Source organism: Microtus oregoni, unplaced genomic scaffold (genome assembly GCF_018167655.1).
Source record: "Microtus oregoni isolate MIOR12 unplaced genomic scaffold, Mior012 000011F_ref0000422, whole genome shotgun sequence".
NCBI lineage: Eukaryota > Metazoa > Chordata > Mammalia > Rodentia > Cricetidae > Microtus > Microtus oregoni.
This window is the reverse complement of record NW_024543070.1, coordinates 49,674,044-49,744,887: the sequence shown is the minus strand read 5'-3', so window position 1 is coordinate 49,744,887 and position 70,844 is coordinate 49,674,044. Positions and strand designations below refer to the sequence as shown.

Sequence of the window (70,844 nt, the reverse complement as noted above, 5' to 3'; positions counted from 1 at the left end):
TTAGAGTCTGCTAGACTCTCACTGAGGAAGTAGAGACAGAGGCGTGAACACCAACAAGGCCAGGTAGTGTGTCAAGGCTCACAGAGAGCAAGGAGCACCAGGAATTAGAAGCTTTGCTTCTGGGTCCTGACTCTTAGACAGACTGTCCTGTGACCTTGGACAAGGCAGGGCTCTCGCTTTGTTTACAAATGGGGGGATTGGACTAGAAAGCTCCCAGCAAACCTCCAGTCCCAACATTAGTCATTCCTTCTGGCCGTGGAGGGGAATTCTTTGGAAAAAGGGATCGGCTGACCTTGATCTGACTGAGCAGCTCTGACAGCCAAAAGAAAGGAAGGAAGGAACGCACACCTCCCCTGCCTGGCCTCAGTGCCAGGGTGCGTTGCTTCGGCCTTGTTCCAACTTCTGCAGCTCATCGCTTTGTCTCTTGGAATCACCCAGAACCAGGCAGCCTGCGCGCTGTGTGACCACCCAGTTTACCAAGCTGTCTGTCACCCAGTTGTCATTTCGTCTCACTGTGTGTCTGTGTGCAGCCGACGGATCAGAAAGTGGGTCTCGGGCTCCCTCGGAAGTGAAGTATGTTCTTCCTTTTGGGACTGATTCATGGCTTCGCCACAGGAGTCGGACATTGTCTCATGCTGGTGGTAGACATGGGCCTTCTGTGAGGCCAAGTTTAGACCAGAGCTCCAAGGCACAAGTGAGTAACTGCTGATGCACTGGGGTGTGCTGTGGCTGCTTCTCCAGCTCACAGCCCTGGGGGCCTGCCCCCCCCCCCCCCCCCCCCCGCCGCCTCTGCTCTCCAGGTGGAGTTGTTTTGTTTTGTTTTTTCTTTTTCTTATATTCAGATTCTAAATCTACTGTCTGGCAGGCAGAGGTGACTCAGTGGCCCTGGAAAACAGCAGACTGGCACCCTGCTGTCTTTTGGGTGTGAACTTAGACTTGAACCCACTTGGTGGGATGAGATGAAGAGGCAAGATCTGAGCCCTGTCCCCTCTGGCAGGCGTAGGGGGCAGGTCATTCTCATGACCACATTGTAGGCAGAAGACTAGCCTGTACGATCTTCAGACATCGTTTTACTCCCAACCATGATAGGAAGGACAGTGAGCATACTTAGCAGATTATGAGACACCTCTGAAACCAGATATTCAGGTTAATACATAATCCCCCACCCAGGGGCGTAAATAATCGAATTAGCCATTAATACACAAAGAGAACAATGACAACCTCTCAGAAGTACTTGGTATGCTATATCACACCCCTTTCTAGACAACCCCTCCCGTTCCTCTCTGTAATAAGCTTTAGAAAAAGGTGAGCCTGTGACCAAACTCTTTTATCGTTCATATCATGAAAGAGGGAAAAGGACCACGTCTGGAAGGATCCTTGTTTGTGGCTTCCCCCAACCTCACTGTGAGAACCTCTCGCCACTCTCCACCCTAAAAAAGGATGGACATACAATCCTGTGTTTCCTGTACAAATGCATAGGCTGGCCAGACCGTTTTCCACATTGCCATGGAAATTGCCTCTCTCTACCGTAGCCTCAGTCCAAACCCCCAGTGATTAAGAAGCATGTGGACTAGCCACCTCCGACAGATCTGTACAGAGCAGGTGTTCCATGGTCAGTTTGGTTCCGGGGAAGTGTGTTGGGTTAACCTTGCTAACGTTCTAAAGGGTGATGCCCCTAAGACAGGTCAGAGCTGTCAGGACAAACGGCCTGTGAGTGTCTACGCAGCTGGTAAATGTTTATTGAACAGCCCTGTGTACCAGGGATTCTGCTATACACTGGGGTGTAGAAGTAATATGTCTGCCACAGGAGTTTACATGTAGTGGGGAGACATATAATAAACAGGTAACCAAACAAGTCGAGCAGAACAGCTGTTCAGATGAAACAGGATGTCGGGCTACAGACATGGGGTTGGGACAATTTCTCTGTCTTCTTTAAAGTAAGTTCTGAAGAGCAAAAGGTGTGGTGGGGAGGAGAGAGAGAGAGAGAGAGAGAGAGAGAGAGAGAGAGAGAGAGAGAACACGAACCAGTGCACTGTCCCCAAGCAGAAATAAACTTGGCACATTAAAGAAACAGTGACTGGAGAACACAGCAGCGGGGTGGGGGTGGGGGACTTGGGATTGAAGAGCAGGCTGGGCCGGATCCCACAGGTTCCTGTGAGCACACTGGCTGGTCACTGTGGTGCTCTGGGAAGGGGCCAGGTGAAACCCATCTTGGAGGCATCTGGAGAAGAGTGCTTGATAACCAGGCTCTGTTCTTCCTATGTGGAGATGCTCCCATGCCCCTGCCCCCACCTCCAGCATTCCAGGGAAGAGGGGTGGCTTCCTCAGGCACCTGGCCTGCTCAGCTGTCTGGTGTTTGTTTGGACCTTTAGGAGAGAGAGATGTTCTTGACACAGAGTGGCTTCCTGGAGGAAAAAAACCACAAGCGTGACCTTGACCAACTTCTCATTAGCCAAGGCTCTTTCAGTTGGGAGTAGCAAACATAGGCCAGTTAGGCGAAGTTGAAAGGCCATTTGTTGTGATGTGGGATTTATGGTGAATATGTTTTATTACCAATGGTTAATAAATAAGTTGCTTCGGGCCTATGGCAGGACAGAATATAGCAAGGCAGAAAATCCAAACAGAGATAGAGGAGGAAAGAAGGCGGAGACAGAGAGATGCCACATAGCTGCTGAAGGAGAAAGATGCTGGAAATTCACCCGTAGGCCATAGCATTGTGATGACACATCGATTAATAGAAATGGGTAAACTTAAAGTGCAAGAGTTAGTTAATAAGAAGCCTGAGCTAATAGGCCAAGCAGTGCTGTAATTAATATAGTTTCTGTGTGATTATTCGGGTCTGAGCTGCTGGGAAATGAACGAGTAGTCTCTGCTTACATTGTTCGATGCCAAAGTCAATGCAGGGGTAGATCCTATCTCAAGGAATTGGTGTCAAGACGCTCTCTGACACTGGACGCTCTCCCGTTCTGTATTTGTATTGATTTTTTCTCTCTAGTCCTAGGAGACTCCCCTCCCACATGGAGTCTCTGCCTATTCCTTTGGAAGCCCTGCACTTTGGAATAGTTCCTTGAAATGTTCTCAGTTACCTCCCAAGAGTGCCAGCTGGTCAGGGTACTCCACAAGCCCAGGCCTCAAATGAGCCCTCTCGTCTCTTCACCGCAGAGTGTCTTGGTGTCGTCACTGCTCTGTGTGCTAAGCTCTACCCAGGGTCACCCAGGGGTCCCCAGGAACTTCAGAGCTCTACTCTGTGATTATCCTGAGACCCTGGGATTTAACCTCAGTTCCTCACCAGGAAGATAACCTCCTATAGGCCAGTGCAGTATTTCTTTCATGGGCCTCATGAGCTCAGAGTGGTATTGGCATGTAACTCAGTGTGTTTTTCTTTGCTTGTTTGTTTGTTTCTCGAGACAGGGCCTCACTGTGTAGCTCTGGCTGTCCTGGAAGTCTCTTTGTAGGCCAGGCTGGCCTCAAACTCAAGATCCCCCTGCCTCTGCCTACCAAGTGCTGGGATTAAGGGCTTGTGCTGCCACTGCCCAGCACACAGGATATTCTTAACTCCCACCTGTTAGGAAGAGCTTTGAACTGCATTAGCCCCAGGCTGCACTGTCTGGACACCACACCCAGACACCCAGGCATCTCTTTGCTGCCTGAGTTCTGACTATGGTGTGGCCTGCTCATTGCTGGGCTCTGTTCCAAACTGTGCCTGGTCCTCCAAGGGTTCCAGAGCCTTGTTGCATAAGGATCGCAAGCTAGTCCAACTTATAATTGATGTCCTCTCTGGCTCGTTATTGATGTGCTGGCTTTGGGTCCACATTCCAGATGAGTAACACTCCAAATGACTGTGCTCTGGCCCCTGCCCATCTCCCGCACGTGGATGGGCAACAACCATTGGCATCTTTCTTTGTGTTTTCATTCGTCTCTCTGCCTTCCTCCATCCTCAGGGTAGACAAGCCTTATAGAGGTGGACCAGTTAGTTCATTTTTAAGGAGGTGCCATTGAAAAAGAAACCGTCTATCTGCCCAGATTGACTTTGAAATAGCTTGGATATTTCATGATTGCTCCTTGATAGTTAGAAGAGGGTTCTTTTGTTTGCTTGTTTGTTTGTTTGTTTGTTTTTCGAGACAGGGTTTCTCTGTAGCTTTGGGGCCTTCCCCAGAACTAGTTCTTGTAGACCAGGCTGGCCTTGAGCTCACAGAGATCCAACTGTGTCTGTCTCCCGGGTGCTGGGATTAAAAGCGTGCACCACCACTGCTTGGCTTTAAAAGAAGGGTTTTTGCACACACACCTGACATCTACAGCTGCCCCTCTGAACTCTTAACCTTGCCAAGTGGTCCAGGCATAAGGTTTTTCTTCACTTCTACTCCTCCCTCCTAGCACCTCCTTGTCTCTGAGATGCCCAACAGGAAATCTTCCAGAAAGGCATGGTTGGTAGTGCCTGGCATATACCTTGTCTTGTTTGGTATAATTTCAAATACTTGACATGAAAAAAAAAAAGGACTGAAGACTATCTGTAGAATATTTAAAATTTTAAATTTATATTGAAGTAATATTTTAAGTGCATTGGCTTCAGTTAAATATATAGTTAGGACTAAATTTCACCCTTTTTTATTTTGTTATCTGAGTGCTGAGGGTGCTAGGGTGGAGGTGGGGCTCAGCAGGAGTAATGCCCAGGTTCCGTCCCCAACACCAGAGAGGAGGGGAGGTGAGGGGAGGAAAAAAAAGGGAGAGGAGAGGAGGAGGAAGATGAAAGTAAGAGGGGAGAAGAAGGGGGGGAGAGAAGAGGAGGGAAGTATAAGATAGGGGAAGAGGGAGAGAAGGGAAGAGTAATAGGGGAAAGGAGGGGCAGAGAGAGAAAAGAGGAGAGGGGACAGGGTGTAGGAGAGGAGGGGAGGGAGGGAAGAGAAAGAATGGAAGAGGAAAGGAGGAGAGGGAGGGAAGGAGGGAAGGAAAGAGGAGAGGAGAGAGAGGAAGGGAAGAGAGTGGGAGGAGAACCTGCCCTCACACACAGAACTCACTGTGTGGTTCTAGGACACAATGCCGGTCAGATCATCTCTGAGAACGTTTTCTCCTTCATTCTCTCCTCTGTGGTTTTCCTGGCTCCAGTCACTGGCCTGGCAGGGTGTGGACATCAATGGCAAAGGCTCCATCCGGGCAGTCTCACCGCTTTCCTCTCCTGTGTTGAGTAGCACTTGGTTTAAAGCTGATTTTCTTCAACACATTCTCAGCTCGTGTTTTATTGCTAAAAACACACACATACAGGTTCAGTTCCAAACTCTCACGTCAGTTCCTTTATCAAGGAGTCAAATTTCTTCAAAACTCCCAAAGACAAATAGATTAGAACATTGCCTTTTGTAGCGCTTCAAGCATTCAGGGAAGCTCCTTTAATGTCACCTCATACGTATTAGGAAGGGGGTGTTGGAACAAAGAACTCAGACCTTACAGTTTTGCTGACTGGTGGATGTATCCATAAGTGAGAAAAGAACAGTTCTATTGTTCTATTTGGGACACACCATGTTCCTCAGTTCCTGTATTACCGTGGAAAGCCAACATCACCCTGATAACTCTAATTCAGTTCTGAACGATGAAAACTGATATTCTAGGTGACAACCATAGCAATAAGATAGATTATTTAATAACTGACTTTGTCTCCATTTAAACCACCATCATATAGTTTTCCTGCACAGACAACTGTATGGAATGGGTGAGAAAGACGGAATCATTTTCTTCCCTCTGAAACCCTGGCAAGCCCACATTTCACTCCACAGTTGATTTCGTTGACGAGGAAGCCCAGCTCACACCTCAGTTAGCACAGCCCGCACAAGACCTTGGCTCTTTTACTTAAAGTTAGCAAGATTTTTCTCTTGTGCTTTCTTTACTTTGATAAAATATTTTCTAATCCATCACCAACAACTTAGATCACTCCATTTCCTCCCCCTCCCCACTGCCAGGAAACTCTCCTGAGCCATCAAAGTGAAGCCACCAGGACTTCACGCTCCCCACAAACATGACTGGGAGTTTGGGAGCACAGCCCACACTTTGACAAGTCCCTCTGATAAGGGAGTTCGGAATACAGAAAGAGGGCTTGTTCTAAACTTGGAAAGTTTTCTTATCTGATAATCTTTTAAATCAGTTTTGTGTGGGATTGAAAAGCAATGCCCATGGATAGCTGAGGAAGGCTTATCTGAGTGTCTAAGGGTTCACATGTGTGATCTGAATGTGTGCGTTACAAACATTCTACAGTTAATGGAGGAAAGAGGATCCCGGGATCAGTGGTCATCTTCCAAGACCTACGGGGGAGTGATTTACTCTGGATGTTTTCTAGTCAGAGGTTTAAAAGCAAACTCCTCGTTGTTATCAGTCTGTGGGCTTGAGTGCCGACAGGAACTTCAGAAGGGGCTTCCTCCAATCTCTGATTAATTGAGGGACAGGAGCCCTCCCTCAGCTCTGTCTGTACTGCCATACGCCTGTCTCTGCTCGTGAAACACACACACACACATCTTAGGGGATGTTCGTCTTTGCTGTAGTTTTACACAGTCTGATTTCAGACATTTGCTTGCTCACGTTCCTTGAGGAAGAGGAAGTAGAATGTTGTGTAATCGGATGGAATCTCAGGAATTAATGCTGATATTTGGTAAGCTGCTTCCTCTTCTTTGTGTGCCTAATTCATGCTTGTCTGGACAAATGTCAAAACTGCAACTCTCATCAGAAATGCATGTGTACGTGTTCATTTGTATGCACACCTATGTGCTTGTAGCTACCAAAGGTCATTGCCAAATTCTTTCTCTGTTTCTCTCCATTTTATATTTGATGTAGGCTCTCTCACTGGATAGACTAGCAGGCCACTAAGTTACAGGGGTCCTCCTTTCTCTGCTTCCCTGACCACTACCAGAGTTAGGGTTATAGGTGTGTTTGACCACACTCAGCATTTCATCTGGATGCTGGGGATTTGAACTCAGGTCCTCATGCTTGCACACTGAACACCATACTAACCGAGCCATTCCCTCAGCCTTCCTCACCAGAAATTTTGAACTCAAAACAAAAACTTCTGGGTTCTCAGTCAACTTTCAGGTGTACTTCTCTTAGAGATTTATTTTTGAATGAGTAGATACTTCACTACTGCCTTGTCTCTGAAGAGGTGAATGTATAGGCATGCTCAGATAGGTTTCTCTGTTTGGCTCAGAAAGTCCCACTTTCTCTTTTCCTTTGGACTGAAGTTCCTGTGGGAGATTTAGGTTTGAATGGAGAGGGAGCTGCTCAGACCACTGAAGCTTGTGTTGAGATACAGACACTTAAGCCAAAACAAAATTAGACACAGTCTATAAGGCCACCTGGCCCAACCTGAGGCCAGTTGCACTTGCTACAGAGATCCCAGGAGCAGCCTTCAGAGTGTTAGTCCTCAGCCAAGTGTGACACATGACTGTGTGTTCCTCACGGTCCTCTCGGGATGCCTTCCAGCAGCTTCTTAAAGGCTGTTCCAAGCCTAACACTTGAGGGGGAGTATCTAATCACTTCAGATAAACTGACCTGGGCCTGTGGAGTTCTGGCAGCACACTGCTCCCAGGAGGGGACCAGAGAGGCCGGCCACTTCTATGAGTTAGAAATCTGCTCTCATTGGCTACTGTGCTCCAGAGGAAAGAACTTTCTAGCGTTCCCCTGTGCCCAAGGTTTGGGGCTGAGAAGCTAATTAATGATTGAATCCTATCATTTGCCTACAACCCCAAAGTCCCAAGTCTAATCTTGGAGAATTACGTCTTGAACGTGATTCGTGCAGATCCATATCCTGAGCCTGTCTTCCATATACCCTGGAACAGCACTGTTAGCAGTGAGAATTGTGAGGAACATGGATGCCAACGACGTTCTGGTGAGGTCCCCTCCCTGTGCGCTACTTCTGCATGCTTAAATGTCTGCATGCTGCCTGGTTTGGGGTTTTGTGTTTTTTATTTTGTTTTAGTTTTTGATTTTTTTTGTTTGTTTGTTTTTCAAGCAATCTGTCTAGTACTTCTTCCATACTGTGAAGGAAAGCAGGGCAGACGCCAAGCCACGATGCAAGTCTCTACACTGAAAGAACGTCTGTCGTGAGTTTATTTTGAAGCCAGAAACAGGCTGCCTCAAACTGCAGGCGCTGACTGGAGGCCTGGAGGATGTGCAGCTGAAGTCTGGTGGTCAGTTTCTACCACTGTGGTAACGAACCCATCTTGTCCCACCAATGAGGAAAGCTGTTATTTAGAAGGGAGGGGCCCATTTTAGGATTCTGTGTTAGCTGATATATATAATAGAAACTTTTATGTTGCAGGAGCGAGAGCAGTTTGCTTAACATCAGGTTTGCCTACTCCCTGTACAACAGAGACTTTAAAAGAGCTGCTCCCCATTAATGCTGTGACTCGAGCCCAGGGCCTGGACCATGTAGACAAGCAGTCTACTTTGACAGCTTTTAGTGAAATAAGTTAGCCTGCTGCCCAGCCAGCTGGCCCCTCCCGCGTGGTTGTGATGTACCCCGCGAGTTGTGGGGTCTGTCGGACCCTCCGCGTTTCCCCAGCTTCCCAATCTGCCTGTCTTCTACCCGCATGAGTTACAAAGCAAGGGGTGTCCGTGGCAGCTGCTGGGTGCACAGCCAAGTGTGAAGCCTTGCCTCTGCCCTCACAGCCACTGTCTAGTGGGGAAATGGTGTGGAGGGAAAGAAGGGAAAAAAGCTTAAGGGCCGTGGAAAAAACAGTCAGATGGCGTGCTGCAAAGTCCCATGGAGGATAGTCAAAAGTGAGCAGAAGAGGGAGGGTGGAGATCGAGGGTGGGGTTGTGGGAAATAGAGGCATATTTGAGAAGCATGAGTCATTCAGCATTGAGAGAAAAGTCTAGGGAGGTGAGCGAAGCCACGCTGGGGGAGTCTGGCTATGGCTGAGAAAAGGCTAGAGGCTCGGGGGCCATCAAGATACGGCAGATGCAGGGGGTGTGGCTGCCTAGGTGAGGACGCGGTGCTCGGCTATGGCTGTGCATTAGAACCACCCGAGAAATTCAAAATGAAACAAAACTGGACAGTTCCCACACAAGAGCAATACTGTCTGTTGTCAGTTTTATATCAGAGCTATACTATGTATGGGTCTAATAGGAATAAAGATCCACACTGTAGCTACCAGAAGCCGGGAGGACAGTGGGGAGAAAGGATTGAGAGGTCCGGAGATGGAGGTGGGTAGGAGAAGTGACTCCTAACACTCGATGGCACAGCAGAGTAGCAGGCTATCAGTCATTTCCTTTTGTGTCACCACCTGTACCAGTCAGATGGGAGCACGTGGCAGGGATGGGAGCACGTGGCAGTGATGGGAGCACGTGGCAGTGTTGGGAGCATGTGGCAGAGATAGGAGCACGTGGCAGTGATGATGGGAGCACGTGGCAGTGATGATGGGAGCACGTGGCAGTGATGGGAGCACGTGGCAGTGATGGGAGCATGTGGCAGTGATGGGAGCACGTGGCAGTGATGGGAGCACGTAGAGGTGATGGAAATACATGGCAGATGCCACTCGCCAAGGTAGACAAGATGAGAGAGAGAGGAAGGAGCTGGAGACCAGGTGTAACTTTAAAAGCATGTTTCTAGGGACCTACATCCTCCAGCTTGACCGCACTTCCTAAATTCCCACCAGCAGCTGGGGACCAGCTGTTCCACACGTGAGCCTTGTGGGGAGGAGGTTCCTATTCAGCCCACACCAACACCAAGAAATGATTCACATCCCAGGTTATAGATGAACTGGCCAGCCTCATCCCTCATGCAATACCACACTGTGTGGTCTGAACTAAACATACTCTATTCAGTGAGTATGCACAGGTACAACTGTGTGTGTGTCAGCTTGGTTCTTTTTGTTTGTTTGTTTTTGTTTACTTGATTTTTTTCATTTTTTTTTTGAGACAGAGTTTCTCTGTAGCTTTGGAGCTTGTCCTGGAACTAGCTCTTGTAGACCAGGCTGGCCTCAAACTCACAGAGATCTGCCTATCTCTGCCTCCCCAGTGCTGGAATTAAAGGTGTGTACCACCACCGCCCGACTGTCAGCTTTGATCTTAAGGATTCTAGTTTAGTCCATCTGGGATGTGGCCCAGGTATCTAAGAGTCCTCCATGATCAGGGACTCCAAAATGAAGCCAGGGTTGAGCACTGCAGGCTTAGGAAAGATTGCGATTCAGAGGGTGGGGCCTGCTGGAGAGTGTAGAATGGACACAAGTGTTCTGGACCTTAGACCATTTTTGTGATAGCAAAGAGTCTATGGTCCTGCAACTGCAGACTGCATTCTCACTGCTCCTGGAAGGACAAAACAAAAAACCTTTTGACCTCTTTCACTGGGCATGTCTTGGGATGCTGGCCTCAGCCAAGAGAGGGCTGCTTCAGTCACCTGTGGTTCCAGTACTTCAGGAACAAATGGGGACTCTAAAATAGCATGCTACCCCTCTGGAGGGCTACGGGACAGCCTCTCAAAGGATGTGCATAGACCTTACCAGAAGCACTTTTCAGAGCCTTGGAGTGCACGCTCAGCATGTCCCTCCTCTCCAGTAGTACTTCTTTCCCTGTTTTTCTTCTCACCAGAAGTAGGACTTCCCGTAACCACCACGCCACAGGCACTGTGCCAGAACCACCAGAAAGGCAGTGAGATGGCACAGGCTCTGAGAGCCACATGAGCAGCAGACACAGTGTGCGCCTGGTTGGGTCTAGGCAGTCCCTAGCAAACCCAGACACTTGTCTTTCTCCCCAGAATTCGACTCTTTAGGGGAGACGTTGTCTGTCAGAAAGGCAGGTAGTGACATGCTCATTTGAATTAAATTGAAGCCATGCTGCTCGGGGTGACAGCAAGGGGTGGTGTCACAGTGAGACCCTTGGCAGTGGCCTACACATATCCAGCTGTGTGATCCAGTCCTTATGCTAAGCCCTGCACGTGTAGCGCATCCACTCCTCCCAACAGCCTGTTCCGTTATTCATTCTTTTATTATTTCCAATTACAGAGAATATTTATGTACCCAAGACAGAGAATAGATGGAGTAGAAATAGGGCAGAGATTTTTTTCATAAATAATATGAACTAAATTTACACTTCTAATATTTTAACAAAAAGTAAAGTTTGTACATATTCAGTATAGTGTTCTAACATTTTAGGCAATTGTTTAAATATATAGTATACATCTTTATATATAAGCTTTTTCAATGTGCAGGAAGGTCAGTTCTTTGAGGAGGTTCATAAGCAATGTATTTGAAGATCTCTGGCTTTGAGCCAAACAGCCCCAGCTAAGACTCTTGGCTCAGTCCCTGAGCAGTGCTGGCCAAGCCCCACCCTCCCTGAGGCTCAGCCCTCGTATGTAGAAATGAAGACAAGTGTCTCTTTTCAGCAAGGTTGTTGGAAAGATCAGATGAGCTATCCCAAGAAGAGGCCTGGCTTGCAGCCCACTCTGCTGAATAGTAAGAATCATTAACACAGTTGGCATCTTGGAAACCTTCCTGGCATGGGAGGGGGTCCACTTAAGTGAGCTCTGTGACCCCCCATTTGCTAAGCGCAATGGTTTCCACATTTGTTCCCATGGAAATCTCATGCGTAGTGGGAGCGTGATGCAACTAGGCTCCATGTCTCCCATTGCCTTCCCTTTCCACACTTCCTCAAAGAAAATCTCCAGACATGGCTTCTCCAAGAAGCCTTCCCGGGAGACGCAGGACCACAGTGGCCTTTTGTGCCCATCATGCCAGGAACTTCATCAATAGCGATGGGCTGATGATGAATTCTGGGCATGGGGTAATAAATGAGGCAGGCACTTCTCTCACCCTCACCAAACTGGAGATCTAGCAAGGAGAACGGGATGTCACCAGTTGGCATGGTGACAGCAGCAGACCAACAGGGCCAGGGGAAGAAGCCCAGAGAAAGTTACCCACCAAGCTAAGGTCACCAGCAAGAGTGTCCTAGAGAAAGAGTTTCTAAACTAAAGTGTGGGCTGGGTTCTGAGAGCTGAGATTTCCCTGATGCAGCTGTGGAGACCAATGTTTACTGGCCTTGAGCTTGATGTCACACATTTCCTTGCCTCCTGGACAATGGCATATACCTGGCAAACATGATCTCCTGTAAGTCGTGTGTTTACCTGTCTAGTTGCTCAATTATGCAACAGCACAGCAAGCAGGTAGTAGGTGTTAATAATAGGAAAAGAGGTCTTTCGGAAACCCTCCTGCTGTGTCTTCTCTGGGTCTGAGCGGTGCTGCATGAAACCCAGGCTAGCCAGACAGGGGTTACCAGAATCCCACCTGCTGGTTCCGAAGGCATTAATCCCTAGGAGGCAATATTCTGATGTTCACAAGTGGCTCCAAAATCACGATTTACCTGGGCGCACTTGGCCTGCAGAAGGAGTGTATGTCCATGGATCCCCAGGCTGGGGCTCTGGGCCAGTGAGTGGCAATGACAAGCCTTGTCTCAGCCTGCATCTGCTGCCCCAGACCAGAGAAGAGCAGATTCATCAGTGGGGATGAGAGGGCAGGGTGGCCCGTTCACACTCGCTCGCTCGTTCTTAGCAAGTCAGATCCAGTCACTCAGCTGACGCCCTCAGCTTTTCTTGCTGCCCCAAAGTGACCGTTGACCTTTGCCAAAGCTCCGCCCCCCCCACCCAGCTCACACATTTCACGGTATTCTGTTCAAGCCCACAGAGTTCACAGACTCAGGGAAACAAGCACTATTTACCAACAAAGCAAAGCCAACTGGGATTGGGGATTCCTTTTAAGACCCAAAATGAAGACCTTCTGTGTTGTTTCAGAATCTTCTATTTGTGGGATGTTCCTGGAAAGCCACAAACCAACTTCTTGTGTTCCTCAGAGAATGAACCTGATTCCCACACTGACAAACCATCCGAATCTCATGGTTGGCTGCAGGGAGTTGGTGGTACCGTGCTGGCAGCCTAACTCCCCATCCCTCTGCTGAAGAAGGCCACACTTAAGGCAAATCAATCTGCGAGTTTTCCAGCTTCCCACCTTCAGTGCTGACGCTCTCTGTGGTCACGATAAAAGAAGTTGCTCAATGAGGGAGGCTTCACTGGAGACTGAAATCCAGGGGGCAACAGAAGCTCAGTGTGGGAAGCCAGGCCCAGAGAATTGGCCTCAAAACTTTGACCCACTTGTGAAGTGTTTGGTTCATAGATCGGGGTGCTCAAGGCTTACCTTGCCCCGGAGACGGATACCAGCCACTTAAACCAAGCCAGATCCAATCGCTTCCAGGGTACCTCTTTCATGAAAGCAGGCCTGTCCTGACTGAATTCTTTTATGTGCCTGTTTGTGGCCCCAGTCACTTGATCCTGTCCCGTGAATGTGGTTGGCTTTTGTAAGCATCCACAATCAGGATGCTTCCTCCCTCCTGGACCACAGAACAGACAGCGTTTCATCTACAGCGAGAACAGGCTCCTGATCTAATGGTTTCCAGGGTTCCATTTCCACAATGATAAAAGATTTCCACCCCAAATCCAGCCCCTGCTGTGACCCTGGCGTAGGACCACTTAGAAACATGCTGTGCTCCACAGCCTTCTTCTGGAGGGGACATCTGGCCTGTGTGGACATTGTGGCTTGCTGTCATCTTCTCTAAGGCCCATGCCAGGTAAACATCCAACATGGGCCAATGCCTCCAGCCAAGTGAGGCTGCTGCTGGGACCAGTAGCCACTTTCTGTTAGCCGGGGAAGGACCGCCGTTTGTTATTGTCTCGGAGCTGACACCATGCCAATCCGCACATCTGGAATCGGTTAGGAAGAAAGAAGAGCATGAAAGCCAGGGTTTCATGACCCTGCCGTCTTCCTCTCCGCTGGTTAGAAGCGGTAAGTGGGCCTTCAGCTTTTCTCCTTTAGTATGGAGACTAAAGGGAAAAAGAACTCACAATGGCACAGCGGATTGTTTCAGAGGGGCTTCGGTGGGCTCTGTGTCTAAACAAACACTTGTTTGAAGCTGCACGCCATGCTGTTCTTTACTCACACGCCAAGCCTTTATGAGCCCAGCCTTGAGGTCCAGGTCCTTCCTGAACTTGGCCGACTCTGCCGCATAGTCCCAACGGCTCGGTAGAATTTGCACTTTTTGGGTTTGGTCACACAGAGAGAGTCAGGCCACAAAGACACACACTTGCTCCCTTCCTTGCCTTCTTGAAACTGCAAGCAGTGTTCAGCCGGAGCCTGGACAGTACCAACATGGGATGCTGATTGGTGGTCCTACAGATGACATCAGGATCCGACATCAGGATCCACAAGTCCTCGGGGGCTACTTTAGGGCTTCTTGCTTTTGGAGAAGTGGTCCAAAGAAAAATCAGGTCTAATTTTGAGAAGAATGAATGAATCAGGCCTAAGGATACTGAGTATATGCTATACCACGGAGAAGAGGTAAAGGAGGGCTTAATGTAAAAAGTCAGGGTGGTGGTTTTTTTCTTTTTCTTTTTTCTTTTTTCTTTTTTTTGGCCAGTCAGACTCGGTATATATAAATGTGACTTCTCTGGACTCTCCTGAGTCTCCTGAATTATCAAGTACTAACAAGAACCAGAAAACCAGCCCAGCAGTCTTGGCTCCAGTTTCTGCCTGAGGAGCTGCCGTCTACCTCACTGACACAGCTTCCTTTCGCCCAGATGATGAATCACCTCTTCTGGGAAGACTCTGGGACCCCTGCCCCCTCCCTGCTCCCCTCCCTGCCCACACCAGCTGTATGGGGTGGCGTGTGGTTGGTACTTCCCTTAGGAGCTACTTTTGCGTAGAGTCTTGTATTAGGCGCTGATTTCACCGTGTGTGCGTCTGGCTCTCTATGGGGCCGAGCGCTTCCCCCCCAGGCATGACTCACTCCTGTCTGGAAGCAGCCCACTACAAGCTAGCTCAGGCAGATGTGAAGACCCCATCAAGACCCACTTTCTGGAGTGTGCTGGCTTCTGAAAACTGTCAGGACGTTTTTTCAAAGGGCTGACTAATAGGATCAGCTTGGCCGCTAATGTGGCTGCTGAGTTAGAAATGATGTAACTCTTTTGTTGTCTTTAGACTTTGATGTCCTAAACATTAGACAATGCCATTAGTTTAACCAGTTCTCATATATGCAACTTATATTTGATCAGTATTGAAACAAAGTATTCAAAGTTTTTTCTTTCCGTGTGCCTGGCATAGTGTTGCCACATGTCCTTGGGCTGTGTGAGCCACCCCCTCTACCTGGGACCTTTAATTCTTAGTTCATGTGATTCCCTGGTGTTTTGAAGAAAAGGTGTCTGCTTCACAGGTGTGAGTTCTTGTCCAGAGGGAGCGGCACTGGGAAAAAGAGTTCTGCCCTGCCCGAGTCAGACAGAGCTTAGAGCTTTAGGTGGAGAAGGCTAAAGAGGGGTCTAGACAGTCTAAGCAGATGATAGAGGCTGGCTGTCACCTACCAATGTGGACCTAGGGAACCCGAGAGCTGACGAGATTGCCCCGTGGGTAAAGACACTCACTGCCAAGCCTGAGGCCCGAGTCCCATCTCTCATCTGTCCTTGGAACCAATTTGGTAGAAAGAGAGAAACGACTCCAACTCGGACATGTATCCTGTATCAGGCGTGCACACACAGAAAGTAAATAAATAAATGTATAAAAAAAAAACCCTAAAAGCATCCCTTGTATGCTGAGAGAGTAAATTATTTTCTGGGGTCTAGACAACCCCTGGTTTGAGGACTGCGGGACATCCCCTCCAAGAGGCCCCAGGATACAGAGAGTGAAATATTAGTCCTAAGTTACCTAGGGATCCACGCAGATGCCAGGGATGTAGTACAAACCTAAAGATGTAGTCCTTCTTCACCTTGCAAGGTGAGTAGCTGCTTCCTTGTTGCACTTCTAGGGATTGAACCCAGGGCTAGGCAAGCCCTCCATCATAGGCTGCATCTCCAACCTGCTCAGTCACATGTTTATATTTTTGTCAAAATTCTAGATGCTTCTTTAGAGTTAGCACCTGCAGTAGGGTTGTCAAGAGGGAGTAGAAAGTCACAGCTCAGGGACCAGCAGTGTAGCTGGCCAATTGGAATCCTCCTGTGGAGCCTGGGAAGCTCCAGTCCTCAGAGACTCACCAAGCTGTTGGTAAGAAGTGTTCTTGTAGCCAGGCAGTGGCGGCTCACACGCTTAATCCCCCATTCAGGAAGCAGGGCAGGCAGATCTCTATGAGTTCAAGGCCAGGCTCCAGAGCTAGTCTCAAAACAAAACAAAAAGTGTGTTCTTGTATGCTGGGAGGTGAGGCCTGTTGTTTACTTGATAGGGCATCTCACTGTGTAGCCCAGGCTGGCCTGGAACTTGCTGTGTGAGTGGTCTGCCTGGGTACGTGATACTAATTCAAACAACCTTGACTCTGAGGTGAACTGGACGTTTGGCCCAGTAGCTCTGGGCTTTTTTCACTTTGGTGGAAAAGAACACTTGGCTACCACTCTCCTCACCAAAGCTGCTGCTTTCACCAGAGTGACCTCGGGAAGCTGGGTGGGTTTGCTCAGTGGACCTCTATGCAGAGAAATTGATAGGGTTTCAAAAGCTACATGGCTGCCCTACATGGTGAGGGGTACATCTTCAAACTCCTCCAGGGATAGACCTGATTGGGGCATTGAGGAAATGAAGAAAAGGTAGACACATAAGAAAGCTCGGATTGGGTGGGTGGGACTCTCTGGTGAAGAAGCTGCAGTGTCTTGGAATTGCAGTGTGTTTATTACACACAGTTGAACAGGTAGGTGGGGTTATCACACACAGCTGAACTTGGAGGCAGGATTAGCTAATGTCTGTAGGAGCCATCTCTGTAGGGAAGCGGACTTTAAGCATAAAAGCTGGGGAGAGAAGGTTAATGATGGGTATTTTCTGCACACACTGTCAACGTTCACACTTGAATCCCCAGGAAGGCTTTCTATCCCTTTGAGCCTCGAGGGAAGGGAGGGGCTTTGCCATTTCTCCATGAATCTGGTGCTACGGTCCTTATCATGGACACCTATCATATATCCGTGCAGGATTTCACACCAGAGCACAACACACATCCACTCAGGATTTCACACACTCAAGTATTCCTCCACTCCCCACAGCTTGCACGGTGGTTTGGGGTAGGGCAGGCTGGGGCAGGGGGGTTGCTTTCTTCAATATGTTGACTTTGCTTTGCTGACTTTGTGGCCACTCTGGTGGGTTCCTTTGATTCTCTCAGCCTTGGCTTCTTTGTATGTGGAGTAGAGAAGATGGCAGTACCCAAGCTATAGGATTCTCTCGAGGATGGGAGGGCTTAATGCAGGCCTTTGGTAATCCACTGATGGCTCGGCATCCTGTGTACACACATGCCCATTTCTGACGCTCCTCTTCTGGTTCTACCTGGCATCTTTCTCAGGATGCCTTTCTTCCACACAGTCTGGAGGGACCACAGAGACTGGTCCTTGTTTTTGTTGCATTCAGAGACAATCATCCAAGTCTGTTATCTGTGTCCTCTTTATCACTACAAATGCTGTGCCCTTCACTAGGAGACATCGTGTGGTTTGTGAGCATCTCAGTGTCCACCATGTCCTAGGGACTCATCTGGAATCCCATGAGTGGAACAGCGAGGAGGAAGGTGCCGGGGGAGATTTGTAAGATTGAGGGGTAGGGTGCAGCTAGCAGATAGAATACCAACAGACCTTCTCTTGTATCCTGTCTTCCTGGCTGGGCCTAGTGTCTTACTGGGTGTGGTTAATGGAGGGTTGGGAGCAGTACAAACTGGGTTTCGTATGGCTCTCTGTATGGGATTTAATTCTATCCTTTCAGGGCTGGGCAAAAATGCGGTTCAGGGCAATATCAAGTTTCGGAATGTTGAAACAAATGACAGACTCTCACTATCCTGCCCTTCACACATCACTTATTGTAGCATGGCTTTGAATGTCTGGGATGTTCTGGGCAGAGTTGGGTGACCCCTGGAGAAGGGCATTCTTAGGATTGGGCCTCAGTTAGAAGGATGGCTGCCGCCGTCACAGCTGCTCCAGTCCGCCTTTCCCTCTGACAACACTGCACCTAAGGAAGTAGAGACTTCCTTCCTCTTGGTCTTGAGGGTCTGCCAGAGAGTCAGCGTGTGACTTTGGGCGCACCTTCTTGGGGACTCTTACTCCTTCATGCTTGAATGGGATGTTTTCAGTGGGCAGCCAGGGGAGGAAGCCAGGAACAACATTCCTCAGAGCTCTTCAGAGTTGTAGCTGGAACCAGAAGCCACGCATGGCTGTGTAGTCCTAGACATACTGGCGAGTGGCCCCCTAAGCAATCCCACCGAAGTCCGTCTCTAGTCTAGACCTCTCAACTGGAAAAAGCAAGAATGCACAAAAAAAAACAATTTAGACAAGACCTTTCAAAATCAGCAGGGCAGCCCACTGATGGGCCATAAATATCAAGTTGATTCCATGCTGTCTTATTTTGGGGTACATAAAAGGACCACTGAGAAAACACCCAGGCTGTCTATCGAGACAGACTTTCACCCTCAAAAAGAGAGGCCTCATCAAGTGGGAAAACCCAGGAGGGAAAGCCAGCTGAAAATGCTCCAGCCCAGAAAAATTAAGAAATTTGCCTGAGCAAGACCGTAAAGTTGGTTATGCAAGTGCTAATACGTGTGCCCAAGACAAAGAAGAGCAGGGGGAAGCTGGTGTGGATCTGTGTGTGGGAAGAGAGGAGGAGGTGTGGCCAGCAGGAGCTGACAGGAGCACATGTGCAAGCTGATGAGGGGATAATTTCCAAGGGGACTGAGTGTCAGGTGCACAGAAGGAGGCAAGTAAATCATGCAATCTTTTGCTCTAGGTGATAAGGATGGATTTTCCACTGATGTAGTCTTTCCCCTACATTTTCCGAGCTTTTTGTAGTAAAGCTGTGTTCCTTTTTCTGTACGTCAAAAGAAGAAAACTCAACAAAGCAGTCTGAATCTTCTTCCATAAATAGTAGCCATCAGGAGTGTCTAGGCGAGCAGAGTTTGGGGGTTGGAGTAGACAGGGGATGCTGGGAAAGTGGGTGAGAGAGTAGGGTAAGAGATGATGTTAGGAGCTGGCTGTGGGTCGGTAAGGGAACGACAGGAACCTGGGTGTTCAAGGGTTAGAGAGCGAGCAGAAGCTTTGAGGAGAGACTTGGAAAGAACGTTTGTCTTGGTAACAGAGGGCATATGGGAATCAGAAAGGGAGGAGGTTCAAATCCACATGCAGGGTTTCCTGTCTTGAATGGTGCCATCCGCAAGAGTATCAAAAAGATATGTTGGCCCAGAGAACTGTGTGGACGCCTGGACTTTGGAATGCAAGGCCACCTGGTGCTATCTAGCTCGCTGGGGCCATTGCCTGCCTTGGAGAGAAAGAAAACACAAGCAGAATGGCGTGGGTGAGGTTGGTCCCACAAGCCAGCAAACCGTCATCTGTGGGCATCACTCTGCAAAAGTATTTGAGGTTAGGCAATTAAAGCAACCCCAAGGACGCCTCCAGGTTCTCCTCAGAGATTTCAGCTGTGCCAAATCAATGAAGCTCTCTTTATGAAAAATCAATTTCCCTGGAAAACAAATTTGGGTTCTAACCAGCAAGTAGCATTTGGCAAACTCTCATGAAGAAAGCCAGTGTTTGGAGAAGAGAGGGAAACAGCAAGCCATTGAGTGGAGCAAGCCTGGGAGGGAGCCTGGTGCTGTTTCAGGCTGTGACAGCTGCCGTCTCCATCAGCTGGGAAATGCAAAGCTGTGGCTTTGTTTCTGAGATCTTACCACCACAAGCCATGGTCTGTCCTAGCCTGTTGGAGTGCTGGAAGCGGGGAGAGAGAACGGAAAATGATTTGGTGCCCCATTTCCTCTCCCTGTTCAGTGTGTAGAGGACACTGGCTATCAGCAGCAAGATCCGGAGCAAAAGCCACTTGACTGTCACACCTCAGTGGCCATCCAGTGGGAGCTAGTGTCAGCACAAGCTGAGAGTTCCTCTGTGCTTGTTTCGTGGGGGCAAATATTCCAGGATATTCCCTTTGGGTCAATCATTTGACATGTACTCTATGGTCACCTGCAGGTTATCAGTCTAACGTGACCTCATAGGCCCAGGTTTCTAGGGAACGACACAAAGGGACCCTGTCATAATGTGGAGCCCCATTCTGTAGGTCTGAAGAGAGTTTTAGAGTCTGCACTTCTAGCACATTCTCCGGTGGTGTGGATGCTGCTTTCTGAATATCACATCTGGAGTGGCAAGGCTGTGGCTCTGGAAAGTCAAATCCCACACGGCACCACGGTCACCCCTTACCTGTAGCAAATGCGGCGGCTTCTCGCCTGTGTTCCTTACATGGATAGAAGTACTGTATGACATGTGACACAGGAAACAGGGTTCCCAGATACGCTCTTGGAAATCCCACGCAAATATGCCTTCCTATTCCTTCTAGGCTGTATGAGGAGCAGGCTGGAGAGGCTGAGAATCCTCTGGAAAAGGTCTGACCATTTCCCTTGATGCCCAAGCCTTTGAGGGGGGGAACAGTAGAGCCAGGCCTGAACTGGCCTGTTGCCTGCCTGCCTCTCGTCCACGGACATGGGATCCCTTGCAGAAAGCTCGTTGGAAACTCTGGTTTGTCTTCTGCTACTGAAGGCTCATTGTCGAGTGTTCCCAAGTTGTTTACACATAGCTTCTGGTGATCTTGTTTGTGCCACAAAACATGAAAGCCACCGTTTTTCTAAAGTACCTGGAAGAAGTCTAGTAATTATTGTTCCAAACAAGCCTCATTTTCTTGTGTTTAGATTTTCTAACATGGAAAGAAAAAAAAAAAAAAGCTCCCAAATGAAAGGACTGTTTTGCCCTGGCAGCTCCGGGCCATGGGGCTGGAGGACCTTCCCACACAGCGACATCACCGTCTTTGAGGCAGCAGCTACTACCATGGGGGGTATGTTTATATTTCTCCCTTTTATGGGGACGGGCAGGCGGTGTGGAACTTGTGGTGGAATTTTTAAAAATATCTAAACAGTAACTGAAGCGTTACTGTGATCTCCTCGGTGAGCTCATGGAAAAGCTCAAGTCATCCAACGTTAGTTTTATAGAGGGGAGTGAGGACGGTGAGATCACTAGCCAAGTTCAGACCCCCTCCGTCTTGCCAGAGATGGGGGTGCTGGACTGGAAGGTGGAAAGCAACCGCTTCCCGAGCTCCTCTCCCCAGTTAGCAGGGTTTCCTGGCCCGAGGGACGCTTTCTGGGATCAGGCCTGCACTTGACTCTTTATGGGTGTCTTCCAGCATCCTGGACCAGGCAGTCATCGCGTTCAGAGATGCTTTCTAACAGAGCAGAGGTTGCTTGGCTTGGCTTTGTGTGCAGCCTTTCTCTCTGTTTCTAGTTTCTCCATCAAGGCCTCCCTCGTCCCACTGCATCTCCACCCATCAGCCTCTGCTCTGCTTGTACCTCCCTCCATCAGATCATTGAACAGCTCTTGTCCCCTGTCCCCTCACTGGAGAATGGCTTCCAGGTCTGAGTCGCTGGATCAGGCTGCCTGTGAACATTCCATGGAGATGAATCAAGTGTACCTCAAACTCATCAGGTCCTGAGCTACTCATCTTTCCCTGGCAGCGTTCAGCCATCTCCATGGCCTTCACATGAAAACAGCCGCAGCAGCAGCCATCGTGATGCCCGAATCTCAAACACCTCACTCACCCTCGATGCTTCTTTGCCCCCAGTACAGAGTGTGTCAGTTGCTTTACTGCTGCCATCTGACAAGACACAGTTTCAGAGAGGAAGGTTTGTTTTGGCTCACGGTCCACATGATGCCATTGTCCACCTTCCGTTGTGGCTGGGAAGGCAGGCAGTGGAGGCTGCTCACGTGCATTTCTGCAGATCACAAGGCAGAAAGCATGGGGAGTGTTCATGTTCACCTTGCCTTCTCTTTCCCCTCTTTTTCCAATCCAGGACTGCAGCCTGTGGCATGGCACCATCCCTATCCCATGTGGGTTTTTCCCTTCCAGCTAGTCTTTGAAAACACCATGCAGACACACTCAGAGCTGAGTGCCTCCGATGCCCTGGGCATTTGTCAGTCTGAGTCAGTTGGTAAGCACAGTTAGCTATCACATGTAGCTCGTATGTTCCCCTGAGACTGCGTATCTCCTAGACATACCTCCAATACTTCTCCCTTCAGCTCCAACTCTACCACAGTAGCACAAGCTCCTATGTGGTCCCCTCCTGCTCAGTCGACCCTCCTGCCTCCCATCTTGCCTTATTTTATCTGCTCCCCTCGAAGCCTGCTCATGACACTAACTCTGCCCTTTGCTTGAGCCCCTAACACTGGCAGGATTCTTAGTTTAGATCTGACCCCTGCTATTCGCCTGTCTTCTGCCCGACTCTTGTCTCCACCCAGCACGCTTCAGTCAACTGACTAGCTTAGCATCCTCATTTTGCCTGGCTAAATCCTGTTCAGACTCCAGATCTAAAAGCAGATGCTATCGATTCTACCTGATTGAGGGGCCTACTCCAAACTCCTAAGGCTCCAGCTGCCTCTCTCCATGGTATCTTCTTGGCTAGGTCCATGCTCCCCACATCTGGGAACTCACCCCTGGGGCTAGTAGAACCAAGTAAGGGGAGGGTGATTAGTAGGTGCCAGGGTGCCTGCTCACCTCCTCGCATGCCTTGAGCTCCTCCAGGGCACACTCCTAGCATCTATCTGGCATTCACAGACTTTTACCGAAGCCAGGTGAGGGATTCCTGATTGCCAAGGTGTGAGCCCCGCCCTTCCCCACTTTTCTGTTTTCTGTCAACAGGAAGATTTGCTCCTCATCTACAGCATATTAGCATGGGTGGTGCATCAGGATCCCAGAGGCCAGTCTGACAGGCCAAAGCTTGTGGGTGCCCGCTCACACCCTCTGGCTTCCTGCAGCCTAGGTTCCAGGCATGAACACCTGAAGAAAGAGTGAAACTTGAGGGCGCCTTCCTTTGGACCCGCACTTTGTGCGCAGTGGGAGGAGGGTGTGTGAGGCGGCTGGGCGGTGCAGGAGGGCTGCGGGTGCTTAGAAGTGGCTTGGCCTGGGAGGCGCCGGCCGCCCTTCCCCGCCCTCGGCCGCTCCCACCCTCTCTACTAAACCCTAGGCGCGCTGCCTGGCCGCTCTCACTTCGCCAGCGCCTCCCGCGCCTGCTTTCGTCGTGGGTCCGCGCGTGTTCCTGCTCCATGGCGCTCCTCGTGCGGCTGCTGACCCTGGCTCTGGCACTGGCACTGGGCCCCACCGCGACCCTAGCGGGCCCCGCCAAGTCACCTTACCAGATGGTGCTGCAGCACAGCCGACTCCGGGGTCGCCAACATGGGTAAGCCCCAGCGGTTCCTTGGTGGGCGGTGCAAGGACAGGTCGCTGAACTGCCAGTGCACTCTGCTGGGGACATCATTGTAGCCGACCTGAGTAGCAGGGGACAAAGCCCGACCGAAAAGCAGCCAGTGCACGTAGAGACTAGCCCTGCGTGGAGGGAGGAACTGTGGGATAATGAGATGCGGGGACCCAGTGGAATGCTTTGTGCTGAAAGGATTGGGGGCGCTGGCCAGTGGCCACAGACTCGGACCAAAGTGCATGAAACAGCCTAGGGGACTTTCAGTCTCCTCTCCTAACTCTAGGTAAAAGGGGGCGTTGGCAGCTCTCAGCAAGGAATTGCCATCACCCTGAGAAGGTGTTTACTGCAGAGGGGAAGCCCAGCCAGATCCCACTGTCTAGTAAATCCAGGTGTGAGCCTGGTCACACACAGCTCCTGTGCACCTGGCATTGCTCTGCACCCAAACACTCATGCCCAAACAGTGCTTTCTGGCCACCAGACCAGTGTGACACCTTGTAAAGAAAGAGCAGGAAAGTTCACTTTCTACATGCTAGATACATCAGGTCCTGGAGGGCCCCAGCCTGTCATGCAGGGTGCCCTGGAGCCAGCATCGGAATCTGTCTTGAAGCCATGGCCAATTTTGTGAACGTGAGCCATTCGTGCTTCAGATACTCCTCTGGGGCACCGCAGATGTGTGGGCTTCAGGAGCACTGGCCAAGGGTATGCCCTGATGAAGATCCTGGCCCAGGCCCAGCCTGTGAGGTACTTCTACATACAACCAGGCCATGGCTGCTTCGAACATAGCCCAGCTTTGCTGCACGTCCAGCCTACCTGGCTGCACCAACATGGTTTATTCTGAGGAAAACTATGTGGGAAGAGAGGAGAGGTCCGGATGCCCCATACCCCAGCTCTCCAAGAGACTAGACAGATCTGTCCTCAGACTTTAAAAACACCCATGTGGCTAGTGAGGGTTGGCTTTGTAGGCTCAGACAAAATCGCAGGCCCCACACTGGGTATGCTCTGAACTTGGGTAAAGGCTGCCACTTTTAGGGAGCACTCACTCTTCTGCATGTGGATTTCAGGTCTCTTACAGACTCCCGGGTCTTAGCTTGGGGGAATCAAGCTGCTGGGTGCAGGACTGACCACTCTGCAGGGCAGAGCCCAGCCAGGTCATGCCATAGCCACACACCCTCCAGAAAGGAAGGAGGCAATGCAGAGGTCCTGAGGTCATTTACTGCTTAGGCCGTGTGCATGGAAGGTTGGGAGGGCAGATCCGAAAAGTGCAGATTTGAAGTCTCAAAGCCAAGCAATGACAACTGGAATGATCATCTCTGCCTGGGTCACCTTTGGTCCAGCCGCCTTTCTTGCACGCTGTATTCGGGTTCAGGGGTTCTGTTTCTCCTTCTTCTTAACCACGAAGAACAGCACACATGTGTGCATGCTACAGCATTGTCATCCAGAGTAGCAATGTCACAGCAACGTGAAGTCTCTAAAGATACCACATAGATCTATCGCTGAGGCCAGCCTCCTTCCCAGACCAGGACACTGAGAGGAAAACTTGAACTTTTAAAAACTGGTGTGGACCATGGAAGTGGCCCCACTAAGGCATTGCTGCTAAGCCTGATGACCCACATAGAATGAGAGAACCAGCCTCTCAGGAGCTGTCTTCTGCCCTCCACACACTCACTGTGGCATGTGCCACCCACCTAAACACAAAATGAGTAAATGATTTAGACCAACATCTCTGAGTGCTTCTTGCGCTGAGTTGGAAGCCCTGTAGTAACCTGTGACAGGCTGAGTGATGGGGAGATGCCATGTACTGAGCAGGGCGATGCATTCCTTTAAGCCAGCTACTCCTGAGACAGGGGTAAGAGGTGGGCAATTTAGGGAGACCCTACCTCAGCATAAATATAAGGAAGAGCACATCAGCACCCCTTCCGGAGGGAAATCTGGACACCCAGGCACACAAGTCTTGGCAAATGGGCAGGCACTGTTGCATTTACTCTGATCTAACTGTCCCTGAAAAACCACGGGACTGCCTGGCCTTGCACGCATGGGTGTGGTTCCCTGTGCAGATGGATAACCTTGTACCAGTTCCAGTCCTTTATTCAAAGTGAGAGCTGGAGGGGGGGGGGAGTTTAAGGATGTGCAGGGTGTCTCACAAGGGAGGGAAAGGACCCTGTACCTAACTCTGGGCAACAGTGCATAGTCATCTATCACCCTGATGTATTTGCTTCCCCATGCCCCTGCCCCCAGCATGGTGAGAGCCACTGCAAAATTCTTATTTTACAGAGGGAGAAATCAGCCTATGCATGCCAATACAGCCTTAGGATGCAAATACAGAAAGCTGGTAGTAGGGTAGGGGTTGCTTGGTGGTCTCTTGGCTCCCCGCTGTATCTGTGTTACCTTTGGAGCTAGCACACTAATGTAAAAGTGAAAGTGTAGCCACAGGTTTGAATGGCACCAACAGAAACAGGATGGAAGTTCTGGAAGTCCTCGGTTTTCAGACACAAGTCGAACAGCAGGGCTGCTGGTCTTAGGGCAGAAGCCCAGAAATGGCCTGCTCATTTTGATTACATTTCAGTATAGATTTCCTGTGGACACAGCTTACCCCTACCCCCAGCCTCTGCTCCTGTGGCAGGGGCAGTGCAAACTCTCTCTGCCGAGGAGAGGAATGCTGGAACCAAGTCCACAGAGACTCGCTGAGGAGCCGCCGGCCGCCCATGGAGAGCTGTGGGGAATTCATCCACAGTAATTATTTCCTGCTTAGCTGGACAGGAGAGCTGGGACTGTTCAGCAGTAAGGATGATTTGGGGCTGGAGCATGGCTGGTGGAAGCTCTTCGGGGGGTTATTCAAGGACTGTGAAACATGTGGATCACTGGGTGGAGAGTCTCTAAGCACCTGGGGAGACCCAGGAAGCTGGGCTGACCCAGCTACCTGAGTCACCCATCAAGCTTGACTTCTCATGGTCATCACTACCCTAATGTCAAGCCCGCTGTGCTCACTTACTGTTGTCCCTTGAGCAACAGCAACAAAAATGTAGTCTTCATATGGAGAAGAAACGGAAAGGAAAAAGAAAGGGTCAGAACAAACAGCCACCCAATCACCCAACTGTGGACACTGTCCAATGGTGAGGTGGTAGCCACAGATCCCCCAAATCCTATGCTCATCAAAGGAGTCTATGGATCACAGTTAGTTGTTAGTTAGTTAGATAGTTAGTTAGTTGAAGCAGAGTCCAGATTGTTCTCAAACTCACTGTGCAACCTAGGTTTGCCTTGAACTCAGAGCAATCCTTCTGCCTCCACATTGCGTTTTAAGGTATTGAGAGTTGCTATTGAAGAAACTGTCCACATTTCGATGTGCCTGATGCTGTGGGAACATGAAAATCTTGTGGACACCCTCAGTCTGTTTTCTTTGCTTGTCTGACTTACAGTTCAGTCAGATGGCTGCTGCCTGCTCAGAAAGAGGCTCACTTTTGTGACTCCAGATAGCAGCTCCCTTGCCCCAGGAACTCCAAAGAAGGTGCCACCAACACCGGACCTGAGCACCATTCTGGTTGCTCAGGAGAAAAACATACACTCAAATAGCATTCTCCAGAATGCTAAAGGCTCCAGAAGGCTCCAGAAAAATGTTCTCAGCAGAAACCCGGGGGTGGGGGGAGGTTGCTTCTGCTTTTCCACAGTTACTAAAGATCTTTTTAAACTAAATTTTTATAAACTGTTTCCACGAGCCTGATCCCCACTGACTCTAACCAGGCCGAGAACTCTTGTCTTTGCGGCTCTTTTGAGGGTAATTGGAGAGAGGGACCATCATGATATATCAGTTACCAGGTCTGTTTGGTACCTAGCACAAAATAAAGGCAGCCCCTCAGGTTAGAGTCCTGCGGGAAGTGGGGAGTGGCTCTGAGAACTGTGCAATAGAGAGTTAAGAGAGAGAGAACTCATTGTCAGTCCTGACAGCCTCTGGCCACTCACCCTGCTTTACAGGGTGGATACTCCCAGTGTGCCATCCCAGGAGCCAGGCACTGGTCTAGACATGCAGAGCATGTCTGTTTATGGAGCTGGCTGAGAAGTGCTGGAAGCCATCCGCTCTTGACAACGGGACCTGTGACACACACTGGGATGCCAAGTCTGTGCCCAGGGCAGGTACAGAAAGAGGGAGTCTGGAACGTCCCAGCAATATCGCTTGGGTTTTGCTCATTTTCTCAGTCTGTAACACATAAGCTCACTTTTTAAGGTGCTTCCACCTTCATTTAATAGTTGCCTGAGCCAGGGAAGGATGCTTAATGTGTAAGACAGACTCGAAGCATTTATTTGAGGAAAAGATTTTATGGAAAGGAAAGATGTATATAGACCATGCCAAAGTTTACCCCAAACCACCAAAATGGCCATGTCACCTCTCTCCAGATGGCTCTGCTAACCATAGGAGGTCCACATGATGGGACGGACCGCACAGCGACCTCAGTGTAGGCTGACTTGCCGACCATCTCACTCACACTGTTGCTCTTGTTTCCAGCCCCAACGTATGTGCTGTGCAGAAGGTCATGGGCACCAACAAGAAATATTTCACCAACTGCAAGCAGTGGTACCAGAGGAAGATCTGCGGCAAGCCGACGTGAGTATCTGTAGCCGCCCAAACCATTGCCTGCCAAGGAGACCACAGTGTGTGTGTGTGTGTGTGTGTGTGTGTGTGTGTGTGTGTGTGTACGAGCCAGCTGCCAAGGAGGCCACAGTGTGTGTGTGTGTGTGTGTGTGTGTGAGAGAGAGAGAGAGAGAGAGAGAGAGAGAGAAAGAGAGAGAGAGAGAGAGAACCAGCTGCCAAGGAGGCCACACTCTATGTGTATGTATGTATATGTGTGTGCGTGAACCAGCCACCAAGGAGGCCACCCTGTGTGCATATATGTGTGTGTGTGTGCATGTGTATGGGGTAGTTGCCAAGGAGACCACACTCTATGTGTGGGTATGTGTTTGTGTGTTTGAGAGTCAGCCATTAAGGAGACCACGCTGTGTGTGTATGTGCATGTGTGTGGTGTGTGTTTCTCTCACTAAATGAATCGGCTATTCAGAGGAAAAGCTATGTGACTCTGGGAATGAAAAGTTGTCGGTGAACTTACCCCAAAGGTCAGCCAAGGTAAACACTTCTGAAAGTCTCCCTGTGTCTAGGAGTCACACAGGAAGCAGTGTAGCAGATTGAGACTCAGGCTCTGACCCCAGTTCCGACCCTGGCTGTGCCACATACTTGGGGAGGGTTCATCTTTTGAAGCCTCAGTTGCCTCGTGGGCAAAATGAACACAGCAGAATGACCTGCTGTTGACCGGAGGGTTGAGTTGAGCAATATTCATAAGAGGAGGAATATGACACCTGGCACATCATAGCTACAAGTCCCAGAATATACAGATGTAGACCACACATGCAGAAGCTGTGTGGTGGTCACAGTAGGTCTTGTGGGTGCCTCTCTTCCTGGAGGGAGGTGGCCTTTGCCTCACTGCCTGGCTGCCTGGTGGAAGCGGTTGAATGCATGTTCCAACAGAACTCTGGGGAACCTAATCGGCTTTGGTGCTGACAGTCAACAGACCTCAGAGCTGGCTCTCTCTTGCAGAAGGGAAGATGTACCATACCAAATCTCCTAAGAGACGTGTGGAGACCTGACCTTCCTCTTTTCAGGCAAAATAGGAAGATTTCTCTGTACTTGCCCCAGTGTGAGAGATTTTAAGATGTGTTTCTTATGCTATGGCTGTCAAGCAGCCATCGCCAGCTGAGAGAAGGAAAATGTTGTTCCCGTAACGTGTGCGTGGAAATGAACACCATGCTGTGTGGCTCGAATTATGTTAGGTTGGTCCTGGGCTCACAGACCAGAGCAGAAGCAAGGCTAGCAGCTCCCTGGGACCCTTTGTACAGCCCATGGCAGCAAGTCCCACCCGTGGGCAGCCTGGTTTCTGAGTGCTGTATGAGCTGGGACCCACAGATGCTCAGCCCAAGTTTGTGCTGCTTGTAACGGAAAGACTACCAAGTTTTAAAAACCCTTTCAGTACCAATAGATACGTACCTGACCTATTTAAACTTATAATTGCTTAATTATATGTGAAGTCAGACCCCATGCCATTACTTCTCAGGAGACGGCCAATGTGCTGGTGCCAAGTGGCAGATCTTCATGTCATAGCCTCAGGGCACCTGGGGCAAGCTGGCCACAGGGTGGCATTCACCACGCTGCATCCGATTGGCCCGTGCTGTGGAACTTGACAGGGATTCATGGGAGCTTGATGGCATTCCTTGAGAGCTCCCAGACACGTGATGTTGACAGTGAGCTGAACTGATTTACTGACGCCTACCCATGTCTCTGCGGGCCAGAATGAGGTACACGCCACAGGAGGGTGCTGACAGATTGTCCCTGAGAGTCCTCTCCTCTAACCTGATCTGGTTTTGAGAGCACAGTGAGGTAGTGGGTCAGCCCTCTCACCCCAGAGACTGCAGGAAGCCGTGGTGGTGGTGGAGGGCGGGGGCACCAGCTCTAGGAAGGGAAGATGTACTGGGTTGTGGGTAGAAGAATGGTCTTTGTAGTGAGGTCAGTCAGAGCCCAAGGCCATCCAGGCTTTGACCTGGCTCACAAAACTGAGAGGAAAAAATTATTCACATCCAACTCCTGCATGTGGTTGCTGCTCTGGGAAACCTCAAGAAAGAGAAAGTGAGCAGAGGAAAACATGGGCTGCTAAAAAAGTTAGTCCCCAGTGGAACATCACATGTGGTCTTGGCCTTAGGAGGTGGAGCTGATGTAGAAGGGACCCAGGGGACAAAGAGGGGAAGAGGGAGAGATGGGACTCATCTCTGTTGTCCTCCAGGACTGAGAGCTTCAGAGGACACCGGCGTACATAGGAGAGTTGTCTCCAAGGGAGCTGACTGTCATATGGCCACATTTAAGTGCTAGGTGGAGTAGAGATGTACCAGCTGGAGCTGATGTCATCCGGAGACTGGGTACCTAGACCTGCTTAGTTGATCATGAGTGGGGCTAGAAGTGTGGCTATTGGAGCAGAGTTTTGACAAGCCAGCATGGGCATTTTCTCAGTGAGATGTCAGCAGGGAGGCTGCAGCAGAAGTGTGTGTGGGATGAGAGGAAGCAGGACCTAAGGGGGCCTGAGACAGAAGGAAATTTTTGGTTCTGAAAACAGATGATGACACAGAAATAAAGGTCTGGCCTTGTGAGGTTACCAGAGACACGGACACAGGCATAGCGAATATGGAGCCTAGAACCCCTTGTCTGTGCCTGTGAGGCTCTGGGTGCTGTCTTCCAGAGGGTACGGGTGGCCCTGCCACACTCGGCATGGTCCCTGCCACATTTGTGAAGCCTCTGAGTCTTCAACAGTAGCGGTCTGTATTTCCAAGGAGAGAAGAATCTGAGACTTCGGTGCTGTTTGTCAAAGACCCTGTCAGGCTAAACTACTGCAGGATGCGGTTAGCAGGGAACCTCTGTGTGGTGGCTTCTGTGTGGTGGCCTGAGCGAATTCTATTGCTCAGCAATTCATCTCAGCCTTTGCCTCTGAGCTGTAGCCCCAGAGTGGCACGAGAGCCAATCAGACAAAGAGACTGTGGCTGACAGGAGCCCACTGTATGCTTTCAGGCCCTGGTTTGCTCAGGAGCCATACAAGTTTTCTGTGTGTCTCTAACCCATAAAGAGAAGCTCTTGTGTGAGGCCGGGGGATGGGGATCTACTCAACAAACAGGTTGAGGCTGACCTAGCTGGGGTGTCACAGCCATGGCTGGAGCTATAGAATCCTAAAGGTGGAACAAAGGGACAGTGTGCAAGCTAGTGGGGAGGGGGAGGGGAGCAGTCCACCCCAAAGTCTTCAAATTGCTCCCCTAGCAGCATGGTTCACAGGTGAGAAGCCATTCTCTGGAGGCAAGAAGAACTGACAGGACGCCCCAGTATCTCCAGCAGCTCGAGCTTCTGTACCTTTCAGCCACGTGGCACAGTTCCTTGGCATTCGCAGAAACCGGACATTTCCGGAAGCCATCTGGGACGTGGTGGCACTTTCCTGTCAGCTAGAAGGTCTACTTCTAGTAGATGTCATCCTGGCACAAAGACATCTGACAGAGCCCCCCCTTCCTCCCTCCCTTGTGTCCCTTCACCTTGGCCCAAGAGGAAAAGAAGTGGTTGGAAGCAGTCAGCACTGTCCCCAGACCACGCCTGTGCACATTTCCTGTCCCCATCCATAACTTGCTCTAAGATAACAGAGACTGAGCACACCCCAAATACCCCACCACATGGTGCTTTCTAAAAATTCTAGGTCTAGACCGTTCTGTGAACTAGGAGTCTGCTTAGATGGTGCGTGATTTTGTTCTGGTGAGAACTTTCATGAGCCCACGTACTGTGTGCCGCAATGATCCCCCAACAATGCCCGCATCCTAATCTGAAAGCTGTAGATACTTTCCTTTCCGTGGAAAAAGGGCTTCACAGACGTGGCTTGGGTGTCAACCTGGAGTGAGTCTGGAATCATAGGTCCTTGTAAAAGAGCAGCAGAAAGGTTGGAGTCAGAGAAAGGGGTGTGCTAAAATCCACAGCTAGTGTGATGCCGCCAAAGGCTGAGGAACCCAGCCGCCTCCGGAAGCTGAAGGGCAGAGAGGGGATTATCCCGGTGGTTTCTAAAAGGAATATGGCTTTGGTTTTAGGCCCATGAGGTCAATTGCTGACCCTAATTCAGAATTGTAACGCAATAGATTTGTAGTATTTTAGGCCACCGAGTTCAGGGTAATTTGTCACAACAAGCAATCGGAAACTAACAGCCCTTGCTGCTGTGCTGATAGCGATCACAGTGGTGGGGTTTGATCAGCTGTCTCATGCAGGCCTTTACTTTCAATGAAGCTATGTTTGTTAGAGCATAACTGAGCTTCCGTTTTGTCATTTCTGTGAGGGTGTTTTATCTCCATCAGTTTGCTTTAGAAACTCCGTGCTGAGTACTTAGAATACACCCCACGTGGAGGTACTTCATGTATGTTTGCCACTTCAGCCCCCGTAGTCATTCTCTGTCCAACAGTGTTTGTGGGGAGAGAGAAAGAGAGAGAGAGAGAGAGAGAGAGAGAGAGAGAGAGAGAGCATTTGCAGATGGGAATACTGAGGAGCTAGAAGTCTACACATCCTACTGACAGCCATACACGGAGAAATGGGGAGGTCTAGCCCCTTTGTACCATCCCCAAGGGGAATCCAGCCTGGCCACTATGGTCAGCAATGCCACAGGGAGCAGGCTAGGATCTAGGTAGACTGTCCTGAGGTCCTGAGTCTCTTTTTCACAGCCCCAGATCTGTAGCCAGGGTCCTAGAAACAAATCCTCTTGAAGTCAGAGTCCTCGGGCCAGAGTCACTAGTCACCCCCCTCCCCTGCCCCCGGGGTTGACTTCAAGTTTGGTGGTCATTATGATGACTGATGGAGACTGAGAACCAGGACTTCTCCCCCAGACAATGGGTGTCCCTATAAATTCCACAAGCCTGTGTTCTGAAGTCACTTCACATCTCCCTAGGCTCTGAAAACCTTCACTGGGCCACAGTCGGTTAGGAAAAGCCCCACTTTTTCCCTAGGAACTTCAAGAATCAGCTTAGCCTCTGTCCAAGGGACAGCGCGTAGAAAGTGAGCTGCTTCGGGCTGGCAGTCCATGGGGTATGCCAGTATCTAGAGACTGTAACTGTGTGTTTGCTCTGTGGTTAATCTGAGGCAGGATGACACAGAGAGTGTCCCCTATCCCAGGAGACTACGCTCCGTCTCCATTCCTTACCCCACCTTCTCCCTGAGTGTAGCTAGTCTCTTGCCGCTTGTAGCTAGAACAGCAGCGAGACCCATGCTGTGCATTTGGGGGAGCAAATGTTTGGGGAGAAGGCAGTGAGACTTCTCCCCCATTCAATCTAAGAGACAGGCAGGGGACAAAGCACCCCACACCTTGACCTTGTGTTGACATTATCTTCTTACATTCTTTCTTCAAATCAGGTTACTGTCTCTCGTTTCCTTTTGCCCTAAAAAGCTAGAACAAGGTGACCAGTAACTCATTCCCTAGTGTGTGCGCTTAATCCAGTCTGAGGTTTTTATGTACCACGCTGTAATCAGAATCTAACTGATGAGACAAGATACAGAAACCAGTAGCCTGGTCCTTCCTGAACTGGGGACATTCAAGGAGAGCACCCATAGTTTCCGTTCTTCTCTACTGGGTCTAGAGAGCAGACTGAAGTTCTGTGCTTACAAAGTTGGCATCTTCTCCAGGGGGAGCCTATGTAGAATGGAGCATGGCCCAGGGAGGGTGGATAGCTCACTGTGAGACCACCAGCTCACAAAGTCCTGGTTAAGATTGTTCCAGTAAGCTGCTTTCTCTGTGTGTAGTCTCCAGCTGGCCTCTGCAATCTGGGCCTGAGCCGGCTGGTTCTAAGAAGGGCTTATATGGTCTAGACAGCTAGGAGCATGGAACCTGCCAACTGCAGAGCCCTCTCCGCACATAAGGCTGATGTCCTCAAAGGAGAGTCTGGTGTATAACTATACTCCCGGAGAGATACCTGGAATGGCTACCAGCGAGCCCAGGAAGGAGGGCTCTCCAGAATGAGAGGATTGGAGAGTCTTCACAAAGAGCTGTGCTTAGTTACAGCCTATGCCTGGAGGAAGGCTCGCAGCCTTGAAGATGGAAGTTCTACTGTGAGGACTCCGCAGTCCTCCACAGAAGCCACCCTGGTGTGAAAGCAGGGTGCTCTCCAGCCCCTGTGAGAGTTAGGTGCAGTGAGCCCAGCAGAAAGGCTTTGCCATTCGCACTCAAATCTGGCTGCTTCCTCTGAATGCTCGCGCGCATGGTTGAGAGCAGTGGTCAAGGAGTTAGCCTCAGTGAAACAGGAGAAAGCCTCCATGTGTCTAGGCTCTCAAGGACCCCTTAGCCCATCTTGTCCTGTCCTTCTAAGACTGCTCTGCTTAGGTCTATCCCGTCCTCACCAGCCCCCAACTTTCCACTTCTTCCCATGTCATTCTCTAACCCTCTTCTACGCGCATGTACACTCATGTACACATACACTATGAGGGGGGTATTTTACCTTCACTGAAATCCTGGGGAGGCCACCCAAGCTGTTCAGTTGTCCTTTGGTTTGGAGGGGACTGGAACTCAGAAGCTAACATTTGGGGAACAGAGTCTATGGGGAGTGTAGCTGGGCACTCCAAGTCATGGAAGATGAAACGGTGTGTTCACAAAGGGTCACGGAGAAAACTCTTTGGATGGGACAGTTTTCCTCAAGTGCTTCTCTATCGCCCTAGGTTTCCACATTGGCACTTTGGGAAAGTGACTAAGTTGGGGTGATGGCTTTATCTGATTGCACCTCCCCAACTCCAGTCACAGAACCCTGGTATTGTTTTTGTGTTGTTTTTATTGTGTGTGTGTGTGTGTGTGTGTGTGCGCGTGCGTGCGTGCGTGTCTGGGGAGATGGGTCCTGGTGCTATGGGCTCAAGGCTTGGGAGTTCCCTGGATTTAGCTGGGAGAAGCTGGCAGATACTGTTTTTCTTTTCTTTTCTTTCTTTTTTTTTTTTTTTTTTTTTTTTTTTTTTTTTTTTTTTTTTGGTTTGTCGAGACAGGGTTTCTCTGTGGTTTTGGAGCCTGTCCTGGAACTAGCTCTTGTAGACCAGGCTGGTCTTGAACTCACAGAGATCCGCCTGCCTCTGCCTCCCGAGTGCTGGGATTAAAGGCGTGCGCCACCACCGCCCGGCCAGATACTGTTTTTCTTCGAGAGCCTTTGCCCCTTAAAAGTCCCTCTGCTGTCTGGGGTGATCACCCTGAGGCTGAAGGGGCATCATAGAACAGCTGCTTGAACTGTGCCCTACTCTGTGGATCAGAAAATAGAGACCACAGAGAGAAGTGGGCTCCCAAAGTTACCCCACTTGTCACTGAGGGATCCTAGGTGAGTCACCTCATCCAGGACGGCTTCTTCTACACCTCTCTGCCTTGGCAAGTTCCTTAGCAGCGGAGATGGCGCACGTTCAGAGGAGAGCATAGTGGGTTGATCGTTGTTGGCCAGGCTGTGATCTCACCGCCTGTTTAAGGAACCAATGGGAGGTGTGCGGCAGAAGAGGGTGCAGGAGGGAGAGGGAGCAGGGCACAGAGGAATGTATAGCTTGTCACTCCTCACTTAAGGGGTCAAGTGGGGGCTGGGGGACGGCAGGGGGGGCAAGTCTAGCCAAGTGGCACCTGTAGCTCCCTGGCCGTCTGAGAATCTGACACATCCCCTGGGTAACAGGACCACACTTCATCCTCACTTAAATGAGTCTTTCCTGAACCGATTCCAAATGAAGTCTCAGGAGCCAGCAGCCTCCTCAGCACACACCCCTCCCCCCAGGGCCACATTTCTTCCTGCCTGTCTGCCTCTTTTCTGATGATGTCATCCCTGAAGAAAAGGACTGGTAAATCTCTAGTAGAAGAAAGGAAGGGGAAACTGGATTGGTTGCATTTGCCGCCAGGCCTTGGGGGAGGGGCGGGAGTGGGGGCTACACACCTGTGGGCAGCCTTCAGCTCTGGGCCTCGGGCTCCTTGGCCACAGTGTTATTTGAGACTCTCTCAGCTTCAGGGCTCTCACAGACTATCAGGGTGGCTGAAGTGTGCTTTGTGAAGTCCAGACAGCAGCCAGCACCCCACAATGGGCCCTTGGAAGAAGGAGAGCACACAATCTTTAGTTTAAAGCGCCCTGCACGTCTCCTGTCTCCTGTTCATCTGAGTGCAGAGGAACTTGGCAGCTGCTGCTATTGGCTGCCTCCTGGAAAGGCAATGGGAAGGTTGATGATGAGGGCGGGTGGGGGAGTAATTTGTAAATAATCATGAAGGTATTTTAAAATTGAAACCATAAACATAAGTTTCTTTAAAATGTAAATGAATAGCAAAGCAGGTGTCTTCACATGGAGGTGCTCTGTTTGCATCTGAAATTTGGTTTGTAAAAGCTGAGCGGACACAGTGATCACCCATGCCCTGCCTTTCGGGCAACTCAATCGGGTACTGGAAGAGCAGGAGAGAGACAGAGACCAGAGCCCCTCCACCTCCCACACGTGTGTTTTACATATGTGCTGAGACTCAGAGAAGAGGTGGGACCACGGGAAGGATATTGGGGGGGGGGGTAAGCTCAGAGACAGAACCAGCACAGGAGTCCTCCCAGCTCCTCCCCAGAACACCATCTATCCAGAGCCCTGTGCATGGTTGTTGGAGGTCATTGCGGGGTGACCGATGGTTCTGTCAGGGCTATTGAGTGTGCTGCCTTCGCCTGGTTTCCCGGTTGGTTGGCTGCTGGTGTTGGCGACCATCAGAGACAGGTTACAAGGCTGTTGACGATGCTCCTGGTCGCTATGCTTGTTGCCCCTGGGAGAGCATCCGGGAGGAGGAGCAACGCTCTAAGGGACACTCTCCTGTCTCTATTTCAGAGTCATCAGCTATGAGTGCTGCCCAGGATATGAAAAGGTCCCGGGAGAGAAAGGCTGTCCAGCAGGTGAGTGAGCCAGGCCCGGCCTGTGGGTGGATGGGATGGAAGAGTTATCCTGTGAAGGGCAGCACAATCATAGCATGGTGGAGGCATGTGGTTGAGATGTCTCTCCCGTGTGTTCCCTGGGCCATGAGGTGCAGAGGACAAAGGTGGAAACAGTACCTGTCCTGCGCTACTCCTGACCCTCAGCAGCAGGTGGAGGAAAGGCCACTCCACTCTGCCCAGCCTCTTCTCCGCGGTTACAGGTTCTAGCCTTGTAGTCAGCGGCTCTCTGTGCTTACAGGTTCTGGCCACGTCATCAGTGGCTCTCCATGGTTACAGGCTCTGACCTTGTCAGTGGCTCTCCGTGGTTACAGGCTCTGACCTTGTCAGTGGCTCTCCGTGGTTACAGGTTCTGACCTCGTTGTCAGTGGCTCTCCGTGGTTACAGGCTCTGACCTTGTCAGTGGCTCTCCATGGTTACAGGCTCTGACCTTGTCAGTGGCTCTCCGTGGTTACAGGCTCTGACCTCGTTGTCAGTGGCTGTCTGTGGTTACAGGCTCTGGCCTCGTCCTCAGTGGCTCTCCATGCTTACAGGCTCTGACCTTGTCAGTGGCTCTCTGTGCTTACAGGTTCTGGCAAAGATGGCAAGATACTTGTGAATTTTACTAGAACCTTCACTGCCACACAGCAACTATGCAGGGCTGGGTTTTGTTTTAGCTTTGAAAACCAAGATAGTTTAAGCTTAAGATAGTTTCTTTTTTTTTTTTTTTAAGTTTTATTTATTATGTATACAGTGTTCTCAGTGCTCTGCCTGCAGGCCAGAAGAGGGCACCAGATCTCATGACAGATGGTTATGAGCCACCATGTGGTTGCTGGGAATTGAACTCAGGACCTTTGGAAGAGCAAGCAGTGCTCTTAACCACTGAGCCATCTCTCCAGCCCCTTAAGCTTAAGATAGGAACAGGAATTTAAGAGGGAAAGAGATTTAATTTAGTGGCAAGTTCATGATGTTATAGTTAGTGTGGCCATGGCTATGGCCTTGCTAACCGAAGGAGAAGGGCAGTTGAAAAAATAAAAGGGTATAAGGAGGTTGGCCTATAGGGGGGGACTTAACTTTGGGATGATCATTTCTGATGATTTAAATATGGACTTTAGTCTGTGTATGTGCATACATCTGCTATCCCAGCTGTCAGAAAACTGAGGCAGGAGGATCACCATGAGCTGAAAGCCACATAGTGAGTCTGTCATAGAAAGCAAATAAATAGACATTCCAGTTGCTGTCTCAGGGGACCCTTCTCAACTGCAGACGGTTCCTGAAAAACACACGAGAGTCTTGGCAGATAGATTTACAGTCCTTTTGTTCTAGCAATGGTGTTAGGGAACACGTGGCAATAGCTGGGGAGATCACAAGGCCCGTGTGGAGTTTCCTGCCTGTTTCTACCCACTTTATCTGAACACATAGAAACAGAAGCTCTGCTCCACTGTTCTTAAAACACTTAGGAGCTGCCCATCAGGCTGGTCCACACAGGGAGGCATTTGACCTACTGGGTGGTTCTGCGAAGCATGTGATTTTAAGCATCTCCATCCATAGACATCTGAGCTTTTCCCCACTCTTCCCCCTCCCTTCCCTCTGCAATTGTCTCTATTCTTTCTAATGAAGAAGCACGGGCAGGTGTGTGTCTCGGATGGACTCACACCCGTCCCTCTGTCCTCTGCCTCTGCAGCTCTTCCGCTCTCTAACCTTTATGAGACCATGGGAGTTGTAGGATCGACCACCACGCAGCTATACACAGACCGCACGGAAAAGCTGAGGCCTGAGATGGAGGGACCAGGCAGCTTCACCATCTTTGCCCCTAGCAATGAGGCCTGGGCTTCCTTGCCTGCGGTAAGAGGAGCCTTCTGCCCAGGGCACTCTCTTGGGAATCGCCTTTCTCCTGAGACCTGGGCACGCAGTGGGATTCTTCTGTTTGGGTCAACATCCTTTCCCTTAACCCCTGAGGGAAAGTTAAAGTGGGGTCCCAGGTGCCTTCCAGTGGCCCCATCCTCCCAATGATGCTCACTCACTAAAGGAGGAGCAATTGGCGGAAGAGGGGTCTAGGTTCCCTTGGAGCAGGGGTTGCTGCCTCTCAACTACTGTGCCCTTTCTTTCTAGGAAGTGTTAGACTCCCTGGTAAGCAACGTCAACATCGAACTGCTGAACGCCCTCCGTTACCACATGGTGGACAGGCGGGTCCTGACAGATGAGCTGAAACATGGCATGGCCCTCACCTCCATGTACCAGAACTCCAACATCCAGATTCATCACTATCCTAACGGGGTAGGGGCATCCCCAGTTACTCAATGCTGTTCTCTGTTCATAGCGAACCCACTTCTGGCCCATCGGGGTGTTTCCTTCTAGGGTTCCGTCCTGTGATTTGATAAACCGTAGACACGCCCTTGCCTCTGGGTCTTCTCTACAGACCCTCCCACTTCACACTGCTCCTAGCTGTGGGCCCACTGTTTGCCCTTCCGGCAGCCCTCTCTTTACTCACCCTTGCTTCTTCTCCGGGCAGATTGTGACAGTGAACTGTGCCCGGTTGCTGAAAGCTGACCACCATGCGACCAACGGCGTGGTGCACCTCATTGATAAGGTCATTTCCACCGTGACCAACAACATCCAGCAGATCATTGAGATTGAAGACACCTTCGAGACCCTTCGGGTAAGGCCCATGCAGGGGGCAGTTGACTTCCCCAGAGGGACCTGGCAGGGTGACTTCTGCAGGAGGACCTGAGGATGTCCCAAGTGTGGTTAAATGGAGGAGATACTATGAGCACTGGGCTTGATCCACTCCGAGAAATGGCCCTGTTGTAAAGCTTCCCTTTCTTTGCCTCTTCTGGATAAACCAGCAATCTGTCACAGTAACTGCCAGAATCCTCTGAGTCTTAGGGCTGAGCTGTGAAGTCCAGAGTGTGAGGGCCCACCTCCCTGATTCTACTTCCCACACAGGGCACTATTACAAATGTCTTGTCAGCTGTCACTGTGCTTTTAGGCCATATGTCACCAGCCTGGGGCCTCACACATGTCCCCTGGAGCACAGACCTTGCAGAGAGGCTGTGGTATGACTCAGGAGAGTAGTCCAGACTCCCGACTGCTCTGGCCGAAGGCGTATGTCTAATAACTGGAAAGGCAAGCAGTTTCCTGTTGGCGCTGGCCACACAGGAGGAAGTGAACACGGGCTGCCATGTCAGGGGTTTTGCCTGATTCAAGGAGAACTTCCTAACCACAGAGCACACAAGAGGGAGTGGGCAGCCCCTCCCTGGAGATCTCCAACACAGAGACAAACACAGCAGCATGGGCACAGAGGGGCCTCGGAATCTGGGGAGAGCTATGGCTGGCTCAGGGGGCCCCCAGGGAGTCTAGCTCTCCAAAGGCTTCTCCCTGCCTTTCTTCTGGGTCTTCAAGGGAATGTTAGTCCAAAGTCGACAGTGCAAACCTTCATTATCAGCACAGAGTCCCATAAGTAGCTCCCCCTTACTGGGGGATTCGAAAAAAAAAAAATCTCTTTCTTATTCCCCTTCTGCCCTCCCTGGTACTCATTTTTTCCTTCTAGCATGAGTTTCTAATACCTGCTGCTCCCCAGGCCTAGGCAACAGGGAACAGAGTGAGTCAAAAGGCTGCCATTCTTTCTGAGGGTCTAGATGAGACGTGTACAAGGCAGGGCAGGGTGATGTCATTGGGGAGGGTTGGCAAGTGAATGGCAGGCAGTGTAGCCCAGGAATGGTGGCCAGGGAAGGCTTCTTTGGAAGAGATACTCTTAGCAGAAGGCTCTGAAAGATGAGACAGCCCGCGTTTCCCAGTCCCACCGCAGAAGCACCGCTGAGGTAGGGAAGCCTGGAGGAAGCCTCCATGCCTTCCAGACCAGCAGAGACTCCCTAGTGGGGAGCAGTGAGAAGCAGCTCCGGCTCTTAGGATACTGTTCTAGATGTGAAGCCCTGAGTCACATGATCTTTGCATGCCATCATCGCTCAGAAGGGATCACAACTAATTGTGGAATTAGAGCTGGGAGACATGACAGTGAGGTTCATATTCATCTGGGGACCTAAGCCAAGAGGAATGGCGTTTTGGTCAAAGTTTGAAGGAATGGGAGTAGAAGATGCGTAGAAAGAGAGGAGGAGAGACTATTGGGATAAAAGCCTAGAGGTAGCATGGACTGACATCTGTCAACACCTGAAAAACAGCCAGTGTGGCTGGAACATGGGCCCACAGAATCTCAGCCAGGCTTCTCTCTCACTTGGGACTTCTCTAAGTGTCTCTAGTCCCCAGGGAAGGCATAACCAGGGTGTGTGTATCTTGCCAAGTAAGCATACGAAACACTTGTCCTCCTTGCCTGCACAGGCCGCTGTGGCTGCATCAGGACTCAATACCCTGTTGGAGGGTGACGGCCAGTTCACACTCTTGGCCCCAACCAATGAGGCCTTTGAGAAGATTCCCGCTGAGACTTTGAACCGGATTCTGGGTGACCCAGAGGCCCTAAGAGGTGAGCACCTTCAGCTCATGTTGCTGCTTCCTGGGCACAGCCCACCTGAACCCCGGCCTATGCTGATGCCACAAGAGTCAGAAAATCCACTGCAACCCTGGTTTATAGTGTTCCCAGTGGCCATGTTTCTGTGGAAGCCTAGCAGACTCAATTCTGAGAGCCCCTAGCTGACCCTGGCTAAATAAAGGGAACAAAACCGGAGTGGCCAAAACTGTCAGGAGGACGTATGATGCTTAGAGAGCTTGGAAGAATCGGGTGTGGGTGGCCGGAGGTGGCATCCTTCAACTAGAATCATCTTGGTAACCTTTTATATCTTCCTATATCTGACCAGAGGCTTCATGGGTAACCAAAAATATTAGTTAGGAATCAGTAATGGTCAGTGATTTCTATTGCTGGTTCCATCTTTCAGTTCCTAAATTAGACATGGAAGGTAGATTAGGAGTGGTCCACTCTCACCTCACCTGACCCCTTTTAGTTCTAGAACTTCTGAAGGATCACTAGCACCAAGCTGCCCGGTGACCCTCTAGATCCTGTAAAGTGCACATTCTTCCTCCCAAACATCACTAGGCGTGACTTCATTTAAGCCTGCCTTGGCAGCGTGCCATGTAAGGAGAAGGAGCCCCGTGCTTTGCAGATACCCTGTAAATTTAAACTCTCCAGGCCAGGCATGGGAGGACAGGGACACTTCAGAAAGCAGAGGTGGGGACTGTGCCTATGTGAGTGTTGTCCTTTAAGATACCTGTCCCTGGCTGAGATCTGGGGTTCTGCAGTGAACACAGTCAAAAGTGTGTCTTCAAGAAAGTTAAAGTCTGGTAAGCACCCGGCTTCCAAACAAGCTGCTGAGGTGGGATCCGGTGAGTGCCGTGTGAGGGCAGGGCTGGGATCCATGGTCTCAAGGGCTAGGAAGCTCCCTGAGAGGGATGTGGCTGCATTTCCGCACACATGCCTGAAATGACCAGACTACAAAGAGCAAAGGTTTCCTTTGGCTCACAGTCTTCGATGTGTTATTTCCTGATCACCTGACCCCATGGTTTTCAAACCTGTGGCTTTGTGGGTCGGGCACTAAGTAACTTAAAGGCCTCACAGTAGCCCTACCTCTTAAAGTTGTCACCACCCCCACTAGTACCACCCTGGGGCCAAACCTTTAACACACAGGCCTTTGGGGAAGGAGGATATTCAGCATCTACACTGTAGCATGCACTAAAAGATCTTTTGTACAGAGCACATTTTTTATATTCATTGATATTGGAAATCATTATAGACCCCAGATAGAAGCCTTTTGCTTATCTGCTTCTACTATGCCATAACCAGTTTTCTCCAACCAGGGCCCTGCCCTCTGCTGTTATAACTACAGACTTGAAGGCAGAGGGCTGGGGTCTATCTACATTCACAGTGCCCTGTTTTGTCTCTAGATGGTTGGTAGATAGTCAGGAAGCAGGCCTGGGCTGGCATATCTTGTTTGAAGCCTGACTTCTGGTCCTGTCCTTCTCACCCCTATATGACCCCAGGAGTTCAGTTTACTTCTCTAGGAAGTATGATCCCTCAAAGGCCTCGTTCCTATGGAGTCTTCTTGTCATTTTCAGACAAGGCTTACTATGTAGCCTAAGCTAGCCTCAAATTCAAGGCAGTCTTGCTTCTGAGTGATGGGATTACAAGCATACCACCATACTTGGCCTGACAGAGTCTTTTTGTCTCTTCTTTACTTACCGAGTTGGGTCAGTACTGGCTCTCAGGATCTGTTTCCAGTACCCTGGTGCCTCTGTCAGCCCCACAGCTTCCTCCTAACTGTGACAGGGCAGTTTTGGTTCCCACACTCAAGGATAAACTGAAACTTGCCTCTGTGGTGAAGCTGAGACAAAGGACCTTGGTGACACTGGAGAGTAGCATCTGGGAACCTGTGGGCTTGGGGAGGGGTGGGGCTTGTCCTTGGCTGGTCTGTGCTGCTGCTTTCCTACACAGAGGTCATGAATGACCCTGAGACCCTGTTAGAGGTGTGGGTGCAGAGGCTTCAGCTTCTGACTGCCCAACACATGCCTCCAAAGTAGAGCCTAGACTTACGAGGGAGCAATGGGCACAACCAGCCTCTAAGTCAGATCCTGGCCACTAGGAGGCCTTGGGGTAAGATAAACATAATCCAGAAAACAAGACATGCAAATAATTCATACCTATCCTTGGGTCAGTTTTTATCATTGCTTGCCTCAGTCTATGTCTTATAAAGGCCTAAGACATAAAGACCATAGTATACCTATTGGAGGTTTCCTCTTCTCCCTGGCCCATTAGGAGAATTTACCCTGAAGCCCACTGTTCATGAGCTAATGGCTGGTGTTTCTGTGTTGTGGAGAGGCTTGCATTTCAGGTCTAGGAGACAATGCTAATCTTATCTGTTTACTCATAAGGAAGATGAGATTTGAGGAGGCTAAGTGGCTGACCCAGGATCCCACAGTTGATCAGCAACCAGGGGATTCAAACTCAGGCAGTGTGACCATAGAGTCCCAATGATTTTAGATAGTGGTAGGCAAGAGATGGAATGTGGGCCCTGTAATACTCCAGCAAAGTCCTTAGCCACAGACAGGCAGGGAACTGGTCCCTGCAGAGGTCTCAGCAGGCTCTAGACCTGTGTCCTGTTCTGCCATAGACCTGCTGAACAACCACATCCTGAAGTCAGCCTTGTGTGCCGAGGCCATTGTCGCCGGAGTGTCCCTGGAGACCCTGGAGGGCACCACACTGGAGGTAGGCTGCAGTGGGGACATGCTCACAATCAACGGGAAGGCTGTCATCTCCAACAAAGACATCCTGGCCACCAACGGTGTCATCCATTACATTGATGAGCTGCTCATCCCAGATTCGGGTAGGTGGGCCTCAGGGGCCTCTGTCCTGCGCAGCTTCCTCCCTCCTCTGACAGCCCTGGTGACAGCACCAGGGCTATGTAGAATCCTTTGAGCCATTTCCTGCCCTTGGTTCAGCACACGGCCCTGTACCTACTGTGAACCTATGGGAAGTGTGAAGCTTTGAGCTTCAGGTACAGAGGTCCAGACACCATCCTGAGGCAACCAGGAATAAATTAGAGCACATATGGAAGGAACGAGACACCATCGTAGAGTCCTTTCTGGCCTGCATCTTGTGGTTAGGCCCAAAAGGCCATTTGCTGATGTCACAACATCTTATTTCCTTAGAGAAACCAAGGCCACTGGCCCAGGGAAGATGACTGGATTGGCTTTGGTTTCCATTCAGAAAGGAAACCAGTCTCTTCCTGTGGGAGTATCTTCAGAAGCAGCCACGCAGGCCATGCTGCCTCCTCCTCCCCACCACCCTCAAACAGGCCCTGGCCAGGCCACCCTGGGGTCAGGGACAGTTCTGCCTGCTGCCAAGTGACTCTTACCTCCCTGCAAGTTAGGTTTTCCGACCACACAAGCATGCTGGGCCCCACTGCATTCAGAGGGCCGGTGGCTCACAAAATGAGGTTCCTGCTAATGCCTGTCCCATCTGGGGTGGACCATGGCATATACTCATGGCCATGTTACCTTTCGAACTCTGTCTCTCCCTCTTGTAGCCAAGACACTGCTTGAGCTGGCTGCAGAATCTGACGTCTCTACAGCCATCGACCTCCTCAGGCAAGCCGGCCTCAGCACACATCTCTCTGGAAAAGAAAGCTTGACCTTCCTGGCCCCTCTGAATTCTGTCTTCAAAGGTAGCGTGGAGAACACCTTCTACTGTCCTGTTGTCTCTGGGACAGCTGCCCCAGTCCTACAGCACTGCCCTGATTTACGACAGCCTTGGAACCTTCCGCCCACCATAGCCCAAAGCAGATGTGACTCTCTCAGAAACTTTGGACTACCCATTGTTTATCTGAAACAGCCAAGAATGTACTGGGGACTTTTCCCCTCGGAACCCAGCATTTCGCTTCTGCCGAGAGTGGAGCAGGCTTCTGCTTTTTGTTTGCAGGGTCAACACCAGGGTATATGGGCAGAGGCTAGCTGAGCTGCCACCGTGGGGATGACAAGAAAGACCCTCTCCCCTGACTGAGGGCAAAAATACAAACACCCTCAGTGCCTAGACCTATTTTATTTTCTATAATAGAGGCCAAATGTTAAGGAATTTTGGCAGTCACACTTATTTTCTGTCTCCATTTCCAAACCAGGAGGGGATGGGCTTTCTTTCTACTATATGTGCCTCATCCTCCACTTCATCTCTGTGCACCCTTCGCTTGCAGATGGTGCCCCTCACATCGATGCCCAAATGAAGACTTTGCTTCTGAACCACATGGTCAAAGAACAGCTGGCTTCCAAGTATTTGTACCACGGACAGACATTAGATACCCTGGGTGGCAAAAAGCTGCGAGTTTTTGTTTATCGAAACGTAAGTTCTAGGACCTTACTCACACCCCTTCTTTGGCTTCAAATCTACAATTGTTTTTTAAAGTCCTCAATAGCCAGGAACTTATGTAAGAACTGGCTTCTACTAAAGGGGAAGTAGTTTCTGGAGAGGGCAGGATACTAGCTGGCACTTCCTTTCCTGCAGACTTGGAGAATAAGGCTCAGACCTAACTGAATTGCTGAGCACTGGGGCTACCTGGGGCTCAGCAGCATGGACAAGGGGGAAGGGGCATGGAGGCTTTGAGTCTTCCCAGGCTTGTGCCAAGAGAAGCCCCATGAAGCTCAGACCTCTTTGATCCAAGACCTTCCCATATCAAACAGGAGGGATTGCTCCTGGCCTGGGATCAAACAGGACCATTTGGCCAAAGATGTCCAGTGACCGGTGAAATCAACCAGTCAGCTACCTCTTGTCTGCCTATTTGATCTTTGTCAATGGACCTCGTGTGAGACTGATGTTGTCACGGAGTCCTTATGCAATTTTAAGAACCCCTATAGCCACTCTTCCTTGTGGAACACTTCTGTGGGCGATGACATTGCAACTGGCTTGGAACAAATCTGGAGACCCCTGCCTGAGGGGATAATCATCTCCCTTTCTCTCCCCCTCTTCTCTGCAGAGCCTATGCATTGAAAACAGCTGCATCGCTGCCCATGACAAGAGGGGACGGTATGGGACCCTGTTCACCATGGACCGGATGCTAACTCCCCCAGTGGGGACCGTTATGGATGTCTTGAAGGGGGACAATCGTTTCAGGTAACCAGTCTCATCCCAGGGCTAGGCTTTCGTCAAGTGGTCATGCTGGCCCTTATCTATTTTATCCAACTTCCCAGGGGGTGACCTAATGTAGTGACATACTGGTGTGATCTTCCATGTTTGGGGTGTGGTGAGAATGAGGGTCTCCTTGAAACCTTAGATTGGGAAGCAGGGCTCCTGCTGGCGGTATATTCTTCATACCCATTGTAAGGGGAAACGTTCTTATTACTACACAAGGGTGTCACTCACACCAGAAAGTCCCCAGTGAGCTGAGGGCACAGGTGTTAAGGACCTGTTGTGTTTTCCTCTTTCTGCATTTTATTTATAGGCTACTGAAGCCACCATGTCCCTTTACTTCCTTGCCTTGATCCTTCTGTCTCCAACTTGCTAGCTCTCCAGTGAGTGCTGTCAAGCCAAGGGTTTCCTGGGCACTGGCTTCAGTTGCCTGCCCAAGGGCTGGGAGACTGGGCCCCTGGCTTTGCAGGGTCACACTCAGCAGACACCGACTCTGCCAGGCTCAGGGACAGCCATACCAAGTCCCACCTTTCTCCTCCCTCTGTTCCCTCTGCCCATATTCCCTGTGTATGACATTCATTCTCGTTGGAAAGATGTAAAGTACACGGTCTCCCTCTGCATCGGGAGACGCCACGGAAAGCAAACTCATCTTCTCTGTTTGTCTACAGCATGCTGGTAGCCGCCATCCAGTCTGCAGGGCTGATGGAGACCCTCAACCGGGAAGGGGTCTACACTGTTTTCGCTCCCACAAATGAAGCTTTCCAAGCCATGCCTCCAGAAGAACTGAACAAACTCTTGGGTAAAGAGCAGTTTAAACAGCTATTCCCATTTCCCTGAAATAGCAGTCAGTCCCAGCCATGGCAGGAAACGAGAGATGCAGGGCAAAGGGACTTAGTGATGAGGCCATGTTGTGGACACATGAGCAGAATTAAGGGGACAGCAAATGGTGACAGTAGTGGAAAAGGGTGGGGTGAGGGCAGGGGCCAGGGAGACTCGGGACAAAGGACACAGAAAACACCAGAGCCAATTGTGGTTGTGACGGAGCCATGGCAAAGAGGGGTCCTGAATGCCCCTTCCTTCTTTCCTCCCTTGGGCCAGTTGACTTTCAGCTGGATGTAGGAGGGCAGAGGTGATGCCACTCAGTTTTCTTAGACACGGTGCCAAGCAAGCAAGAAATGAGCCGCTGAGGTGTGTGCTCTCTGCTGGGGAGCTGTGATGACAGAACTGCATTAAATGTCCTCAGAGATGGAAAGTCCGTCTTGGGCAACTTCAGCTGAGGGTGGTGGTGCAAGTGAGCTCTGGTGAGCTGCTGAACTTCTCTGAGCCTCAGTTTCCCCTTTAGAAAAATGAGGTTGGCAACAGTCCCAGACTCACTATGATACGGATTAAATGTGGCACACGGGACAAGGCACACATGTTCCATTAATAGTGGTGGGGACAGGGAGATGGGATGGGGTGATGGGCGTTACCTCCGATGTATACCCACCCTCCCAGGAAGGTGGTCAGGGGAGGAAGAAAGGAGTGCAAGGAAGCAGCTTAGCCAACCTCACTCAGAACAAACACAGTTTATGCCTCCCTTCCTGCGGGAGAACAGAAGGCTCAGGTTGCAGTCATCAAGGAACTAAGTGTGTGTCCTGTTTAATTTTCCCGATTGCCAAGTGCATGCCTGTGTCTGTTCTGCTGACGCAGGTTCCTGAGAAGAGGAGAGAAGTTCAGTCTGCACATAAATGTCCCATCCTCTCTCAGCCTTCTAAGAAGGGATTATTCCCCCAGGTGGCCTGTGCCTGCTCAAGTTTCCTCATGTTCAGCTGTATGCAAGGTCCGGGAGGGGGTGTGGGGAAAGTTTCCTAAACAGCCCTCAAGTCCTATGGGGAGGATAAATGATCCCCGAGGGAGGAAGAGTGGCCCTGGTGACTCCAGGGGACTGGCTTGACTTTGCACCTCCGGGCCATATTTTTGTGGGAGGGGATCTCTTACCAGCTTCAATGTAGATGTTCAAGAGACCCTTACAGGTGGCTGAGCTTTAGTTTTCCAGGCGCCCAGACCCCAATAATCACACAGAAACTATATTAATGACAACACTGTTTGGCCAACAGCTCAAGCTTATTTCTAGATAACTCTTATATCTTAAATTAACCTGTTTCTATTATTTTGTATTTTACTACGAGGCTCATGGTTTGTTATCTCTTACTTCTTGGGCAGCTACATGTCTGCCTGAGTCCGCCTTCTTTCCTCCTCTATCTCTGCTTGGATTTCCTGCCTTGCTATATTCTGCCCTGCCATAGGCCAAACCAGCTTCTTTATTAACCAATGATAACAAAACATATTCACAGCATACAGAGGGGAATCCCACACCAGCACAACATAGATGTGTCGTTAACCAGATGAACTCTCTGAGTTGTTTTCAATTTTCCTCTGGGTTTCTTGATCCTGGGAACAGCCACTCATAAGCCCTGGGGAAATAAGCCACTGGCTGTCTATGGAAGGATCAGGACCAGAGGGTAGCTGGCAGATGTCTGTGCTGCCTCTCATGTAACTTGGGAAAGGTATCGGGTGCCTGGTCCAGTTGGCAGAGAAACTGATGCGACTTGGAAGGGATGTGCCGAGGAGGAAGGATGCTGCAGAGAGAAAACTGCCTTGGCCCTGACCTCATCGGCTCCGTGGCTCCTCCAAAGCACAGCTGTTGATTCTTTCAAGTCCTCCCTCCAGGAAATAGCTAACTCCAGCAGAAAATGCACTTGAGGGCATAATGTGTAAATATTTCACTACTGTGTTATAGTCGGCAGGAGCCACGTCAATGATGAGGCATCCCAGATGCCGATGCTGGAAAGGTCCCTGGCTTTCCAGGCAAATATTTAGCTCATGGAAGCATGAGTCATACGCATAGAGGAGTATGGATTAACTCCTCAGCTGCCATGGAATCCTGCTTAACCCAGCCGCCTGCTAGCTCCAGGGCCAGCTCACAGACAGGGCTGTCTGCTGACCTTTAGATTGATAGTGGGTCGTGGGCTGTGCACACAGTGGGCACTCGGTACACACTTCTGCTTGTTCAATGAGTTGTCCTGCTCAGAACAAACCACCGCTATCTTCTCTTGTCCCTTAACCTCGCCAGTCGCCATCCTTGTGCATAACAGTGTCCCCTTCTTCTACCATCTTACAGCAAATGCCAAGGAACTTACCAACATCCTGAAATACCACATTGGAGACGAGATCCTGGTTAGTGGAGGTATCGGGGCCCTGGTGCGGCTGAAGTCTCTCCAAGGGGACAAGCTGGAAGTCAGCTCGGTGAGTGTGCCAGGGAAAGGTTGGCTGTGTGCTGCCATGAAGTCTCTAGGACACGCCTCACCGTGCACACAATTTTTAAGATGCTAATCGAACCTTCGAGTGTGGTTTGTCCAAAGAAAGAGAGAAAAGAGAAGCGCCCAAGGGACACCAAGAAAGATTATCTATAGATGTGTGTAGGAACTTCCAGATGTTCAGGGCAATCGGGCATCTGACGTGGATTGTGAAGAAGCTCCTTAGAAAGTGGGAAGTGGTCCCCAAAGCCAGGCACTCACGACCTGTTCAGTGGCTGGCGTCTTCCTTTTGTCCTGATTCTGCTCTGGGTGCCATCTCTCGCCCTGTGGTGATGGTACCGCTCAGCTTTGGAGCTGGGTTCAGGGTGTCTCTACCTCAGATGAGAACATAGCCAGCCTGACTCAGCAGAGGCCATCCGTGTGGATAGGAGCTGGTGGCTCTCTGCTCCAGTCTCTGGATCTTTGGTGTCCCTTGCTCACCAGTTCCTTGGAGACCATGGGAGGAAGGCTGGGAGAGATCTGTTTAACTTGAAGTCACTCAGGGTCTCTTGGGACTCAGTTCCATGTGTTGGGATCCTGTCTGTCATAGGCACATGGGCTGTTCAGGAAAGCATTTGCCCCGAGGAGACATCCCCACCTATGTAGTTCAAGGAGCTGTGTGGCCTTCCTTGCACCTCAGCTCCCACTTCCATTAAGAGACAAGCGCCATCCTTGCCCCACATTGGGTGAGGGCAAGAATCCTAATCGCGCTGAGCCTCCATAGGGCAGTGGAAGTCTGCAGAGAGCAAGGGCCGCTGCTCCCTGGAGAAGCCCTGCTGCCCATGCACAGAGCGGGTGTGTGGTCAGCAGGGGCCTGTAGAACGAGCAAAGCCAGTAGGCTCCGCATCTAACAACGGCTGTCTCTTCTCTTAGAAAAACAATGTGGTGAGCGTCAATAAGGAACCTGTTGCCGAAACTGACATCATGGCCACAAATGGTGTGGTCCATGCCATCAACAGTGTTCTGCAGCTGCCAGGTGAGATCCTAATCTGTGCTCCTCACGAATAATGGCCACAAGCACGGCCTCCCTGGGGCCGAGGGAAAAGTGCATCAGGAGTTATGGTTCCCAGACGACATACTACAGAACTCGAGGGCCTATTTCTTAGTGAGCTGCCTGCTGTCTTACCCCAACGCTGACATTTTGCATCGTGTGTATTTACATGGATGCTGGTGGCAGACAAGGCCCAGATGTGTATGTGTGTGTGCATGGTGACACTGGTTCCAGAAAGGGCCAGGCTGTGTGTGCGTGAGGACACTGGTGGCAGACAGGGCCCAGCTGTGTATGTATATATGGACACTAGTGGCAGACAGGGCGTGGTTGTGTGTTTACATGGGGACACGGGTGGCAGACAGGGCCCAGCTGTGTGTCCATCGAAATGGTGATAGCAGACAGTGGGCTTCTCTTTCTCCCTAGCCAACCGACCACAGGAACGGGGAGATGAGCTGGCGGACTCCGCTCTTGAAATCTTCAAACAGGCATCGGCATATTCTAGGGTATGTAAGGGTACCAGTAAGCATGGCTGAGGAGAGCAGCCCTGAGACCCACCTTGCCAATGGGGGCAGCGCACCCCGAGTTCATGCCTGTAGCAGGTTGGCTGCCAGGCCTCTGAATGAGTCTTCATTTTCTGAGACTTGCCTATCCTCTGTGTATGTGGAACTGGGCTCCCTGGCCTCAGCCCTGCCTGCCTCACCCCGCATCTCTCTCTTACTGAGCTTCCTTGCTGGGCCCCCTGTCAGCTTAGGGTGTGGTGAGGGATCCTCTGTATGTTACTAAAGCTTTGGTTTCAAGAGAAGAGACTTCAGGCTGGAGTCCTGACTCTGGAGGCTGGAGTTCGAACATGGCCCTCCACTTTTGAAGAGAGATCTCCTCCACAAGTGCTCTGAACTCTTACTTCTGGGAGATGCCCTAGCTGACCCCCACTCCCCACAACTCTAAGCTTTGATCTCAGTGGAAAAGCCTAACTTGCAATCCCCCAGGAATGTCTATCCTCTACATAAGACCTGGTTTGAAAGAAGCCTGGTACAGCCAAGGGCCACTGAGCTCACTGAGGGGGCTCTTTGGGGACCGTGGGTTCCACTTTTCCCTTTCTCTCCCCCGCTTCAGCAATTGTTTGGTGTAGAGATGACAAGGTGCAAAGACCCCCCCCCATATGCAGATTTAACGACGATATGTACTGGAAACCTCACGCCCTAGGCATGACATGCGGCTGCAGTCCCTCCCTGGAGGACCACCACAAGTTCTAGACCAGCCAGGGCTACATAGAGAGACCCTGGCTGGAAAAAAAAAAGAAAGAAGGAAGGAAGGAAGGAAGGAAGGAAGGAAAGAAGGATGAATGAGGGTGGATACAGAGGGAAAGACAGAGACGGAGGGGCCGGAAAGAAAAAAATGATGAAAAGAAAGCCTGACCTGCGTGTGTTTGTCCTTTCAGGCTGCCCAGAGGTCCGTGCGACTCGGTAAGTGTCTGGGTCTGCTGTCCCCTCTGGGCTAATGAGCCCGACAGTCCCTAGCAGAGCCAACCTGCCATATGTTATCACATGCAGTAAGAGAAGACTGGCCCTCAGGGTCAGAGCAGCAGGGTCAACTGGGGTCAGACAGGCAATCTAGTTTCCTTCTCTGTAACATGAAGATAGTGGGGTCGGGCTGAATGTGGCTTTGGCCTCAGGGAGCCTGGGAAGATTACACAGGCCTTGGCAGGCCCCCACACTGAGAAAAACATCCCAAGATGACAGATGAAGAAAAACCCAAAAGATCAACTATTGAGTAAGACATGAAGTTCCACAAACCCCAAAGCCCCAGCTGTGTACCTGAACAGGAGAACATGGCAGAGGGAGGCCTCACAGCCTCAGGAGATCCCAACTACTTGGTAGTCTGAGACAGGAGGGTTGCAAAAGTAAGGCCTAGATAGGCTACAGAGTGAGTTCAAAGCTATCTGATCAATCTGGCAAGACGTTGTCTCAAGAATAAGAGAAAAGAGGGCCTGGATGTCACTCACTGTGAGAGCATTTGCCATGCATGCATGTGGCTCCAGGCTCATCCTCTGGTATCCCCAAGATAGAAAGACTAAGCACCCAGACAGATGGTGGCACAGCAGACGACGGTGGGACCCCTGCATTTTACCGGCTTTTCGTGCTTCTTCTTTGCAGCTCCTGTCTATCAGCGGCTACTGGAGAGGATGAAGCACTAGCAGGACCAGCGAGGTGTGTACTGCAGCAGCTCCCTGCCAGTTTCTCCCGGGTTGTCAAAGAGACCGTTGGATGTTTTTGAAACCAAATATCACACTTCAACCTACAAGGGCAGCACCGTATTGAGATCTGAGCCTTGGACGGGTAGAGAGGGGGTGGAGGAGAAATGGGCTCTTTTTAGCTTTCGGTCCCTCTAAGCATGGTTGTTGACCCACTGAATACACAGATTACCTGGCTCTGATGTCCAGAAAGGACCTCTCCCAAGCGTGGACTTTTCTGACTGTGCAGAGGGCCTGAACAAAGGGAGCTGCAGCATTGCAGAGCTCACAAATGTGAATCAAGCGGCTCGGCATTCTGGGAGCCCTGGCATGTTTCTGTAAAGCTCTTGTACAGCCGGAGAAATGGTATCACTATAAGCTATGAGTTGAACTGTTCCTGTCAGACATGTCTTGTATCCACACATGGCTTGGACACTTCTATATGGCCCTGCCCAGGTAGAAAAGAAAGGGTGTATAGAACATGTAGAATGCAAATTTCCTGGGTGTGATGGAGCCATGGTGTGTTTGTGATAATAAAACCAAAGAGATATATATCTGTATGCTGGTTGGATATTGGGGATGGGTTCTGTTCTGCTCCTCGGAACATGCAAATTACTTCATGTCTGAGTCTTCCCAAGAGCAGTTCAGCAAGGAACCCTGAGGGTGGTTAATTGGTACAGTTTCAGCAATTGGCCCTTGGATGCCCAGGCAGCTTGTGCGGGTGTAAGCTAAGCCTGGGCTGCTCTTGTTTCTGCCTACTCCTAAGACCTCAGTTTTCATATCACCCAGCACTGTATTTCTCTGAAACCTTTTCCTTTCAGGGATGAGCTGCCCTCTTTGTTTTGGACTTTTGACGACTTGGTCTTTCCCACACAGACCTATCATTCAAGGGATCAGATGGGTACTTGGGACAGAAAGAATATTGGTAACAACAACAATAGCCAGACTGATGCTGGAGCCCATCTCCTGGCTCAGAGACCAGTATCTGACAAGAGAGCTAGTCCACATTTCCCAGGCTCCGCCTTCTGAGCCAACCCTTGTTCAGATCTCTTTCCTGCTCCCTCAGCCTGTACCATCCAGATGTGCTTGGTACTCTGGGGTCAGCACTATGTGATTGGGAGAGTGCTTTAGCTTCCTGAGCCTTCTATGTATCAGGGTGGTGACCTGCTTCCTGGGTTAGATATTTGTGGGTGTGAGGGTAAGGTAAGACATGGTCTATAGAGTACCACACAGTGTCATGTCCTTATTGTTATACCTTCTGGGAAGCTCAAGATCCTTGCATCCATCGCGTGGGTCTTTCCTGAAGGCAGCCTGCTCCCCTGGAGAATGAGACAGCCCTGTTCATACTTTGTGCACGCACAGTTGTGCATGCACACACGCGCACGCACACGTAGCTAAAGCATAACACCAGTCAGTTCTGGGACTAGACTGATAGATGAGGCAGGAAGGCCTTCCTCTTACATACTTTTAAATCTAAAGAAAGATATTGTATCAGTCTATTAAAATTGACTGTCCAGGGGGATGGGCAGAAGGCTCAGTGGTAGGAGAACCCAAGTTGGGTCCCCAGCACCCATGTCCTACACCTCATAAACACCCATAACTCCAGCTCCAGGGAGTCCAGTACCCTCTTCTGTCCTCTGTGGGCACCTGTGCCTACGTGTACATAACCCCACACACATGCATACAATTAAAAATAAATCCTTTTTTATTTTCTTAAAAAAAAGTCACTCATTCCTCATGTGCACAGGTAGCACAGATAGCTTTTGAGAGTCACAAGCATCCACCTTAGGTCCCGGGTAACAGGTACAGCTTTGTCACCATGAAGCTTCCCTATAGGTGGAAAAGAGAACGGTCACTCAGCTAATGACCCTGACGATGACATGAGGGAACACGGAAACACAGCCCCTTAGCTCTGTGACAGATGATAAAGGAACCTGAGGAAGTGGGGGTGGGAGGAATGGATGGCCTGGAACAACCACTGTAACCAGAGTGGGGGGTACTGAGAGGGGCTGGGGTGACTGACTGTAAAATTTAGGGCTCGGGGCTCGGGGAGACAGTATGCTGAGAGGTGAGACACAGCCCTGGGCCTTGCCAGTCCCGTTGCTTCCCCGTAGCTCTGGCCTGCTCATCTGGCCTCCTGGGCAGTCCCCTGGCCTGGGACTGTGGTGACCTTGCTCTTGCTGGGTGTCCTGCAGCTGTGGACTTTGTGTACACACAATATCCACGATTCCAGTGGAACCCAAAGGGATGGCTATCCTAACTCTTAAAACCCATTACATTGTAAATAGAACTCTGCGCTGGGGAGATGGCTCAGCAGTCTAGAGCACTGGCTGCCCTTATAGAAGACCCAGGAGGTTTCCAGCGCTTACACAGTGGCTCTCAACCATCCATTACTCTCATTCCCTGGGGCTCTTCTGCTGTCTTCTGACCTCCATAGGCACCAGGAACACATATGGTGCACATCCATACATGCAGGCAAAAACACTTATACACATAGAATAATAAAAGAAATCTTGAAGAGGTATTTAAAATAAAACCTCCCACAGGATTCCTTAAAAATGCCAAATGCCAACCAGTGTTTAAATCCTTCCCCTCCTTTTCGCCATTTGCCTTTTCCACATCCTTGCCTCAACCCTTCTAGTAAGGATTCCACTCTTCCCTAAACTCTCTCTTCCAGAGTCTTCCTGTGGCTACAGCCCTAGGTGCTCAGAGCCCTCTGTGGGGATCTTAACTTGAGACTTTTCTGCCCTCCACCCACGTGCTGGTTTCTCTAAAGCTCAGGCTCAGCTTTAAACGTGTGCTGCCACCTGGAGGCTGGCCTCCTAAGGCTGAGGAATCTGCCTCTAGCTGTTTCCTGGGATTTTGTACATCCAAGGCCAAGAGCAGCCCAAATAGGATAGAAGTTGCACAGGCTTCACCTGAGTCCAGGCGCCTGAGCCTTTCAGTCCGGGGAGGAGACAGAGGTTGAAGGAGAAGGGGTTCTGCCTCTTGCTGCTGTCTTCAGGAAGCCAAGAGAAGCATGGCCCAGCCAGTCCTGAGCAAGCCAGGCACAGGCAAAGGGGACCCGACCGTCCTGAGATCACCCTTCCCCAGCAGGCTGAATCTCTGCTGCATCTCTTTGACTGTAATTCGCTACCACACCACCGAGGGACTGGGGTGGGGGAGCAGCCACAGTCGCGGGACCTCAGCAGCGCGCCAGTGCTACGAAAGACAGAGGGATACACCTCTGTGAAGGAACCGCCATTCAACACTGGGCTTTTGAAGAGCTGCATGGAACATTGTGCTCAGATCTGTTTCGAAGCCAGGAAAGACGGCCCTGGAATGAAGGGTGGGCCCAGTGCCCCACCCACAGAAGTCAAACGGGGCCATTCAGATCGTTCACGCCTGGCAAGTATGGAAAGACACTCACAAGACAGGGCCCTGGAATCCCCTACACCAACCCCACACACCCCAAATCCTCCCCACACCCACACTCTGCTCTCACACCCACAGCACACTAGCGCCTAAAGGGTCTGAGACAGAATTCCAGCCAGGAACAACTGCACTCCTCTTCCGTGAAGTAAATGCAGCCCATGACCACCATGGAGTAGAAACAAAGAAAACAAAACCGACCCTGGGTCTATAATAATGAGTCTATTAACACTCCCTAGTAGAGGGTTGGGAGAATTCACAGACCCTCGCCTGGGATTCAGCGCCGCCCCCACCTCCAGCTGCGCATGCTCTGGAGAGGTACTGTCCTGTATGAGAGGTGGAAGGTTAGCTGAAGGTGGGACTCCATGACACCCTTCTCAGAGAAACCACCGATTGTTAGTCTGCCCATTCCTGTACACTCTTCACACCCACACTGCTGGGGCCTTTGGAGAAGGTAGGTGGCTCTTACACATTCCCAGAATCCTCCCTGCCCGCCATCCTCGCCAACAACCCCCCACCCCCACGCGCCCTGCTTTAATTTCCAGGAAGTTCTGAGATTTGGAAGTAGCAGAGAAGGACTTCTGATTAAATGCCCTCATTTGGGCAGAAATGAGGTTTTTGCATGAACAGATGGGAAAACTCCTCTTCCTCTCAGTCTTTGGCGCCTGCGGTCCCGACAGCTTCTTGAGAGCCATGTGTCAATAATTGAAGTTCAAGGAAGCAGCGCCCTTGAGTTTTCAGGGATCCTCGGGACACAGGATGAGAACAAACCCTGCTGTTTCCAGCAAGCTGAGCGGAGCACAGCTACTTCCCCGGGTGGGAAGGACGGATACAGAATACTGGGTAGATACCCCTTGGTGCTGAGATTACAGTCATGGGCCACCATTCTCGGTTTAAATGCAGTTTATATTGGCTAAATTCTGCAGATCATGTGCTTGTCAAGTGGAGAGCACCTTCTACTGGGCAGCTGTGCACAGCAGGCATGCACAAACACAGTCACAAGCCAGCTTCTTTGCTTGCAGCAGGAAAGAGAAAGAGCCTTCATCCTCAGAGTTCATGGTGCCTCCATCGTAGTAAGGGAACTTGAAGGACCCTGCAGGTGCTGACGGCATGGAAGACCTTGACTGAACACCCAGGACTCTTTCACCTATGGAGAAAACACACCAATGGGGCATTCTGGGCCACTAAGGGATGTGAGGTTATGCTATAAGTGGCTTATCTATTAAACCCGCAAGAAAATTCTCCCACCAGTGAGTACATTTATCAATAGCCAACTGCTTATCATTGAGATCACAGAGTTTATACCAGTAAATGACTTAAAGTAAAATCCCATTTGTTGCCTTCCTAAACTAAATGTTTTTTTAAATATTTATTTATTTATTATGCATACAATAGTCTGTCTGTGTGTATGCTGCAGGCCAGAAGAGGGCACCAGACCCCGTTACAGATGGTTGTGAGCCACCATGTGGTTGCTGGGAATTGAACTCTGGGCCTTTGGAAGAGCAGGCAATGCTCTTAACCTCTGAGCCATCTCTCCAGCCCCTAAACTAAATGTTTAACTTCAGAAAAATACTTTGGGTGTTGTGAGAGTGGCTTGAAAAACAATGATCCTCTCTTCACAATAAGAGTGCTGGAGCTGGGCAGTGGTGGCGCTCATCTGTCTTTAATCCCAGGATGCAGAGGCAGGCGGATCTCTGTGAGTTCTACAAGAGCTAGGCTAGTTCCAGGACAGGCTCCAAAGCCACAGAGAAACCCTGTGTCGAAAAACAAAACAAAAAACAAAAAAAAAAAAAAGAGTGCTGGGGACTCAGCATAGTGGAAGTGAGACAGGTTGCCTTCATTTCTACAGAAGCCAGACATCAGCCTGCACAAGGGGCAAAAACAATCATTACCATGACTCGATGCAAAAGTGAGGTTTTTATATATTCCTAATTGCATTTTCCTGCCCCTCAAACTCCTCGTTGACTGAGCTCTTCAGGAAGCTGTGGTCCTTCCTTCTGGTCTAGCACAGTCCCTTGCTGTGGGATGATGCTTTTGTACACTGTAAAGATTTGTCACTCATTTTGGTTTAATGAAATGCTGTAGCCAGGCAGGAAGTATAGGCAGGGTGACCAGACTAGGAGAATTCTGGGAAGAGGAAAAGCAGAGATATTCAGTCACCAGCCAGATGCAGAGGAAGCAAGATGAGAATGCCTCACTGAGAAAAGGTATCAAGTCACAAGAATTATGGATTAATTTAAGTCATAAGAGCTAGTTAGTAATAAACCTGAGCAATAGGCCAATCAGTTTATAATTAATATAAGCATCGGTGTTTCTTTGGGACTGTATGGCTGTGGGATCAGGTGGGACAGAAACTTCTGTCTACAGTCCCCCACTCCTACTCCCCACCCCAAATTCTCCATCCTCCTGGCTCTAGCTCCCCTAGTCTGAAACAAGAGCTGAGTCATGGAGCTGATGGTCTGTAACTTTTCAGCCCTAAGATAACTAAAGAGTGTCCTGGCAAGCAAGCGTGAGATGAGCCGCTAGCTAAGGAAGACAGGAGCCCGTGCCTTCTGCTCATCTGTCATTCATTGCTGAGCTCTAAATGCCCCTCATACTGAAATGGACCATGTTTTTGTACAGTAGCTCAGTGGTTAAAGCATTTGCTATCCAATCACAAGGACCTGAGTTTGAACCCCCAGAACCCACATTAACGCTGAGACACAGATGTCTATAACACCTGATCTCCTATGTGCACACAGAGTGTGAAGACAGCAAAAGCTTGCGTGCTAGTTAACCTGGCGTACACAACAGGAAACAAACAGACAAAGAAAACCACAGAAGCCCTATCTCCGACAGGACGGAAGGCGAGAACCAACCCCTGAAACTATTCTCCAACCTCTGCACATGCTCTCGTGCCATATTCAAACACGAATGTGTGCACACACATTCATATATACCATATGGAGGGGAGGAAACTGTCAGTTATGAAAATACATAAAATAATTGTCTACTGTTTGCTCTAAGGAGTTAAAACTCGTCTTCCCTCTGAGTTTGATTCTTTTTCCAGGGGAGGCACAGCCCCAGCTGATTTCATCCATGAAAACTGTTTTCCTTGCACCACACAGTCATCTCCGACTTCTTGTCCTCGGCCGTCTTACCTCTCAGCAGTCCGTCTCTTTGTCTCTTTGATCTGCACAGCTGTGCGCACATCTATAGCACACCACTTAAATTGGTGTTAATCTCATACCTTTTTTAATAGCATCTTATAGACCTAGATCTCATTAGAGCTCTTTCTTTTTGAAGATAAGTTGGTTTTTTTTCTCTTTTCTCCCCCAAATTTATACTTTCTTCTTGTAAAAAAAATGCTAGAAAATGTAGGACGCAGAAAGAAAAAGTGAAAATATTTAATATTTATCATTCTACCACTGGTGGTCATGTAGATCTCCTTCTCAATTTGTGTTTTGAGGAAAATGTGTCCATCCAAAACATATTGCACCCCCACGATAGAAATAAAGCCCAAGCCTGTGCACAACAAATAACACTCTACCACCAGGCTGTGTCCCCAGCTGTCATCTTCCATTATTGTGCTCAGGTATACTTCAAAATAAAAAGAAAACCCATCAGAGTAGGAAGAACTCCAAGGCAACTCTGGTGGTTTTGGATGTTAGTGATGCTCCCCTGATAGCATCAGAGGGATCATCTGGCTGGCTGGATATCACAGCCCACTCAAGATAGATGTTTGCACCAGTTGGTAGCAGAGTGGGACATCAGACTGAAGTCTGCAAAGAACTCCAAGAAAAGTTGCTGGTTTGAATACGGATAGAAGGGACACAGGCAGCCTGGAGTGGGAGTGAGCAGTCCCCAGCTGACAGCCATCGAGGACACTGACCCCTCTGATCTAAAGTCACAAGGAACTAGATTCTACCACCAAGGCCAATGACCCTTGGCAGGAAGTCTTCACTCTCTGAGCATCCAGTAAGAGCTCTGTTGATGCCATGGCCCCTGTCTGAGAGAAAGACCTTAAGTAGAGACTCCAACCAGCCTCCTCTTGGAGAATTTCCACTTTATAGAGCGTGAGATGAGGAGCAGGCATTCTGTGAGGCAACTAGTACATCCCACCCCTGGTGGCTTTACCGTGAAGAACAATGACTTTCTATCCTGCAGCCGTAGGGGCCTTGTTAGAAGTACAGATTTCTAGACTCCATCTTGTCAGATTATGCTCCTGTCTCATTTGTATGAAGAAGCCTAGGAATTAAAGCAAGCAAGCAAACAAACAACAAAAGGAAAAAATGAAAACAAACAACAATAGAACCAGAGTCTGTGTTTCCTGTAGCTAGGCCAAGCTGGCCTTGAACTCCTCTTGATCCTCCTGCCTCCATTGCCTAAGTTCTGGAATTATAGGCATGTACCACTGAGACAGGGAGAGAAGTGGGGAAAGGATGAGGAAATCCTAAAATGAAACTAAGCTTTCCTGCCTCAGCTGGGCAGTAACTCAGGCGCTGGAGTCCTAGAGAGTCAATGGTCATCAAGCCATAGCGGCTTCAGGGTCCGCTATCGCATTAAGTTGAAGAATGAATTTCACAGAGGATCAATGTGCTCTTCAGCTTTTACTGTCCAGTTGACACAACCTAGAGCCACTTTGGAAGAGGAACTCTCAATTGAAGAGTGCCCTCAATGAGTTTGCACGTGGCCGTATCTTTGAGACCTTGTCTTAGCTAACAATTGACATGAGAGAGCCCAGCCCACAGCGGGTGGTACCATCCCTAGTTACAGGTACTCCGGGCTGTATAAGAAAGCTAGGTGAGGGTGAATCACGGGAGAGCAAGCCATAACAGGATTCCTCCATGTGCTCTGCTTCAGTCCCTGTCTCTAGGTTGTTGCCTTGGGTTTCTGACCCTATTTCCCTCGGTGACTGACCGTAACCTAGAAGTGTAGGCTGAAATAACTCCTTTCCTCTTCAAGTTGTTTTTAGCCACGGTGTTTTTCATAGTAACAGAAAGGCACCTGAGAGCAATGAGCTTTGCACAAGGTGTATTGTAGTCAGAGGTGAGTGCCGCAGCTGGAGAGTACGAGTGTGTGCCAAAGATGGGTTGCTGCTGAGGACAGGTGTCTGGAGCTAATAAGGATTGTGTAGCCTGAGGCATGGGGGGGGGTGAGCATTACAGCTCTGAAGGGAAAGGTATCCTGAAGCCAGGCTATACCTATAGGCCAAAAACACAATCTACCCCTGATTCGTGTTTTTTGCTATGTATTCCGGTGCAGCAGGAACGTAGCAATCCTGCTCCTCAGAGAGAGAGAGAGAGAGAGAGAGAGAGAGAGAGAGAGAGAGAGAACGAGAGAGAGAGAGAGAGAGAGAGAGAGAGAGAGAGAGAAACTACTACCACTCAGCTCTGCTCCACTCTGTTGAGGGGATTTCCGGCAGAGATGTCCTTAGCTTCTCTGCTCTGGCGAAAGTGTTTCTTCTCTGCTAAGGGGGAAACCCCATAGAAATATAGCAGTCTTCTGCTCTGGCAAAAATTGTTACTTGTTACTTCTCTGGCCTGGTCCACTCCTGCATAAGAAGGCCTTCACCCAAAACTGATTCAAGAGATTTATTGGGAGGGAGGAATCCAGGAGAGTGACTGCCTCTGCCAGGGTGGAAAAGGGAGCTCCCAACTGAATAAACACAGGGTTTATATAGGGCTTCTTAGGGCAGAGTTTTTCCAGAGTGAAGATTTTCAGTGTGGGAATTGGTCAGATTTCAGTCTCTGAACTTGGACAAGCTCAGAGATGGGCTGGATGTCATTCTCATAGATTGATTGTTTTTTCCTGCTCAGGGATTGGTTGGTCTTTTGTACTGAGTTGGTCAGGGGTAGATTGTGGTTTTTGCCTATGGTTTCAGGGCCAGAATATGCATTTTTTTTTCTGACTCTGGTTTCAGGGTGAGGGTATGCCCTTTTACTCTACAGGGGGACCCAGTCAGTCCAGTTGGCCCAACCTCTGGGTGTTGTGGGATAATCTTTTTTTTAAATTGTGCAAATGTGTCTCTGCCAAGGCACCTTCTAATTGGGTTAATGAAGAGCTGAATGGTTAATAGCTAGGCAGGAGAGGGTAAGACTTCTGTGCAGATATAGGAACTCTGGAAAGGAACCAGAGAGACAGGAATATGTTAGTGAGACGCGGAGGAAATAGGAAGCACAGTATGGAGGAGAGGTAACAAGCCACATGGCAGAATGTAGATTAATGAAAATGGGTTCATTTAAGTTATAAGAGCTAGTTAGGAATAAGCCTAAGCTAAGGTCATGCTTTCATATTTAATAAGAACTCCCTGTGTTATTATTTGGGAGCTGGCAGTTCAAAGAAAGTCCGGCTACATCTGGGAGTCTATGTACCTCTCCCATTCCAGGTCCACGGACAGAAGTTTCAGTCAAACCTTCATGCTCAGCTTCCAGTCACCTGTGTAGAAGAAGAAATATAACAAGGAACCAGAGCCCCCAATACTTCCCTGGCTTCTGACCAAGGATAAGAATGGAGGTCCCTGTAGGTGGAGGCCTCTTGTTCATTTCCCAGCCACCCAGACTCCCCAAATAATCACACAAAAATTATATTATTTAAATCACTTAAGCGTATTGGCCAATCACTTAAGTGTATTGCTAGCTAGCTCTTATATCTAGAATTAACCCATTTCCATTATTTTATATTTTACCACAATGGCAAGGTTCCAGCTAGCAGCTCGTGTCTTTCCCCTCTGGTGGCTCCATGGCATCTCTGACTCCACCTTCTTTCTTCCAGCATCCATTTAGTTTCCCCCTCCCCAGGTTTACTCTGCCCTGTCACAGACCAAGCCAGCTTCTTTATTCATTAACCAATAAAAGCAATACATACGCAGAAGGACCTCCCACACCAGCTCCCTGCCCCTAAAGCTACCTCACCAGATTCTACTTTCTCATGACATGACACCCAGACCCAGCTCAGTATATTTAAAACTCTCCAGCTCAATGTCTCTTAAAAGTCATGAAAACGAGGATGCTGATGCCATCACTTTGGGATGGAGCCAGAGACTGTTGCATCTCACACAAGGTGATATTGATGCCATTGATCCCAGGAGCCACAGTCAAGGCCAAAGTCTCAGCAGGTTCAGAAGGTCTGCCCTAGAACAACTGGGCATTCTCAAGTCTAGTTGTGGGACTAAGAGCATCCCCTAGGACAGTGACTCTCAACTTGTGGGTCGTGACCCCTTTGGAGGTCTCATATCAGATATCCTGCATGTCAGACATTTACATTACAATTCATAAAAGTAGCACAATTACAATTATGACATAGTAACAATAATTTTATGGTTGGGGGTCACTACAACATGAGGAACTGTGTTAAAAAATTACAGCATCAGGAAGGTTGAGAACCACTGCCCTAGGGACTTGTTAGAAAACAACTTTGGGGGCTCCCTGCTCAGCTCCATTGGATCAGACATTCCCCACAGTTTCAGGAAACCCACTAAGAGTTGCAGGAAGCCTGGGAACCACAGCCAAGGTTGGGGAAACACATTTGCTGGGACAGCAGCAAGGCCTGTGTTGGAGGGGATGCCTGGCTCTTTTCAGCTTTGTTCCCAGGGGCCAAGTCCCTGAGGCAGGAAGCAGACTAAGATCTGCCAGTGCAGCTGGGTTTCTGCTTCCTGATAAGGTCAAAGGCAGCTGCGTGGGCATCATTATGTAAATATGAAAAAAAGCAACATTCTTGGGTGGGGGTGGGGGAGTCCTTCACTCTGGCTTTAATGAGCAGAGGCTCAGGCCAAGCCAGATGTCTATTCCACTAACAGCTGCCTGAGAGATAAAAACACATCTGATTTGTTTGTTTTCTCTCAATGTGATGTATCAGTTTCTAGGGTCTAAACACCCATTTCTGGAAAGCTGTGGGATTTCCCTGTGAGGAAACAGGAAAGCATCTCTCTGAAAGGAAGGGACAGGTTTGTCATTCCAAACCCGCAGGCACACGTTCTTCCCGTAATGTACGGAATGCCTGCCAGATGGCAGCCTCTGTGCTAGGAATCAGAGACGGAGCTGTTTATCTTGATAGTAAATGGTGTCTTTACAATTATTGTCTCCTTGTAACCAGGCTTGCCTGGCAGGAAGAAAAATACTCTAAAGAGACACTTGTGTTCCTCAGTTTGAATCAATGAACCCCAAGAAACTGGGAAGCCCTCAGGGAGTTCATGTTGGCAGAGAAAAACACAGAGAGTCTGAAGCCTGGTGGTACCCAGAGGAAAGAAGCTTGTCTTCCAGAAAGAGATGCATCACACATCCCATCACACCACCTGCAGAAGAAGGTACTGGAACTATGTGGGGGTCAGTGACAGAAGGGACCACACCTTCACCAAGATTGCTTTTACCCTCCAACCAGCTCCCAAATCATGACACAGAGACTTAATATTAGTTATGAATGTTTGAACATATGCTCATTTCTTGCTAGCTCTAATAACCTGTTTCTCTTCATTGACGTTTTGCCTCAGGACTTTTTACCTTACTTTACTTTTGTATATCTTATTTTCCTGCTGTCTCCATGTCTGGCCGGCTAGCAGCTGCTTGGCTTCTGGCCCCAGACATGACCTTCTCTTTCTCCCTTGTTCTTTCCTCCTTCTTTTCTCTCTTGAGTCTAGCTTTTTCCTCCTTATTCTCTCTGCCCACCAGTCATGTCTAGCCCTCTCCTGCCTAGCTACTGGCCATTCAGCTTTTTATTAGACCAATCAGGTGCCTTAGGTAGGCAAGGAAACAAATGTAACCCACTTTTACACAGTTAAAGTAATATTCCACGGCATAAACAAATGTCACACTTCTTTATATAGTTAAATATTCCCTATTTCCCCTTTTTGTCTAAATAAAAAGAAAGGTTTTAACTCTAACATAGTAAGATTAGATACAATAAGAACAGTTATCAAGTAACAATTACATTTACAATATACAGTCCATTTGTATTTGGCAAAATTAAAGAAAATACTCAGGACCTATGTAGACATTTGTACCTCACATTAGGCACCAAATAAACCAGTCTTCCCCTTAGTCACACACCTTGACATAGTTAAATATTCCACAACAAAGGTTGAACATTTCTTTGCATTTCTCTTCCATTTGAGATGTCTCTATCTGTACCTCAATTTTTAATTGCATTATTTATTTGAGTTTTTTTCTTTCTAATGTCTGGTTTCTTGAGTGCTTTATATATTTTGGAAATTAACCCTCTGTCAGATGTGGGTTGGTGAAGGTCTGATTCTGTACGCTGCTGTTCTTTCGTAAGGTTCCATTTATTAATTGTTGATCTTAGTGCCTGTGCTTGGGGTTCTATCCAGTACTTTTTCTCCTGTAGTAGTGCGTTCAAGGCTGTTCGTCACTATCTCTTCTATCAGGTTCAGTGTTTCTGGTTTTATGTTGAGGTGTTTGATCCACTTAGACTTGAGTTTCATGCAGGGCGACAGGTGCAGATCTATTTGCGTTCTTCTGCATGCTGACATCCAGTTAGACCAGCACCATTTGATGAAGATGCTTTTCCCCCCATTGTATAAGTTTGGTTTCTTTGTCAACAATCTGGTATCCATAGGTGTGTGGACTTATATCTGGGTCTCCATTTCAGCTGCATTGATCCTCCTGTCTGCCTTGATACCAATTCAGTTTTTATTACTGTATTTGTGTACTTAACTTCACTACAGGAAAGAATTTTAAGACAAGTCAGTATGAAGCTGAATCAAAGTAGGGATTTTTGTGGGTTGTGTGTGTGTATTTTAGAGACAGGGTTTCTCTGTGTAACCCTAATGTCCTGGAACCCACTCTGTAGACTAGACTAGCCTTGAACTCAGAGACCAACTTACCTCTGCCTCCCCAGTGCTAGGATTAAAGTCCTGTGCCACCACTGACCAGCTGGAGCATGAATTTATTTAAAATATATTTTAGGGTCTGGAGAGATGGCTTAACAGTTTGGAGTGCATACAATTTTGTCAGAGGATCAGAATTTAGATCCCAGCACCCAGCTCACAAATGCCTGTAACTCCACTCCAAGGAATCTGTTGCCCGTTTCTGGCCTCTATCGGCATTCATGTATATATACAAATGCACACACAGACACATAAACACACACCCACACACGTACATAAATAAGATAAATCTTTTCTTTGTCTTAAGAAAAGCTTTGGACAGATTTAAGCATGGCTGCTGTAGGCACAGAAGGAAAGAGTATTACAGACAGAAGTGTGAACATGGGTGTCCCTGGAGAGAGCTAATGATATAAGTGTCCTAATAATAGCCTTACATAGTTTTGGTGACTTTGGAATTTACATAGTTTAAACAGTGTCTAAAGACCTTAGTTTTTATTTTTCAGTAAATGAAGTCATAGATTGATCTCTGAGGTACATTGGATAGGTGTTAGAATATGGCCTGTACCTTTAAGCCTGATCCCATAGCCTGAGTCAGGCCACATCTCCATGAAGCTTGGTCTGATTCCATCTGCTGAATCATGGCCTGGCCGCAGCCCCTAGTCTTCCACAGCACCTGGCTCCTCCACACTACAAGGCTGCACTAAATCAGATGCTATGAAACATCCTTCTGTCCTGACAAGACTGAAAGTTAGACCTTGCTTCTGTTTAGGGGAATGATCAGCAAATCCTTGGAGACTTTTCAGAGATTTGGTTCCAAAAATGAAGGCTGCTCTCTGAAGAGGCTCCTCTGACCTCTACCCAGGCACCCCCATAACACACACCCAAAACATCACACCACACACACACACAAAAAAAAAACACCCCTTCCTTTTATCTCCCTTCCTCCTCCTCCTCTCTCTCTCTCTCTCTCTCTCTGTCTCTCTGTCTCTGTCTCTCTCTCTCTGTCTGTCTCTCTCTCTCTCTCTCTCTCTCTCTCTCTCTCACACACACACACACACACAAAACACCCCTTCCTTTTATCTCCCTTCCTCTCATTTCTCTCTTTCTCTGTCTCTCTCTCTCTCTCTCTCTCTCTCTCTCTCTCTCTCTCTCTCTCACACACACACACACACACACACACACACACACACACAAAACACCCCCTTCCTTTTATCTCCCTCTCATTTTTCTCTCTCTCTCTATGTCACACACACACCTCTGTCTGTCTCTCTCTCACACACACACAACACCCCTTCCTTTTATCTCCCTTCCTCTCATTTCTCTCTCCCCTGTCTCTCCTCTCCTCCCTCCCTCCCCCCCCCCTCTGCCACACACACACATCCTTCCTCATTGATTAAGCTTCCCTTCAATCTTAAAATGAAGTCTCTCTTTCCTTTGAGGCCCCATCGTGTTTTGAGATCTTTGTGTGTTGTTTTGCTTCTTTCTCCCGTTCTCTCTTTCTCCTCAAGGTCCAATCACGGCCTTCCGATCACAGTAATCATAATGATAAGATTATAATGGCCGAGCATCATCACAAACCTCCTCTCTAGCAGCAGTCTGTGTCAGCTTCCTTTGCAGACCGGTCACTGCTAGTTCATATTTTGCTGAGAAGGTGAAAGCCAGGGGTCAGAGGGCTGAAGGGAGGCTTACTGTTCCTGCCTGAAGGGAACTGAAGATGTGGTTTGACTCCAAGCAAAGATCATAATCTTGCTTGTGAGATTCTCGGAAGGCATTTGCAAACTGACAGCTGGAGAAAGAATGAGGTTAAACTCGAAGGTCACACATCCTTGGGCCCTCAGCAGGGTTTCTTGCTATTTTAACATTCTTATTTGAAATCGCTCTGTAAAAATGATACGTCTCTGTGCAGACGGGCTTTACAGCTATTAGTGTTAATTATGCTGAAATTCTTGACTTCAAGCTAGCAAAGAGTCTTCCACCAGACTCCATAGCGAGAGGCCCCTCCCCACGTCTCTTTCATTTTCCATCTTTCCATCCTGCCTTATACCTAGGAGAACTTGGTACAGCATCTGTACTTCATTTACTTCGTGGCTGTGGCCTTTTCACTGACCTTGCTACCTCAGGCTGGTTCTTGTCACTGGGCACACAGCACAGGTGAGACAAACAGAAGGATGGAGAAGGTGACTTTGACTTCCGGCCTAGATATCAAAATTAGTGGGTTCTCAAGAGACCTCATCCCACCAGCCACACCCACCCCAGAGGTCATAGGTCAGAATTCCAACCTGTCCAAGGTCATCAGTTATGACCTGGGAAGGGGGTGACTTAACAGTTCCCAAAAAAATCTCCTTTTAAAAAATATTTCATTTTAGCCTATATATGTGTGTGTGTGTGTGTGTGTGTGTGTGTGTGTTTTGCTGGCATGTATGTATGTATGTATGTATGTATGTGCCACACATGCTTGCCTGATGCCCGCAGGCATCAGAAGAAGGCAACTGGAGTTACAGATAACTATGAGCCACTATGTGATGCTGGGACTAGAACTCAAGTCCTCTGCCAAAGCAACAAGTTCTCTTAATTACTGAGCCAGTTTTCTGCCCCCAAAAGATCTTTAAAATGCAAACCTCAGTAAATCCATGCCTCTCTGAGCTGGAGCTCTGCCCTAAATTCAGGGTCTCCTTACAGTGGAAAGTGCTGAGGAAGAAACAAGGGCCCTGGGCCATGGGGTGGAGGCAGCAAGACTTGGCCTCTTGTGTTTTCCTGGAGTGCATCCCCACCCTCCAGCTTCCTCCCTCCTGTGATCTAAGAGGTCACAGGAGATCTGAGAGATCTAAGATCTAGATCTAAGAGGTTTAAAGTCCCACTGCTCTGCCTAGTGGTGGTGGAAGCCTTTGAGAAGCAGGACTCCTGCATAAGGAGCCCACATGAAGCAGCTCACCTGTCCCTAAGGGAAGAGTGACTACTTCGCAGAACAGTGGAGTAATGTGGTGTGGGAGCCCCTTCTGTCTTGGTTAATGAATAAAGAAACTGCCTTGGCCTCTTGATAGGGCAGAACTTAGGTAGGCAGGGAAGACAGAACTGAATGCTGGGAGGAAGAAGGGCAGAGTCAGGGAGAACCGCCATGGAGCCTAGCCAGAGTAAGACATGTTGAAGTTTACCCGGGCAAGCCACTGCCACATGGAGATACACAGATTAATAGAAATGGGTTAAATTAAGATGGAAGAATTAGGGCTGGAGAGATGGCTCAGTGGTTAAGAGCATTGCCTGCTCTTCCAAAGGTCCTGAGTTCAATTCCCAGCAACCACATGGTGGCTCACAACCATCTGTAAAGAGGTCTGGCGCCCTCTTCTGGCCTTCAGGCATACACACAGACAGAATATTGTATACATAATAAATAAATAGATAAATATTTTAAAAAAAAAGATGTAAGAATTAGCCAATAAGAAACTAGAACTATTGGGCCAAGCAGTGATTTAATTAATATAGTTTCCGTGTGGTTATTTCAGGGCTAAGCTAGCCCGGTGGCCGGGATGAACAAGTGGTTCTCCTTTCTACAGTAATGATTCTATGCTTCTGTTTCAAGTCTGGGATGGAGGGGACATGAAGAGCCACGCACCAATGGCCACGGAATGTAGCCAGTCAGAGCTGTGCCGAGCAGAGGGAGAGCCACCGCTATGCCACCTCCCACCAGGTACACACCTAAGGTCTGTGCATTGAGATGCAGTGTGTTTGCAGTCATCCTGAGGGTGTGTGCAGGGGAGGTCCCATTTAGGGGTTCAAATTAAGTCAGATCATCCCCGTATCCCTCCAAGCCAGTTAGTGTCTGTATCCTAGTATGACCCCAGGAGCTTTGAACTATTTCTTGCCTCTTCTGTAACAGAAAAGCAGAAGAGATCAATTCTGGTGCATAATGAGCTGGCCCGTGCTAAGGGAAAGTGGGGAGCCAGCAGCATGGCTGGCAGGGTTCCGCTGAAAGGGGATGGAGTCTGGGTTCACGTGGCTCAGAATTCAGTGGCAACAAACAGTGACCTCATTCAGGACACGTTATAAAAATGGAGCCAACGGGGCTTATTAATATATTGACTGGGGGTGGGACAATGGAGGAGGAGAATCGCAGATAGGGTCTAAAGGTCTGACATAAGCAACCAAGTGGGCTATCTTGTCACTTCCTGAGGCAGGAGGCCAAGGAAGACCAGGCAACGTGGGCAGGATGGCGTTAAGAGTTCTGGTTCCCCCAATTTGAAACATCACTGGAACATTTCAAGTAGAGCATTGGATGCTAGAATCTAAGCGCCAGAAAAACCTGGGATGGAGGGCTTTTTTTTGTTTTAGTGACATGTATGTGTTTGTGTATATGTATGTCTGTATGAGAGAACATACACTTGAATGAAGGTGCCTGTGGAGCCCCCAAGAGGGTGTTGGATCCCCTGGAGCTACAGGTAGAGGTGGCTGTGAGCCTCCTCTGGAGACTGCTGGAATGGAACGCAGGTCCTCTGCAAGAGCCGTGCATGCTCTTAACCCCTGAACCCTCTCTGGGCTAGAGATTTATGTTCGGCAATGCTTTGGGGAAGTTTAGACTAGAAAGCATGTCTGAAGTTGTTAAGATGTTAGAGGTAAGGAAAATTTGGATTTGGCCTGAGATCACTTTGACACAGGCTATTGATTTGAGGGGGGGAAATGTGCTTTAAGAAAGTGGATTACAGGGCTGGAGAGATGGCTTAATGGTTAAGAGCTCTGGTTGCTCTTCCAGA

General features: G+C 49.5%; 1 protein-coding gene across 1 annotated transcript; it reads left to right on the top strand.

Moving 5' to 3' along the window:
• The first annotated feature begins 23,036 nt into the window (after positions 1 to 23,036).
• LOC121453446 (transforming growth factor-beta-induced protein ig-h3) lies at positions 23,037 to 53,411 on the top strand. The gene is made up of 17 exons (XM_041660236.1): positions 23,037 to 23,214; positions 27,728 to 27,826; positions 36,617 to 36,681; positions 38,381 to 38,541; positions 38,809 to 38,973; positions 39,209 to 39,355; positions 41,032 to 41,173; positions 43,809 to 44,021; positions 44,724 to 44,861; positions 45,384 to 45,529; positions 46,161 to 46,297; positions 46,981 to 47,111; positions 49,473 to 49,597; positions 50,521 to 50,623; positions 51,062 to 51,141; positions 52,077 to 52,101; positions 52,792 to 53,411. Exons 1-17 carry the CDS (start codon positions 23,081 to 23,083, stop codon positions 52,830 to 52,832), a joined length of 2,052 nt encoding a protein of 683 aa, XP_041516170.1. The 5' UTR covers positions 23,037 to 23,080; the 3' UTR covers positions 52,833 to 53,411.
• Positions 53,412 to 70,844: the final 17,433 nt, after the last annotated feature.

Excerpts from the sequence above, each read along its gene's own strand:
- LOC121453446 (XM_041660236.1), top strand. The coding sequence starts at position 23,081 with ATGGCGCTCCTCGTGCGGCTGCTGACCCTGGCTCTGGCACTGGCACTG. Across the intron at positions 44,022-44,723 it reads GCTGCTCATCCCAGATTCGG|CCAAGACACTGCTTGAGCTG; the intron begins GTAGGTGGGCCT and ends TCCCTCTTGTAG. Across the intron at positions 45,530-46,160 it reads GAGTTTTTGTTTATCGAAAC|AGCCTATGCATTGAAAACAG; the intron begins GTAAGTTCTAGG and ends TCTTCTCTGCAG.